This window comes from Glycine max, chromosome 16 (genome assembly GCF_000004515.6).
Source record: "Glycine max cultivar Williams 82 chromosome 16, Glycine_max_v4.0, whole genome shotgun sequence".
In the NCBI taxonomy this organism is placed as follows: Eukaryota; Viridiplantae; Streptophyta; class Magnoliopsida; order Fabales; family Fabaceae; genus Glycine; species Glycine max.
Window position 1 is genome coordinate 6,630,910 of NC_038252.2, and position 72,089 is coordinate 6,702,998.

Here is a 72,089-nt window from a genome sequence, read left to right on the forward strand (position 1 = left end):
AGGATGAAAAAAAGTTCAAAACTAATAGAAGATACTTTAAAAAGTTTAAGAACTAAATAGATAATAAATCCATTAGGTAAATACATTATTAATTATTATATTTAAACATTTAAGGACTTTAACTCAATTAGTTGAATAATTAATGTGACTTTTCTTGCCTTAAAAAATTTATTATATTTAAAATATTAATTTATTACTAATTGATTACTAATATGGTTCATCGCAAACAACGTAATCCTGTGCACGCTGCACTGGCCAGTGTAGCAAACATACGCACTCATAACTGCTTACAACTTAACGATATTGTTTGTCTCACGAAACGTGTAAGTATATTGCAATAACCCCACTTTCCTCGCTTTAAAATATTTTGTGCATGTCTTTCTCTTCTTCCCTTTGCGCTACGTCAAGATGTTTAAAGTCACCGTTCTTGGTAGCGGCAAAGCTTATTGCTTCCACCACCTCCAGGCTTGCCTCCTTCCATGGTAACTTTTTTTTTTCTCACTTAACCATTTTTTTGTTTGATCAAAATGTAGCGTTTTCTGATTAAATTTATCTTTATTTAAATTTGATCCCTTTTGATTAAAATTAAATTTAGTCGTGTGATGTCTGAATATTTTTGGTACAATTCTCTAACCAAATTTTGATATTCATTATGTAATCAGTGTTGATATTTGATGTCAATCTTCCAATTTTAAGTAGATAATAACAGTAAATATACTTAAAATATTACACTTAAATTTTGTCTAATTATAAATTATACAATCAGTAGATAGATTCAAATCTCTTGTTTGAAGTATTTCTTCAGCCTGTTGCATGTGTTAATTGGAGTGGAAAAAGAACAACACTTGATATGAACTTTGAATAAGAGTTAGCTTCCTAAGAGAACTTTCTGAGTATTGCAGACATTCTATCCTTGTAAATGCATCTAAAGCATGCTTTGTAATTGTACATGCCTACAAGTTAGAAATGTAACTGTAATCAGAATTTATACTAATATTTATTTCTTAGCATGAAATACCACTTCCCTGAGCTTTTAACAAAGAGTATACCTGGGTTTTTGATAGCCGATATTAACTATGGCAGATGGTGGAAAGCGACCTGTGCTGATTGCATGAAGAGAGGAAAAATGTGTAGCCACCTTTACACAACCAATAACACTTAGAAAAAATATAAAAAATTAGTTTAAAATAATAAATATACCATTAATTTAGATATTTTAATATATGTTACTTTTATTTTATTTGATTAGAATCTCTTTATTTGTGTTTACACAATGTTGCTGTGTCCGTATCGCGTCCAATATCCTTGTCAGAGCCCATGCTTCATAAACCACAAAGCAGCCTTAAAAGTAAAATTAAACAAATGTAAATACTTGTCGAGTTTAGTTCCCTTTTTCTCTACTCAAAATCTTGGTACATGGCTGTGGTTTTTGTTTTATTTTTCCAAATCATAAAGTAGAACACCTAAAACAGAATTTGAAAAAGAAAAAAAAAGTGAACAATTTAATTAATTAATACCTGCATTTTCAAGGTCTGGAACAGCAACTACATTTTTACCAAGCTTGATTCCAGGGAGATACTTGACATTTTCCTGCCAACAAGAACAGTAAATTATTTAATATTGATTGAATAAAAAAATATTGCATACAGAATGAAAATGAAATGCATGGCTAGCCCTTACATTGGTCTTGCTGATAACATCTGTGAGCTTCTCCCCACTTGGTAATTTTTCCTCGAATACCCACATCCTCACTTCATCTGATTACATCGGAGAATTCATTAAATAAAATGGGAAAAGTAACATTCAAATGGGAATTCTATTTGCTTATATGGGGGAGGTTTAAAGCACTTATGATTCCAAAAAAAAGAATTGCGTTATATATATATATATATATATGACACATGCAACAGGCTGAAGAAATACTTCAAACAAGAGATTTGAATCTATCTACTGATTGAAGTTTCCAATTTTGAGAATGTATTAAATGATCCATTTGTTTTAATCCCTTATATGGAGCAATTGCTTCCAGATTTTGTTTGTTGTAAAACTACCTCGTCTAGGATCAATATTAGTATACACAGTTATTTTTAATTCCCCCACCTCCCACTTTGGTTTTATCTTATTTTGTGAGTTGGAGAGAACACATCAGGGTAATTTACACCATTTCGTTTGTAATGGGATGTTAATTACCATGTGCAATTAACCAAGCATAGACACTCAACACAACTAGGACATGATCATTTTTATAGAATTAATGTCTAAAATATTGGACTCAGACCATATACATATATAAAAAAGAAACTCTAATGAAATTAAACGAGTAACATAACAAAAACAAAATATCGATATGTTTACCTTTTTAAATCAATTTTCTATATTTTTCTACAATGACAAGCCTTAAAAAGGCAAGAGACATTATTTTTGTTAATATTGTATACTTTTTTTTTAAACTGACTTTTCCAAAAGTTATAAAGTGAATAATCTTTTTAATAATATTAACTTGTGTTCATATGTAGGTGTTAGTTCAGGAGTCCAAACTATGTTAAAAATAGAGTTAAATATTCAAGTTAACCAAAAGTAATTAGACATCTAATTAAAAGTGTTAAATAAGTATTGAAGAGTGTTGAAAACATATTTGAACAAAAGGAATGTTAATGCTTTATAACAATTAACTCAATGTCCTCATTGTAAACTAGTCATGTAAGATAATATTTACAAGTTATTTTTTTTGTTGTTCTCTCATTACATCGATATATTACGACTAACATTATTATTCAATAATTTTCCATTAGAGAATTTATTTTAAAATGTATTGTTGGATTGAAAGTTATTATTACATAGATTATATATATAAAATTTTACATCAATGTGTACTATGATTAGTATCATGTGTGCTTTTCTTTAAAAAAAACATCACGTGTAATATATGGAAACTAATTGATTATATTATTATTGTTTAATTTTTACAAAATATTAAGATAATGATTTAAAAACTTATAATCCAATGGTTAATGTACCCAAAAAAAATCCAATGTTTAGATTGACAAAAATACATTCTATTTAAAGTTATTAATGATGTAAGAGTACTAAAGTCTTGCATAAGTATAAGTCTAAGTTAATTCCTCCTAAATTTAGGATTGTATATTTACTTAAACATTATAAATTAACTTGATATAGACAGCACATTACTCAAACATCCTAGTTTTAAGAAATAAATTTAAAGATTGCAAGAGAAAGACATTAAAAGTAGAAAAATACATTATATATCTTTTTTAAAAAATGTTATATGTGAGTTTGGTTTGGTGGTATTTAAAGTGTATTATTTAGATTTAGATTCTTAGTTTTTTTTTTCAGAGAAAGATTTAGATTCGGTATACTTGCATTTGAATTTTGTATTTCTAACTCTTGTTTTTCTCTGTTTTCACTGTATTTAGATTTGTCTTTCTTTTTATTCATTAAATAACTTTTAAGTATCTATGAAATATGATATTTTAGTTTTGATATCTAACCTTTTTTTATTTTGGTAGTTCACATTTTGTTATTTTTTTTTAAAAAAATATCTATTGCTGAATCAATAATTTTTTAAATGATTTGAATTTAATGACATGACATTTTGTTAGTCATACCAGTTAAAAATTTCCAAAGAACAAGTAGTTATTTCAAAAATAAGAATTTGTCAAACATACCAAAATAAATAAATAAAATAAAGCTTAGATATCAAAATCAAAATACTCCTACTTTATAGGTATCATAAAGTTATTTAAGCCATAAATAAATCCTTAAATTGGTTATTCAAATACTATCGTATCATCATATTAGTCCACCATTTTTTTTTTATTAAATTAGTCTTTAAAGTTTAAGAATTGATCACAACATTGATCCTTAGCTAAAACTAAAATAAGAAATGAAAATACAAATATAAGAATTTCTTTGTATCTTTTGATAAAATATTTTTGACAAATTTTTCAAAAGATTAATGTGCTAACATGCTAGTAGCATTTGTCACATAAAGTGGGAGAGTGCAACAGAGGTAAATAGGCCATACCATATGAATGAAAAGTGAATCTCACTATGACACCAAACCCTTTTCTTCAATGCTAAATAGTATTCATATCTGATATAAGCCATACTACACAACATGATGACCAATATAAAAAAGAAAAAGAACCCCATAAAACCAACCCATGCATGAATATAATTTCACTATAAGAAGAATTATTATCCACTCCTTATTCTGTCCAGCCTGTCAACACTCTTCCTTGCTTTTTCTAATTGATGGTCAATGCTTTTCCGGGACTTCTCATGACAATCCACACTTCTCCTAGACCTTTCCTTGTGATCAAAAGTCATTCTCAATTTCTCTAACATATCAGAATTATTAGACAAGTTTTTCAGCTTTTCTGGCTTGTCTGTGCTCTTCCTTGGCTTTTCTCTACGATCAGTGCTCTTTCTACTTACTTCAAAAATATCTGTACTCTTTCGAGGCTGCTCAAACTGGTCTGTGCTCCGCCGGAAACTGTATCGTTGCGATGGAGACTTCTCAACTGTTGTTATGAACTTCTTCAGATGCCTGATGTACTCAGGAAAGAGCTCCAAATCACAATGGTTTCCTCCTTTGAGCCACAGTGGTTCGTACTTCTCTTTACACAGTTCCCAGAGTTGCTTGCCATGGGAGCAATCTACAACTTCATCTGAAGTACCCTACACAATGACTATGTATTTATTTGGAGGATTTGCAACAATATTGTAAAATTTTAAAAAGATATGTCACTATGTATTTATTTGGACTAATTATGCATTGTAGTTTGAACTTCAAATGCTGTTAGCTACCACTCTAATTGCGATTGCATGGCAGCACATTCCAAAATCTTACACTGGAATTATTCTATTGACCTCAGCTAATTCATTTAGGTTGAAGAACATAGCAGACAAGCATATGACAAATATGAAATGGTCTGAAGGTGAAAAGTATGAAGGTATTCTTCCTTTACATTCGGAATTATGAAATGGTCTGAAATATGGCAAATATTTTTAATCATGAGAATTGAGAAATCATATACAAGAAGGTTCCTAAAAGGATGACAGCCTGCATGACAAGCATTGACAAGTTTCACTAATATCTGATGGAGCATCCTTTTAAACCATAGAGAAGTTGATATGCATAGCAAGCAAGGTCCAAAGAAGAGTACAAAACCATTGGCATTTTGACTGCAATCTTGCTTTCAAATATACAGTTATATTTTTCAGAAAACAAAATAGTGGCTCAATGCATGAGCCAACCACCATGATTTTTTAGGCACAACCTATGAATTGTAATGCTGTATCAGCAACAAGAACCAGGGACAAGTAGGTCGCAAGGCAGCAACCATAGCTGATGTAGGGTTGCATTGTTAGCTTATGTTATTTCAATTAGGTTTTAATTCTGTAAGATTTTAATTTGAAATTATTTTGTTATTTAGGGAGCACTCCACACCAGAGGAGTACAAAGTACTCTAGGTTTTTCAGGGGAGTACCCTGCCAAGAAGAGCACTCTTGGATAATGGATATTTTTGTGTCATTATCCTTGCCCCAAAGTTTACCCTCCACAGTTGAACTCTTCCTGAATAAATTTATCTATCTAGAGCAGTTTGGTGGCATGTTGATCATAAAGTTCATGGCCCGAAGAGCCAATCATAGGCACAAGACTTACAAAATATCAATCACCAAATAATTAAGTGCATTATCCATACAGAAATAGAAGTAAACTATAACTGCTTTTATTAGAGCATTTTGTCCTTTCACATTCTGAAAAACATAAAAAAAGGTGCTTGGCATACAGATTTTTTTTTATTATTTCTGAACTTTTTGTTCTAAATATTCAAAATGAAAAATATTTTTAAATATTCAAAGTCTAGAACTACTAAAAAAAATCAATAGAAGGAAAACAAGATCAAGGGTGTCAAGAAAAATAACAGAGGATTAAAAAAGATGCCAGTCAAGCATCCTAGATAAAATATAAAAATGGAAAATGTCAGAAGAATGTAACTAACCCTGAAGCCAAGCCCATACAACTAAATTACAGATGCATTTACATTTCACAAGAAATATCTCTGAAGCAAACTTACATGAATTATGAGAACTGGACAATTAACTTGCGGAATCTTGTCAATATTCTGCATATCAACACAAAGCAGCATCTTATTAGATTAAGAAATTCACATATATGATGAGAAATAAAAACAGCATATATACTACCTTATATATGTCAAACCAGTATGTACGCTTTACTGGATACATGACCCTTAAGCCAGAAAGTATGGGACTGTGCAGAACAACAGCTCTTAATTGAGGCAACCTAGCTGCAAGATCCAAAGTTGGGCCACTGCCAACAGATTGCCCATAAAGGATTATGTCTTCCTGCTTGGCACCATAACTTTCTTCTAGACACTTGTATGCTGCCTCAATATCTGAATATGTATTCTGCTCACTTGGCTACAGTACAAGCAAAACAATGTTCATCAGCATGAAAGTTTACAACTCTACTACTATCCAAAATTAAGCATAAGACGAATCACGACATGGCATGAACAAGCATTTCACATAAACACAAACCTTCCCTGATGACTGTCCGTACCCAGAATAGTCATACCTGCACAAAATCATAGATTGTCGTGAGAAAAACTCCCATTTCACACTCAATCTTTCTGGTTCAGCTCAATTAACAATATTCACTTTAACCAAATGCTCTGCTCTACAAATAAAGTACATGTAATCACAGATTTTTTTGCCACAAAGGGTAGTCCAGTATTAACAAAATAGAGCAATGTCACAAAACTAAAATAAGTTACCCTGCTTGTGTTGCTCTAATGTCATGATCAGGAACTTGAATTGCAAACACAATTATAAAGTAAGACTCTATTCGAATAAAATTCTGATAAACACTTATAGAAGAAAATAACAAGGTAAAACGGAATAAGCTTCTCTCACAAGTTAAATTTAACTTATGCACAAGTTAACTTGTAAAAAATCTCTTATTTAGCTTCCCTAAAAGCTTATTTTAACTTATGCATAATCTAAAGTTAACTTATGGGAGAAACTTAATTTATTTTATCTTTTTAATTTCTTTTCTTGTAAGTGCTTATAGAAAAAAATTTCAAACAGGACCAACTTTTCTCCTTATACTTATATAGAGAAACTTATCCAAACAAGATCTTAATTCTCTTATAAGCTTATACAAACAAAGTCTAACACATGCACAGAGATACGGTAAGTAAAGGTAATTGACTGACACCAATTAAATATAAAAGCACAACATTAAGGAGGTGATTTCTACATACGCAACGTAACCACGCGGTTAAAAGATTAAGAATAACGATTAACCGGTAGTATAGTTATTATAGTTATATTTACAAACCCAAATGAAACAAGACCAATCCTATTACTCACAAATCAGACATTCAAAGACCCAACAAAAACAATGGTTGGTATAACTGATAACAGCCCTTGTGTCCCTTAATCAAGTGGTTTAGGATACTGGTTAGTCCTAGGATATGGAATAAGTTGTGTTGGAATGGAAATATCTACTTTAACTGCACTCGGTTGTTGACAAAGATTAGCTACGGATTCCGACCCACAGGAACTATTTCATATCAATACTATGCTTAGGAAAAAAAATCATAGCAGACAACTCTAACTGATCACGAATTCAGTAAAAAAAAAAAAAAAAACTCTAGCTGATCACGAATTCCACACCTCCCAATCAAAACCACTTCGATTTCAAAAATCAAAATTTGCAGAAACGCCCTCAGAAAAAGGAAAACAGAGACTCTGAGCAAAAGAAAAAAAAAAGAAAGAAAAAGGACGAAACTGCAAGAAAACACAGAACTCACCCCATGAGGTTAACGCGGAGGTGGATGCTGAGCTGGATGAAGAGCTCGTACATCTGGCCGAGATCAGCTGCGTTGCCGTGGGAGTAGAGCACGGTGGACGTCGCCATCGGGTGCCGTATGTACAGCGCCACAATCTCCGTGCCCCGCCGCGTCGGCAGCTTCTGGATTTCCACGTTCTCCCTGTGCGGGAACGGCGTCAGGAGCAGCAGCCCCGTCATGTCGTCCGTCACCACCTTGTACGACGGCGGATTCGGCGGGAAGAACGCGAACTTCGCCGCCATCGAGGACGTCACCCCTCCCATAATAATTCACACGCACACACACACACGTTGTTGAAATGATGAATGAATTGGTGGTTTATTAGATCTTCTTCTTCTTTTTTGGTTAGGACGAAAAGCGAAAGGGAGAGTGGTGATAGTGAAAGAGAGCTTCTTTGTGTATATGCTGTGTGTGGTGCTTTAAACTTGATTAGTTTATTGAGACTGAGATAAGAGAGAGAGAGAATGCTTCTTTTTACTACTACTACCAATTGGACTTGGACCAGTGAACATGACCTTCATAATATTGTCATCGATTATTTCCTATGATTCTTTTCCGCTGCATAATTTGGTCTGTTTTTTGTTTGTTAATGTTATATCACCATTTGCTCTGTAACCACCCATCAACAGTAAGGTAACCAGAGAATACTACAATTAAAATTTGTGTACCATTAAGAAAATCCAATGATGATTTCATTCTTATAAGGTGATTGTTGGATTGAAAATATATATATATATATATTTGTTAACAACACTTAATTTTAACTCTTAACTGATGTAAGATTTTGTGATCATCAAAATATCGTATTTGTTATGTAATTTTTATCTTGTCTAATTTCTTTCTGCTATTTGATTGATAAATTGTGTGTACAAGTTGTTGAAGGTTACTGAAGAAATTATAAAGTTGCAACAAAAAAAATAAAATGTGCGCATATTTAATGTCCTGTTCCCCGAAAATGCGCATACGTTTTCAAAAGAAGGAATTCAAGTGAATTGTACATTTTTTTTAATAAAATAAGACGGTTAGCGCGGCAATATGGTAATAAGAATGGAAAAGAAAAGAAAGTTTCAATAGATCGTTTTGAACCATGTGCGAAATTGTTAATTGCGTTTTTATTTATCGGGTGGATTGTTTGTGATTTCATTAAAGTCTTTTATAAAAATAAAATAAAAACTACAAGTCAAAATATTTTTATACGAATATTTTAGACATATTTCCTGTGAGGTTATTAGTAAGATTAATTTTGTTATGTATAGACAAGCACACGTATTTGTTTTAGCATCTTGATATAGGTCTTCTTGTATTAGGGAGGTTTTTTATTTTCTTTAACTGCGGGAGTATGTCCCGTTTATTATTGTATCATTTTGATTTTAATATAATTTACATTTTAAAAAAAATACTTTAGGCATATCATGTCTTGAAGTCTCACTTAGACATTTTTTATCAATAAAATTTAGTCTAATCGATAAAAACTAATCTCATATCTCAAAAAAATATACGTTCGAAATTAATAGGAAAACTTTTTTATAAGTATTTTTTTAAGTCATAAGACTTGATCCTAATAAATTCTCGGAACTCAGTTCACAAACTTTTAACGCAGAAAAAAAAACGGCAGGATTTAATTCAGAGGGAATCAGTTTTGGCATAATTATAAAGCGCTTTTAATAATTTTCAAATTAGTTTGTCAGTTGAAGTAGCTAGGCATGCTAATTGGCAGAGGTTTAGTCGACCCCAAAAATATTGGAAATTAGAAACAGCTATTATTTGCTACGAGCCTACGATTATATTGAAGGAAAATTCTTCATTTTCAAACCAAAATGGTCCAATCAATAATTTTTTTTTCGTGACAAGGAAGGATAATGGTACACACGCAGACAAATCATATATATTGTTTTATTGAGTTCTCATTAATACGAGACTAAAGTTAACGACGACCACAAATAGCAATGGTCTACAATTTTAGACCACAATTGGTTAGATATCAATTAAACATCGCTGTTGATTTAATGAGATTTAACGGCTTACTTCCCAAGAAAAAGAAAACCAGCTTATTTTAAATATATAATTATTTAAGCTTTTACAGCTTATCAAAAGAAATTCTTAAAAAAGATTATTTGTTTCACAAAAAAGTTCCCAAACACGCACTTAGAGGAGAGATTTTTCTGAATTAACTAATTAGCTTTTTCTTTCTTTTCTTGTTTGCGGCAACTTTGTTGGTTTAGCAACAGATTAATAGTATAAGAAAATTTAACCAAAATCAATAAAGACAGCTCGAATTGTGGAACCGAGGACAACTTTTGCATCCCACATACAAACAATCACTACTCATCGTTTGTTTGCCATACTGAGAGTAGAGACTTCTAAAACAAATCTTCACATTGAACAAGAACCTTGGATAAGTGATAAGTCAAAGAAAAAATTTAAGAACACACATTCTTTATTATAAAATCACAAAATATTTTAGATTTCATTTTTTATTTAATTAATCTCATTTTTAGTTTTTAAATTTCTAATTAATTTTAACTAGTATAAAAAATATTTTATCAACACTCTCCTTTATAAAAATTCCTCATATCTTAACAATTAAACCATGCACGAAAGGTGTGATATAATTGTTTGATAACTTTATTTCTTAAATATATGATTACGAGCTGAATTCTAAATTCATGCATATAAAAAAATATTTTTTGAAAGAGATCATCTACTTAAATGAATCTCTAGAGAAATTAATCTTTATCTTTTAAACTAGGACTACTCTATCACACCAAAAAAAAAAACACGCAAGGCACATGGTGATGTCATGCAAGGTGCGTTAACCACTTATATAGGTGAAGCACTAACAAGTTATTATCCTAGACTTGCTCAACAGGCTAAATACCAAAAATGTTGATAATTCAAATCACAAGTTAATAAATCACATAATTGCATTGGGAGGGGCGGGGAGAAGAATGTGGTTTTTCCTTTTATCGTGGCAAACAACTGAGGTAATTACAATTCCAAGTGCTTCATTAAGGAGGGCACATTCACAATCATCATTTGGAAAAAAAAGAATGCAACAAATTAGTTTAGTGAGCCATGGCATCATTGGCATGGCAACGTCCACATCTCAAGCTCAATTTCACGTGGAGTTGCCACCCCCATCAACTCTGACAAAAGCAATTTAGTGCAAATCGTACTAGCAAGCAACATAAACATAAGCACGTGAAGATCAACATGAAAAAGCAAAATTTGCTATGAACCAAAAAAACTAAAGGGAAAATCCCAAGGAGATCATCCCAATGTTTCACTTCATGTCTAGGATCCCCAGATAAGTGAATAAAGGTTGGGAATAAGTTATATGCTGACACAGTACAAAGGGTCGTTTGGTCAAAATTACACAAATCAGTTTCCTAAAGGACAAAAAAGTCCTCAGATGGACCCCTCCCTCCCTTCCCCAACAACCTGTATGAGTGTGGTAAATAATCATGCCAATCACCCTTGTGGACCCAAAATTCCGGCAAGGGTTGGAATCAAGCTTGGAGGACAAACAATAATCTTGCAGGTAGAAAAGGACCATATAACAACTAATTTTAGTCCGAGAATATTAATAACTAGTATTGAAGCCTAGGATGGGATCAAGGGATGTTTGTTTTGTTGTGGGGTCCTGTAAATGAGGCAAATTAAGAGAAAGTCGGGCTGGGATGCACTTAACTTGGCTCTCTATCTTCTAGTTGGTGTGATGGGATCATGAGATGAGACATGTCTCGTGTCAGCAGCATTTTCTGTTCTAGACTTCTTAATATGTCCTGCCATGGGTTACTTGTACAGTTTGGTGTGGCCAAGGGTTATAGTGTATTTGGATTAGATTCAATTTTTTCGAAATTAATTTCAATTATACGTTGAATGATGAGGCGACAAATAATTGCTTTCAGTTTTTCAATTTTTTACCATAATTTTGTGGTCAGAATCAATTATAATAGTTATCCAAACACACTATTAATCACCACAGAAAGAGAAGAAACCATCTCTATGGTTTATTAGCCAGCTAAAAGGTGGTAGTAATATTCGGCCGGCAGCAAGTGTTCAGTGTTCTTCAGAATAACATTATTTATCAAAGTGCTCCAAATAAAAAAGAATTGGAGGCACCATAAACATGAGTAATACTATGATCATGTCTTATTTTTTCCCCTAGCAATAATGCACGCAAAAAAAAAAAGCTGAATTACACAAGGGAAAAAAATAAGTATAAAACTCCCATGTCTAAAGCATTTTAATTGGAGATGCATTCGAATACGTTGGGGACGCCATAAGTACTAAGTAGTATGATGAAGATAAGCCCCAAGAAAATTCTAATTGACTTGGTCAGTCCCAGGAGATGTTGTCCCCTTTATCAAGAACTAGGGTGCCCCAGATGCCGAAACCTATACACATAGAGACAAAGGCTTAATAGGATCACATTCCCAAATGAAGCATTTGAATTATCTTTTGCATATAATGACACATACAAATGAAGAAATCTTCTGGATCTATAAAAGATGACTATATAGTAAAGGAGAACACAAGTACAACAAACTAGACAATGAAATACTTAAAAACTCCAGAAGCATCTTAGGACAGCAATAGAAAAAATGGCTGCACCCCAAAACCAACTGACAATACACATGAGGAAATGCTCTTTATGTAAACTAAATGCCAAATAGAAAAGATGCAAAATAACAAACATATTTTGAAATATCAGAATTTATGGGAGACTCTAAAATAACCAAGAGAAACTACAAACAGTAACAATAGCCATATTCCATTAAGTAGGGTCGGCTATATATATGGATCACAGGACATCATCAGGCTTGGTTAAAAATTAAATTCTCAGGGATATTATCCACCATGAGATCCCTTGTAATAATTTCCTTTAACGTCTTTCTTGATCTCCCTCTACCCCTTTTTACAGTGCTAAAAACTATGGGAATTACTCTCCGCTCTCTTCACTAGGGCTTTCAGTGGCCCTCTTTGCATGTATCCAAATCATCTTAACCGATTGACTAAGAAACTAATACACAAAAAACAATAAATAAACACAAATTCAAGTAGAATTAACACATTCAATTTTGAATCTGAAAGAATCATAAGAAGGATTACAGAAAGAGTCATTAGGAGATTCTTCAGCCATGATTGTCTCAGTCTCCAACATGGTTGAACACAAAAAAAAAGGAAAATAAAACAACTAATAGTTGGAAAACAATGGCAGTTTGAGAAAAAGGGGAGGGGGGAGACATGAGCACTGGTCTGAACAGGTAAAGTTAGACTAATGTAGAGGAGGCAAAAGTGAAAAGAATGGACCAATAACATCATAATGGTTGCTGGACGCACTCTCAAGCACTGACAAGAGATGGTGCAGGAATTCCACACACACACACAGGGAGAGAGAGGACATGTGAAACAGTGTCTGACAGCAGCACTTCTCGAGCACTGACTGAGATGGTACATGAATTCCATGAAGAGAGTGAGAACATGTGAAACAATGTCTGCCAGAAGCATTTCGCAGTCTGCTGGAAAGTAGCAAGCAAACATCATGGTGAGTGGGTCAAAAAACTGATGGCAACCAGCAACAGCAGTGACGGTTTGCATTGCTAAAAATGAACCTGAATGCGCCATAAAGGCAGAAATAGGGATTTTGTATCGGCCACAAATGGAGGCAGCAACTTGATTGCTGCATGCAATGAAGGCAAGTTAGGGTTTGGCAAAAGCAAAGTCTATCAGACTGGGAGCTCTAATACCAAGTTGAATGTAAAAATATGAATGCTATTTCTAGCTATAAAAATGAACAAATATATAAAAACAATAAAAAATCTAATAATACTCTAAAAAAATCTAATTATTATAAGAAACAATTTGTCCTAATTTTTTAATAATTAGGATAGCTTGAGACTGTTGCAACAAATAGGCATAATAGGACAAACCAAAATTCAAAAAAAATGCAAATGATACTGAAATTGGGAAAAAAACTCATCCATAGAGAAATACAAAAGCCAGACTAGAATCCATAAGATAATCCATAAAAACAGATTTAACAAAATAAAAAAAATTTATGTGAGGGCACTTGGTCTTTGAATCTTCAAAAATAGATCTTCCTCGAATCTCAGCTCAAATTTGCAACCTTGAACCCCTAGAAAACGGTTGAGAACTCAAGAAAACGTTCAGAATGTGTCAACAGCAACCAAAAGTCCAGCCCTAGGTCAATTGACAGGCTTAAATAGCACACAACTGAGTCAGAATTACAAAAACAGGGGCAGGTGGTGGCAGTGTTGATTAATAACCAAACCGTGGCTTATTAAACGCAGTCATGTAAATTCTAGCACAAACATGCTATTTCCAAACAAAGATATTTTTCCAAGGTGCTCCAAGGCTTTAGCACAGCCATGTTGGAGGTCCAGGGGCTGAAATCAAGTTAGGAAGGCCCAAATGCTCTGAAAAACACACCTTTTCCTCCACATTTTTGCATGTCTGTCAATCCCTTTAATCTAGTAACAGAATAAGGGAAATTGGATTAAAATTTAAAACCAATTACCAGTACAGAAATGCACCTAATTTTCCCCCAACAAACACAGGTTGGGGGCTTATCATTTTCCGAGATGACATCACTCAATCTCCAAAGACATACTTTAGAGACTGGGCACAATTTTTTGAAGCTTGGTGATACACTGGTACTGGGATGGCCAAAGTGGCAGTGAAGTTTAGAAGGATCTCATCAGAAGTAAAACTGATGGAGATGATGAAGGGTTAAGAAGATAAAGCCCCTCACACACAGAATCATGTCTTGTTCCAATTGTCTGTCTCATATCCCAGTTCTGCACAAGAACAAAGTTAGCAGTGACCGTAACAGAACAATTAAGAGAGCTTGTAATTTATTAAATGAGATCAAACAGACAGGATAAGAAGAAACATAAAGAACAATATCTAGATGAAGCAAGGGGAGAGTGCCAATTCAACCAAGACCCTTAGCAACTGAATGGGGTCCATTGGCTAATGTAACCACAGGTAGGTTGGATGAATAAGACTAAAGACAAATGTTAGCAGAGATATGATTAGAAACTCCCAAATCCAAGGACAGAGAGACAGAGGCATTGGTAGTTGATAATACAGGTTGATAGGCAAGATAATATGCTCATATGCAGTGGCAGAGATAGAAATAACAGGCAATTTTGGAGTTTGAAACAAAGGAGCAGAGAATCTGTTTGAATAATGTTGGCAATGCATTGTGGTTTTCCATTCAATTTCGAGCAACATTCACATGCAAGTGTAGCCAATCTTATGACAACATCTATGTGTGAGGGTGAGCGTCATGATCTTGATTCCCAATGCTAGCAGCATTAGCAATGGTCTGAGAGGCAAGTATTAATGAGTCTCTGACAAATGTACAAGGCACCGATTCTGTAACTCAAAGTAATTAAGCAAAGACATCTACAAAGACAGAATAGAAATACTAGCCAATAGATGATGGACGAGTCAAAATCAAAAGGGCAGCCAGCCAAAGTGAGATGCATGAATAACTATCATAATTTATTGTCAGGTGAAAGAGCCAATATAACTGAAGAAACATCATGGGAACTATCTGAATGTGTCCCAAGTAGGTAGAATTAAACTGATCTTGCTTCTGAATACTGACCTTATCTTGAATGAAAGCATAGAGCCTCTTAATATCATTGGTATATAATGGCTTCACTTTGTTCCATATGTAGTAAGTCTAACACAGAGTAAATGGCAAAAGACTTCTTTGGGAAAGCATGCAGAGAATAGAACCAGTCCTGAGTATGTCATGTGCATTAGCAAACTTCTTTGAAGGATTTAGAGGCACCTTTCTTTGACAAGTCAGTGGCAGAGGATGGATCTAATCTAGTCATGAGATTTGACTAGAAAATGAAAAATATAATTTGACACGATGTTGATAAACAGATCTGATGCAGCAATGACAATGAGCATAAACAACACAATGCATGATTAAACAATGAAGGCTTGACCTTCTGATCCCTCAAATGGAAAACCAACAAACACAGTATCACAGGCAGCAAATTGAAATGGGTGTTAGGAGGGCACGCCAATGATATGCACCAATAGGAGAAGGAGTAAACTCTCAGCACTACTTCCTTGCAATTTATCTTTCTTTATTTGTCAGTTTTTTCTTATTTTTATTTTAGAAAATAAATTAAGGAAAAATAACGACTATTTAAGGGAAGGGTGTACATAATCCAGTAGTGCTGAAAAAATTTCTATAGGAGAAGATGCTTAATGGCAGTACATAGATTGGAAAAAAAAGACTATTGGGGTTTATAGCCCAAAATGTAGAAGCTCAAGTACCAACTCAAATTAGAGTTTTTCTGATGTGAATGAGTTGAGAGAAGTCTCCTCTAAGCACATTGAATTTATAATTACAATAGACACGATTAAAACCCTTAGTTTTAAGGATTGACTAAACAAAATTCAGCTAGCATATAATTTGTTTCCCATTATGGTTACAGAAGGTATCTGCTGCTCACAGGGAATACTAAAAGAAAAAAAGATTACAAATGATCAAAATATCATTGTAATTCTTTCAAATCAATGGAAAAGAAATATTTTGAAAAAATTCATTCATGATACTACCCAGGACCCTTGGGAGTGGGGACAAGGATAATGCCTAGCTCTATTGACGTAACTTTTTCACCTGTCTTTCTCCAAACTCTTGAACCTGGACAGACCTATCTTAATTAATAGTGTAACCTAGTAATGTTTAGTCTAACTCTAGAAACCCTATTTTATGGTCATGCTTAAATGTTTTTCAAATGCACCCTGCTCAACCATTCATATAAAAAAAAATAGTGTAATCATACATCAATTCACGCACTCTACTCAACCGACCTAGACCCTTGGTAATAATAATTTAATTAAAATGCACTTAGGTGTAAAATTAAAGGTTAAATAGCCTATTTAGTCCAGTCAACAAATCTGTAAATGTTGTGACAAATTAGTCCATGACATACCAACTAAAAAATGTAGGGGCTAAATTTGTCACGGTTAATTCAGGGACTAAATACACTGTTTATCCAAAATTCAACTCAAAACTACATTATCTTCCTATCATATATTATTGTCATGCAGTGAGAACCTGCTAACTTTCTTACTCGTCATAACTAGGATGATTTATGATTGGTTGACACTTAATTTAAAAAAATGTATGAAAATTTAACAAAAATTAAAATGCATTATGATATGATTCCATCCCCCCCCCCCCCCCCCCCCCCAAAAAAAAAGAAGAAAAACAAAGGTTACCTAATTCTTCTGTCTCCTCATGCGTTTTCTGAGCTTCTTGTACTGGTGCTCGTTCATCTTCCTCTTCCGCTTCTTCTTCACACTATCAGCCCACAGCGCCCTCGACTCATCATCCCCTTCCGAAACGGGGTTTGGGGAAAATCCTAATGCGAAGCTGGGAAAAATCACGTCGCTATGGGGCGAGCCCAAAGGCTCCGTTACGGGACTCGGCTGAAATATGGGTCGCTGCTGAACCTCGACGGCGAGAGGGAAACGACGTTGTGCAAGGGGTTCCACTTGCGAACCGTGGAAGGAAGCTATGATTCTTGTAGCTGGTGAATTTCTCAGCAGCTTTTTGAAGCGCCGAAGCCATTGAGTTGAGGCGTGTTTGTTTATTATATATTTTATTGTTGTTATTTGATGGAATAAATATTTATTTTAATAAAATAAATATTTTTCAATCTTTTTAAGTGTTTGTCTAAATTGAACAGGCCTAAACAAAAGAAATCTTATGTTTATTTTAAGATGGGTTTATTAAAGAAAAATTTAAAAGTTTTTATTTTAAAAAAATTTAAATACATTTTTTACTTCTAACTTTCTAATTTTTTTAAATTTTATCACAAACTTTTCAATTAGAAACATTTTATTCTTAATTTAAAAAAACTATAAATTTTACCTTCCATCATTTTTTTAATTAATAAACACAAAAATTATTGGTGAAATTTGCTATAAAAAAATAAACTGGATGTAAAATTTGTCAAAAATAAAAAAAAATTTGAAAGTAAAAAATATAATTATACTAAAAATAAAATAATAATAAATAAAATTCATAATTTTTTTAAAAGTTAGAGTAAACTGTACCAAATTAATTTATTGGAATAAATTTTCTTAAAAATAAAGATAAAAAGTGTCATTAACCAAATTTAAACAAAAGGCAATGGAAAAATAAAGTGAAAAAACAAAGATAAAAGAATGCCCCCATGCAGGATCGAACTACAGACCTTCAGTTTACAAGACTGACGCTCTACCACTGAGCTATAGGGGCCAATTCTGGCATCAAATTTGCAATTTTTAAATTTCATATTTTATTACTCCTTTTTTTACTGGAATTTTTTTATTGAATCCTGCAAACTGCTAAACTAGTGATAAAAATGAAACACCACTTGAATCTTCTTACTAACTGGATAATACTAGTATTTTTTTTAAATTTCTACACGTGAACAGTGGCCTTAGGATTCTGTCGATTCGATTGTATGAGAGAACTCCAACCTACAGCAAGGACTAACAAATGAATGAATATTGTCATAGTGATTCCTAAAAGTTTTTCTAAACCCATCTTTGTTAATATTTTCTTTCCACATGGCGACCCAGTTGTGGCAATGTCTTCATTGTTATCCCCATTTGCCAAAAGAAACCATTCACCATGTTTGTCATAGCTCAGAAGCTTCTTTATTTCCTGCATCATATGGTCCTCATCGTCGATTTGCTTGAGTTGAAGCTTGGAAAAGAGCATGCTCTAAAGACGGAATCTTCCAGTATTTAATTTTGAGCTCCTCACCCTGTATGGTATCAATGATTTTTTGCACTTGTTCCTTTTTGTTGTTTTTCCCAACATATAGCATCCTTAAGTTCATTCCTGTAGTCGTTGCAGCCTTGTGGACTTCCTTCAAAAACCTTCTTACCCATTCAGGGTCATCCCCTCCCCCCCCATGTAGAAAAATGTAATCGTATCCTTCAACCTTGAATATGGAATCATCCGAATTTGAAATTCATTAATTTTCTAGACGAGAAAGTCTAGTATGACATTCTTTATTACTATTATATAAAATTTAGGTTTAAATAAATTTTTCGTCTATATAATTTAGTATTTTTTTCATTTTCGTTCTTGCAAAAAAACATCTTTTTAGTTCTTGTAAAATATATTTATTTATTTTTCGTCCTTAAAATATTTTAAATAACATTTTTTATTGTTTAAATTTTTTTTTACTGTTTAAAATACTATCTAAAATGCTTTAAAAATAAAAAACAAAACAAACACATTTTAAAATGACTAAAACGAAAAAATATTACAATGACAAAAATTAAAAAAAGAAAAGTTATAGAGACAAAAAATATATTTAAATCTAAATTTTATGTTAAAGTCGCTAAATATAGAATGGACCCATGTCAATAATAGCCCCAACTCCTAAGTTTATGTGTTGCTAAATAATATTCATTTTTGCAAGATGGCATGTGAATAGTCCCTAGTTTTAAACTAGAATGATGGAGTGTGACTGCAGTTCATTGTCAATTCTACACATAGTAATATTCGTTCATCTCTCTGAATTACTAGTGACCATATATACTTGACGATTTTCCTGTTAAAACATAAAAGGTTGGTGATGTCACATGATTATGTAAATGGAATTAATATATGCTTACCTAGCTAGGAAAGTAAAACATGGTCAATGTCATTTAGAAGTAAACCAAGTGTCAAGTTGGTTTCATGCTTCCATAGATCTTCTTCACTAGAACTTGAAAAAGGATGGGCCCTACTTCCCCAAATCCATATCATGTGAATAGCATTGGGGCAAGAAACCCTTCCTTGTGGGTCCAAAACCACAACCATTGGCTTGTTCTTGCATTTTCATTCTCTCTTGATGAATGAGATTACTGACTTGGCTATCAATGAAGGATGATGCACTGAGTTCCATGGCATCCATTTTTGCAGACTCTTAAACTGCTTTTGCTTTTGTTCAGTCCATTCAAAGTTTGGGTCCACAATTGGGATCGAAACTAACTCGTATCTACAACCCATGTTCCATGCTGATTTGTAATAAATGCCTTTAAGAATCTCAATCCCATCGGTATAAATAACTAGGCCTAAAAAAAGAAGCAAGACGGTCTTTGTTCTGAGTAGCTCAAGGTTAACCTATTTATTTCCATTAATTATACAAACATTAGCATCACCAACTTAACTTCACATAATAGTAATTAATGCATCATATAGGTGGTTATTGTGTTAAAAAGTCAAACCCTTTTCTTGCTAAGACCATCATAAAGAGGCAAAATATCATCATGTGAGTAAATCAAGGCCCCAAGAACCTTTATGTACTGGTTTGGGGTGTAAAAAATAAATCATATAAATCATATAAACCACATAGCATTGGGTGATCATCATCATCCATCTTAGAACCACTCGATCACTATAGATATCATTTCAATTTGTTTATTTATGTATTCATGGTAGCTATATGAGATTGTTGATTATGTTTTTGAGCTTGAAAGCCAATGTGGATAGCTGCCATGAATAAGTGGTTGTGAAGATCCTGTAACAGTGCATGTTTTGACATATTATTATTGTTGCTTTGGTGGACTCATTTGTAAAGAGAATTTAAAATCCTGACATTGGATGTGTTAACAAACATAAAATATTAATACTTAGATAATTTTTAAGTTCTTGATATATATTCGATTTTTGTTTTGAATTCCTAATAAAAAAATTTGTTGTTCTGAATCCATGATTTATTAAAAGTTTTGTTATGAGTCTCTATCAACAGTAAAGTAATGATGTGACATCGTCCCAACGACGTATATATTGAAAGAGTTGTTGAGATAATGTCACATCATCACTTAACTAACGATAGGACTCGAAACAAAACTGTTAATATATCAAAGACTTATAACAACGAAAAAATTTATCAGGGACTCAAAACGAAAATCAAATATATATTAAGAATCTCAAACATATTTAAGTCAAATATTAAAATACATACTCATAGCCTTGTGTAGTTAGCTTGGTAATTAGAGTTGTGCAAGTCATAATGCTTCTGATGGTCTAGTAGGAAGCAATTGGGATATAGTTATAGGAAGTGGAGTAGGTTGGTATGTTTTGTGTATTGTATTGAGTTATCGATGTTAGTCGTTATTTACGACTAACTTTTGTATTGAATACTTACATAAAATTAACATCTTTTCACCAATTTATGGTTCTTTTTGTAGGAATTGTAAATATTTTCATGTTTAGTTTGATTTTATATAGTAGATACTCCCATTTTATGAATTAATGTTGAAACCACTTCAATTTTAGGCTAAAAAAAGAGAAGGTTCAAGCAACTAGTGTCTCGCTAAGCGAGGCATATGCGCTTAGCGAGTGACATCCATTAAGCGAGACACACAACTCGTTTAGCGTGTTGAGAAATCCTAGAAGAGATCAGTCAAAGATGTGCTTGCCCAGCGCACCGCAAGCTCGCCCAGCGAGTCATTTGTCTCTTCTAGCGTTCAGCGTGCCCAACTTGCTAAGTCAAATTTCACTTACTCTCGCTTAGCAAGCCAATCTCGCTAAGCGAGCCTTCAAAATATGAAACGTCAATTAGCCTTTAAAAAACTGAAGTTGGCGAAAACTAGGGAGGAGTCAAAAAACAAAGGTGTCGAAAAATAGAGCCAAAGGAGAAGCTAGAGCGACAGAAATGAAGCCACCAAGAGAGTCTAGGTTAGAGGAGTGAGATTAGGGTTCTAGAGGTTGAATGAGACATCCTCAACCATCCTTAGTCATTTTCTTCCCTCAAAATCTATCCTTTGTATTGAAAGCTCATTACTTGTAATGGAAGACTAAACCTCTTGGTTAGGAAGTTTTGCTGAACCTTTGATGTAATATTCTTTCACTATCTATTTAATGTTGTTTTTATGTGTTCATTGCTTCTATCCATGCTTATTTTTACATGTTTGTGGTTGGATCATCCATTTGTATGTATAGTTAGGTTTTTTAGCAATGGGAAGTGCTTTAAAGCCTTAGAACTAGAAAATTGTATGTCTAGGAATGAAGTATAGCGAACTAGTCCATATTATGCTGTAGACTTAACGCAACTCTTTTAGACTGAGTTTGTTGAGGGACCAAGGACGAGGTTTAAAGAGAGTTAGGCTCATTCACTCGAGGGATCTTGGTTTGGATAATTTCTCAGCATAAGAATACTAGAATACCATTAAATAGAGAAAAATATATAGCAACATAAAGGTAGATTCAGTAGAACAACCCAACGCTTTCTCACTTGACTGTTTTTACTTCTCAAACTGTAGATATTTAATTCATAGTTAACTAGGTTTCCATACAAAACTCCAACTTGATATTTACTTCGCTTTTGATGGTGTACAAATGTTTGCTCACTAAACATACATTTTCTGAGTGAAACAAGTTCCCTGTGGATAAGATACTCGAATCTTACTGTTTTATATTACTTGTGTGACTCGGTGTACTTGCCGATTAGCATCACGGAGAGCGCGAAACAATCGACAGTTCATGGAACTCTATGATAGACTTGGTCACCTCTAGTACGATGTTAACTAAATTATTAAGGGTATCAAAGTGTGGTTTCAGCGGGGTTGCATGGTCTATGATACTTGGTAGTTGCTTCAGAAGTGTCAATGCTCTGGCAAATTGGTATGTATCATGAATATGAACAAACAACCAAAATTCACCACAGGTTAGAGTAAAAGCAGCTTAGGCCAACACTATCTTCTCATCCCACTTGTAAATTGTAAGCATGTCAAATATTGCAACTATTTTTTAGTGTTCATCTAAACTATTGAGAGTCTTGCATGAAATCTGAGATTACATGTTGGTTTTGACATTGTTAAATTTCGGCTTTGTTAGGCAAGAGATGAGACCATGCCTATCATTAATGAGCGGAATATTTTTTTTACAAATTAAGATTAATATATCTTTAGGAGCATTTTCAATGTTGTTTAACTAGTTGTTCATTGATTATTTTTATCATTGGAGGTGATCTACGTGTCATATTGGGTTGCATTACTAAAATATCACTTTTCATAATAGTTTTGAGGGGAGTTTTACGATGGTTTTCAATTATCTTTGAAGTCGTCATAGTGAAAAGTCAAGACTTCCTTCTAAGACGATTTTGCCAAGAATTGTCTTAGAAATTATTTTCTGAAAAAAAATAGATGCTTCTAAGACAGTTTTTCTCATAAACTATCTTAGAAGGTTCAATTTCTAAGACGGTTTTCTCGATGAACCGTCTTAGAATGTATTTTAAAGAAAATTAAAAAAAAATAAGGATTCTAAGATGATTTTTTGAAAAAATTGTCTTAAAAAGTAGTTTCTAAGATGTTTCTTTAAAAAACCGTTTTAGAATGTCTTTTAAAAATAAGAAAAAATTAGAAAATTCTAAGATGATTTTCTAAAAGAACCGTTTTGAAAAATCTATTTTCTAAGATGATTCTTTGGAAAACTATCTTAGAATGTCTTTTAAAAAAATTGAGGATTCTAAGACAGTAAATTATCTTAGAAATTCTAAGATGATTTTTCAAAGAACTGTCTTAAAAAGTGTTATTTTTATAATATATATATATATATATATATATATATATATATATATATATTAATCATTTTCTTCCTTTATTTAGCTATATATAATTAGTATATCACCAAACAAAATAATAACAAAGCTAATTGATTACCTGATGATGAGTATAATCTAAGTTTAGTACACCGCTAAAAGCAAAATGCATGGTTTTTTAAAACATATGAAAGGAAAATGACTCGTGAATCTTGACCAATATATATATTTTCCATGAGAGATAATGAAATTAATGATATGATAGACATCAAGTAGAGAAATAAAAATGATGATGATGATCTTCTCCTATACATGCACGTCCACAACATCATGCATGCAATTAATTAGACTTTATGTTAAATTGTATCATTAATTAACTAACTAAAGAAAACGAACCTCTTGGGTGGGGCAACAACACCATCAATGATTACATGTGTTATGTGCACTTCCACTTTGTTCAAAGATGAGTGAACAAAGTGGAAGGAGAAAAAAAAAGAAAAACAACCCATGCAGACTTATATATAGAGTTACCTTTTTTTCCTTCGTTGGCAATGTTAACAAACTGCTACCATAGGAATCACCATTGGCTTATTAAATACTATTTCAAGATTGATTTATACTGCTGCTTTAAGATATTCAGTTGGTTTATTCACTTTATTATCATCAGGTTAAATTAGAGTTGAGAAATCTATCTGATAATTCTCACATTCAATTAAAATGTGTCCATGCTTTATATGTCCTCTTGGCTTATTTTTTCTCCTGAAATTAAATGATATACTTTGCTTATTTCTTTTATGTAGAGAGCACTTTTTTCATTGCTTTTTCCAATGGTTTTGCACAAAATCTCTTGTTCTTTGTTTAAAATTGTCTGCACTGCAATTGTTGTCTGTACTTTGTACCACTAGATTTATTTCTTGCTCTTTAATCAATCTTCATCCACCTTTTAAAAGTAGGTTGTTGAACTTGATTTTCTCTATCCTAGTCAGGGCATCTACTGATGTAGGGATAGTAGTTTAAGGATTACAACAATGACTGCTACATGGATCTTATCTAAGATGGTTCAAACTTAAAAAAAGGATAGACCCATACTCGAATTAAGTAGTTCTTCTGGAAATTTGCCACTGATGGCTAAAATTGGTGGAGCACAAAAGATGAGGATGTGACACTTGTAATGATGGTTTTCTGTTTCTTATTTTTTTAAAGAAAAAAGAAAAAAAATGATTGTTTTGTGAGAAGTTACTGTAACTTTATTGATCATTCAAAAGTACTCAATTTATCCATACTCTTCTTTAAGTGTCAATTGTACAATAAGAGTCAAGCCCTGACACAAATCACATAATAATTTACCCATACCTCAATGGGGGAGCCTGAACCTCACCACTCACATTTTATTACATAGATATGTGATAAAAAAAAATAAAAAAATACATGTAAACATATAGGGCTATGCATGAAATTGCGCTGCAGAGAATCACAGGAAGCAATAGAGAGTGAACAATGAATTATCAAATGGTAGGAGGAGTAACAGTGCTGACAAAAAAGTCCTCATCAATTTTTTCATCGTGGCAGCACTGGAAGGTGGTGAGCACGTGCATGTTGCGGCGACACTCGGGGCACGTGAGCCTCTCTGGGATTCTCCCCATTGAATGAGAGAACTCAAACCTGCAGCAAGGACTAACAATTGAATGAACCTTGTCGTAGTGATTCTTAAATGCTGGTTCAAACCCATCTCTGTCAGCAAGTTCTTTCCACACAGCATCATACTCCACCAAGGTTTGCAACCCGGTTGTGGCATGTCCATTGACCACAATGTGAGACCCTCTTGCCAGAACAATCCATCCACCCTGTTTGTCATAGCTCAGAAGCTTCTTGATTTCCTGCATCACGTGGTCATCGTCGTCTGTTTGCTTGAGTTGAAGCTTGGAGAAGAGCATGCTCTGAAGACGGGTCCAGAAGAACCATATCATGCTCTGCTCTGACCAGTATTGAGTGTTGAGCTTATCACGAATTATGGTGTCAATGATTTTCTGCACTTGCTCCCTTTTGTTGCTTTTCCCAACATATACCATCTCTAGGGGTATTTGTGTAGCCGTTGCAACTCTGCGGGCTTCCTTCACAAATCTTCTTACCCATTCAGGATCATCCCCTCCGAACAAGAAAATGTATTTTCCATCCTTAACCTGTGCAATCAGAATTTGACATTAATTAATTTTCAAGACAAGAAAGGATAGTAACACATTCTGCATTATTCTCTGGAATTTATGTTAAACTCACTAAATAGAGAGTGAGATCCATGTCATATATATAGTGGACTTGAATGTATTTTAGTTAATAGTAGTGTTTAAGAAAAGAGAGTGAATGTATTGCTCATATTCACTCTCTTTTGCAAGATAGCATGTGAAATAGTCCGAGGTTTTAAGCTTGACCGGTGGATGAAAACATGTAGCAATCTATGTTGGGTCAGTTAATGGTACTACCTACAAAGACTGCAGTGTGCTGACACATAGGTTAGAACTTAAAGGGCTCATTTGGTTCTATACGATTTTAACCATTGAGTTAACATAATTTTGCTTTTGGGTTGGGGCTGTGTTGTTAAACTTTTCATGATGACATTCCTATGGAATAGGCTGAATTGTATATATAGTAAAATACAATAGTAGTATGATCACACTAACAATAAAGTGTTTTGATATACAGAAATATATGCTTACCCAGTTCAATATTTCTTGGTCAATGCCATCTACTAGCAATTCAAGTCTCCAGGTCTCTTCCTTCCATAGAGCTTCTTCTCTAGAACTTGTGAAAGGATAGGCAGCACTTCCCCAAATCCACATCATGTGAATAGCATTGGGGCAAGAAACCCTTCCTTGTGGGTCCAAAACCACAAGAATTGGCTTATTCTTGTATTTCCATTCTCTCTGGATGAACCAGATGACTGGCTTGCCTATCAAAGAAGGATGATACACTGAGTACCATGACATGCTTTCTTGCAGAATCTCAAACTGCTTTTGCTTTGGTTCTATCCATTCAGAGTTAGGGTCCACAATTGGAATCCAAACCAACTCATATCTACTCTCCATTCTCGGTGCATGAGCCTTTGATTCGTTGTAGATTTGTTCAAGAATCAGAAGCTCGTCGGTGGAGATCTCCATGCCTGAAAATAGAAGCAGAACATTCTTCCTTCTCAGTGGCTCAAGGCTAACCTGTTTGTTTCCATTAATTATACAAATATTAGCATCACCTACACAACTTCTCATAATACTAATGCATCGTATACATGATCGATCTAAGAATAAAACAACTTTAGGTTTATATTTTAAGTTTATTAACAAAAAAAAATATTTATTATTAATTTTTTTAAAATAAAAAGCTTAGATATATTGATAAAAATATCACAGAACAGACTCTAATCATATAGGTAATTACTGTGTGTTAGAAAATCAAACCCTTTTCTTGGTAACTCCATCATATAGAGGTAGAATATCATCCTGCGCATAAATCAGAGCCTTGAGAACCTTCATGTTGTCAGTGTGAGGTTTTGAAAACAATTCTCGTAGCATTTGGTAAGCTTCAGCATCCATTTTTTTCCCTACAATTGAATGATGATGTTAAATTAGCCGGCTAGCTTAGGGGTTATTTTTGGTTTAAGAAAAAGTATTTTGTTTTTATTTTCTCTTTTTACTTTTTAATTAAAATGATGTTACTTTGTTTGCTATCTTACAAAATTTACAACATAGAAAACAGTAAAAACAACTTAGTATTTTTTTCATTATTTCCTATACAAACTTTCAAAAGAAGGAAATGATGTAAATAATGTGACACTGTTGTAATTAAAAATAATGACAGCAGAAAACACTTCCTGTTGATATTATTTTAGTTTTTATTTATTTATCAATGGATAGAGAGAGAAGGACATAAAAGTGGCCTACCAATATGTTCGTGGCAACTATTCAGCAGCTGCCTGAGATGGTCGACTATGTTTTTGAGCTTGAAAATCAATGTGGATAGCTCCCAAGCATCAGTAGATGTGAAGATCCTGAAACAGTGTTTTTGATATATTATTTGTGTCATATTAAACAAAGCCTGCCATGTGCTAGCCAGGTAAAATGACAAAATTGTAACTTGTTCATACATATGACCATCTGTCATGTGCCTTGGTAAATTAATCATAAGGAGAATTCAAAAATCAAAATGCTGATCATGTATGTGCTAACAAATATAAAAAAAAAATTTAAATATATTTTTTATCTCTAATAAATATTTAATTTTTATGTTTATTTTTTAATAAATTTTTATTTTACATTTAATTTATAATGAAACACTCGTTTTATTTTAGTTTTTGACACTTATTTTTAGTTCCTAATAAATTAATAAATTTTTTATTTTTTTAATATACTTTTTTTATTTGTTATTAATCGAAACTAAATCAAAATTCACTAATTTATTAGAAAATAAATATAAAATTCTTTAATTGATCAAAGATTAAAATAAAATATCAATGACCAAAAATAAAAGTATTATTTTATTAGAGATTCAATATAAAATAAAAAAACTAAAAAAAACTAGCGTACCCCATTGCCCAGAGGCTCTTCGCTATGCGAAGTTATAAAATAAAAATTTATTAAAAACTAAACACAGAAATTAAATATTTATTAAAAATCATGAACATATTTAAGCCTAAAAAATAGTTGAAAAATGATGGGAAAACGTACTCATAGCCAAGGGTAGTGAGGCTTGTAATCTGCGCTGCACAAGCCACAATACTTCTAGTGGCCCAGTAGGAAGCAACTGGTATATAGTTATAGGCAGTGGTGTAGGCTGAGATGTCTTGTGTAATGTATTGAGCTGGAAGATCATGGAACTCTATGACACACTTGGTCACCTCCAAGATGTTGTTAACTAGATCATTAAGGGTATCAAACCGTGGTTTCAGCGAGCTTCCATGCTCCATGATACTAGGTAGTAGCTTCAGAATTGCCATTGATTTAGCAAGCTGGTTAGTGTCATGAATTTGTGCAAGGAGCCAAAATTCACCATATGTCAGAGCAAAAGCGGCTAAGGCCAGCACTATCTTCACATCCCACTTATAGATTGTGAGCATGTCAAATATTGCAATTGTTGTGGAGTGTGCATCTACACCGTTGAGAGTCTTGTAGGAAATCTGAAATTTCATGTTGGTTTTGATATTGTTACGTAATTTGTTACATTGATGGAAATTATGCATGCAGCTGATCCCAGCCAATACTAATGAGGAAAATAATTAAGGTTTGAAGTGTTTACTAAGATTAAATTATTATACATACATCTGTTTTAATTACAAATTAAGAAGCAAGAGCAAAATATCTGTTAAGTAGTTCAAACTCTTGTGATAGTTTATCAAGCCATGTTAACATTGTTTCAGCGATTACACAGAGAATGTTATAAAAAATTTGGTCTATATCACACCTCACAGGAAATCCTATCAATCTTAGCAGATAGAGCCTCCAGCATGTTTGTGTGGCCAGGACGGTGGCTTCTGTCTTCGACATGATCAGCACGTGTAAGGGCAGCCTGAAAAATTGTACAGGTTAATCAAAAGATAGAAAAATCTTAGACAAATCCACATCTTAATTAAAACCAAACTTTCCTTTCAAAAAAAAATTAAAACCAAACTTTAATGACATTATCTTTTTTATTTTAATTGGGGGACCAAAAAGTAAACACGAAACAAGACACTTGATTTGTTTCTCTTAAAAATTTTCTTCACATAACCATTTTTTTTTTATTTTTTACTTAAATATATTTTTTATTCCTATTTAAATACTTAATTTTTGTATTCATTTTCTAATAAATTTTTATTTTAGGTTGAATTCTTAATTTAATTTTATTTTTGCTCTTTCATATTTTGTTTTAATCTATAATAAATTAATAAATTTTATGTTTATTTAATAATAAATCAACGAATTTTGTTTTAGTCCCGACAAATTATAAGTAAATTTTTTTTATCAAAAAACAAATACAAAATTTGTGTTTATCATGAATTAAAAAAATATTAAGAATCAAAAATAAAATTATTATTTTACTAAAGATTCAATATTATTAAAAAATAAATACATAAATTATATTTATTGTGGATCAAAAACATATTTAACTCCTTAGACTATTAGCATCATACCGTTGTAGCACTATCAGAACTCAAGGTGGAATATATAAGAACATCCTCAACTATATGGAGAAGTGGCCTGACATCATATTCTATCCCCTCAGGGCTATGCTCTGCCACTATTTTCTTCACCAAAACGCTGTCATCAGATATTGCAGCTGCAGGCATGGCTCTTCCACCTTTTATCAGTTTTTGCATAGCACCCAGCTTGCCAATGCTATTCATTGTGATCTAAAGATAAATAATTCTGGCTTTGAGGCGAAGAAGAGACAAGGCTCGTGTTGTTGCGTTTCAAGTGCAATGTGTTGTGCCTACATATAATAGATAGAAAGGAATAAACCCCAAATGAATCAACTTCCTTTCTTTCCCCATAGTTAAGTTCTTGGGACGTTAAGAGGGAGAAAGAAAGGCTTAAGCTTCTTTTGTCCCCTGCCCCCACCTCTTCTCTTCAGTATGTACCAAGTCAATGAAATGAAACTTCACCATGAATCTAAATTGTATAAACTCATTGACAAAGGCTTAGAAATAAGTGTAATATACGTTTTGAATTGGTATGAGGAATAGTCCTACAATTATATGTACTATACTACTACGTACTATCTTAAGAAGGTATAAAGTAGACAAAGAAATAGTGATGTAGACAAAACGTGATGATAAATAGATCCCCCAAAACTAGGCTCCAAGTTATTTGGGTTAAGTATATATAATTGCTATGATAAATAGATCCCAAAACTATGCTGAGTAAGTATATATAATTGCTATACATAATATATAATATGAGATTTTTATTTAAAATTAATTAACAATAGGAAGTTGTATAATAGATACATAAGTCATTCTTTCTTTAAAAAAATTTGTCAGAAAATGTAAACCTACTAAAATAAGTGAGAATCAAAATGAACAATGAACTATGATATCATATTAGATTTCAATTTAAAATCAATTAATATTAAGTGAAGTTATTCAATAGATATATAAATTTCATTCCAAGAATTGAGACAAATGATGTGAGATTTTTTATCATATAAGACTCACTTACCTAAGTCGTTAAAATTAAGAAAAATAATTAATAATATTAATTTTTTGTTTTATATTTTTTTCTAAAATTATCCTTGTCATTTTTTTCTTCTAATTATTTCTAAATACATCTTTTCTGTTATTTCAATGAGAAATATTTTTAATTTAAAAATAATTAATATAACAGACACTATAAATGAGATCTTATAAAAAAAATGAATATTATTTTTAACTTAGTTTTATAGATAAGAATGAAGTATTGTATAGATGGGCCCGATTACACCTTTAGCATCTTCCGTCACATTTTTATGAAGCTTTTAATAAATGGGAAGCTACCGCGTAGCAAATTGTGTCTTATTAGGCGTCAATATTGAAACAACCGTAATGAAACCATTGTGGTAAGTGGGAAACGTGTTTGAAGGCCGTTAGTATTGAATGGTATGCTTCTTTGCTTTGATTCCAGTTTTTACTTGCAACATCAGTTCAGAATATTGTATGCCATAATAAGAAGGCAGAAAACACAACGGAAAGATTTTATGCCTTTCTCTTTCTAATAAAGTATGAAACCAACCCACAAGGGTTAAATAATACCAACTAAATAAAATTGAAACTTTTTATCAAAATAATAAATAAAAAAATAAAAATTACACAAATGATACAAGTTGAAAATTATTTATCAAATGAAACAAACTATTGTAGCAGGTGAGAAATCTGTCCCTCTCAACTTGATTTCTCACATGCTATTTTTTTAATTACCTTTTTTATTTTATTTTTAAAATCCAATTATGAAATTGATTTATTATTTTTTTATGTTTTTTATTTGATTTAAATTTTTTATTAATATATATATATATATATATCTTAATTTATAAAAAAAATATTTTGTATATGTTGTAGGTTAATTATATATTAATTTTTTTTGTTTAAAATTCTTTGCAAACCTTTATATGGTGTTGTCAATTCCACACAAAGATTAATTTCAAATTAATTTATTTTAAAGAAAACACTTGTAAACCATTTGTATCAAATAGTATTTTTCTAAAAAAATATAATTAATCCATAAATAATATATTTAGAATAGATGTAATTTGAAACTAAACGTACCTAAAAAAATATGAAGCCTAATTTATCTAAATTGAAGAAGACGAAAAAAATAAAGAAAGTTTAGATAAATAACTCATGGAGGTGAGTTTTGATCAAATGTTATTTTATTTATGTTTATGATGTTTCATCAATCGAATGTTAGTGTAGTTTCATAAATATAAATCTGGGTTAAATACAAATTTTATTAACAACAAATTTATTTTAATTTTTAATAGAAAGATTAAAATATTTTAAAATATGGAAATGAAAATCCACTCTAGGAAAATATATTTCAATCATACAATAGTTTTAACTTTTTTTCATTATATTTTCATTTTAAAAAAATTGTGGATGTAATGCTATTTTGCATGATGGAAGAAAAAAAAAATATGTAAATATCATAATCCTCAAGGACTAATAGGAATAAAGTAAAGAATCTTAAAAAAAAGTAACAACAGAACTCCAATGATGAATTGTAAGTTTATTCTAAAAGAGTAACAACTAGTTTGCACAATAACTACATAAATTCATCACGCAACATAACAATGATCTCATAAGTTATCTTTAGTTTCTTGGTTTGTGCAGTAGAATAAGGATTTCATCTAGAGAATGTCCAAAAGTTGCATTCAACTCAATCAGACGTTTGGTACTAAATTCTGAATAGATAAAAATATTTTTTCCTCATGATCATTGCATTTGAGCTCTATACAGTTGTATTCAACACAACCATCACCTACGTAAATTGGTTGATGATAAAAAAGATTAAGTAAAATTTTACAACCTTTGTTGGCGTTAAAAATTGTTTTTCTTAAGGCATCAAGCAACATATCCTCACTTATTCTGATGACTTTAAAATCACTAAGACATTCAAACATTATCCCTTCATATGATGTAATTATGTCACCATTGCAATACATAGAGCAGATACACTCTCCATGTTTTAAGTAATATGGTGAGTATCAGACAAAGGTTTTAACTTTTAAGTTACATCTAACCCTTATTGTTATATATATTAGGTGATCAATTATTCTCCCATGAATCATACCAACGGTTGAGATTACATCGACAATATAAATAGTTTAGATTGAATCATAATTAATTACAGTTGATTTACGTAATTCAAAAAAATAGTGTTTAGTCAAATTGTCTCATAAAAAACATTGTACAGACACATTGTCTCAAAACAAGCAATGTGAGATCAAATAGTCTGGAAAAAAGCAATGTGGGGTCAAATCGTCTTAAAAAAAGTAATGTTCAATCAATTCATCTTAGAAAAATACAGTGCTCAATCAATTAAAGCATTATTCAGTTTTCAATCAATTAATAAGGACAAACTGACAATCATCATAATACATAATAATTTAACAAGGGCAATTAATGTTGTATGTGTCCACCAGTTCCACATTTGGGAGGTTGTGTGTTTCTTGTTGGCTATCGATGTACTTGTTCATATTCTTGTGGTTGAAATTGTCCTATTGTTCCTTCAGGACGAAGTCATTAATATTTTGTTGATTGGCTGAAGAACTAGCGACAATAGTTTGGTGAAAGGATGCAAACAAAGATATGAGTATACTTTGCATGTACACATAAGCAAATTTTGGTGTTTGAAGATTTGCACCTATGAAGTTGCTCATAAAGTCTTCTCTGTTGAAGATTTGCATATTGTAGCCATAATCTTGATGATGATGTTGTTGTGGCGTGAACTCAAGAGTAGAATGTACAACACCCTTCAGCTAACTATGGTCAATTTGTGGATGAAATCTATTACCAACATGTGCAATGAGCAATACTTATGTATTGACCCTATAGAATTATTATGTACCACCAATAGAAAATCTGATGGTGTACTCATTCTACTCATGATACAATGTTATATTACAAAGGAAAGTGGAACATACAACATTGAGAAACTCAAGGATGTCATCAAGCAAGTTGCACCTCTAGGGGTTTCCCTTATGAAATTCATGAATCACATATGGTCAGACGATTATTCTTTCGACAATCGAGCCATATAAAATATTCAAAAAATAATAATCGAATATGAAATAACAAAGTCGAAAAAGTGATGAAGACATGTTAAAGGAATTTAAAAGAATCCAATTACGAAAAATGATTCTGCCCAATAGAAATTTTAGTTATTTTTAACAAACAGGTAACCCAAACAGAAGAAGACTTGTCTCCTGCATAACATATTTCAATTGTATTTGTTAATATGTTTCGTTATTCTCGTTTTATTATATTTTGTTTATTATCCATCTCTCATCTTAACTACCATAGTGTTTTAATTTATGTGTATTATATAACTGAGATATAGTAATTAATTATTTATTTATTGTGTTCTTAACCAATTTAATTTTTTAAAATTATTTATCATTTTTTTTAATTTATTTTAAAACTACTAATTAATTTTCTCATTTTTTAATTAATATATAACAAAATAAAACTGCCAACAAAACATAAATTTAACTTCAGAAAAATTCACAATTTGTTTGATTGTCTTTAGTTTGTAATTTATTTAAGTACTTGTATGATGACTAAAAAATTATATCATATTGATTTTTTTATTATATTATTTTAAATTTTTTTTAAATAATAATTTTTCTTTAAAAAAATCATGTTAAGAATTTTGGTGAAAAACCCGAATTCTCAACAGTTTTTCGAAAATAAATTTGGAAAACATTATAAATTCGGATCTCCCAAATATCTTTTTGGTAAATCACAGGGGAATTGTATGTTTTGGTGTGTGTGTATATATATATATATATATATATATATATATTTATATTGTTTGTTTGTTTTTGGAAAAAAAATCTCCTCACTCATTCACGACATTGGCTCCCATCTTTGCTCTCGATTTCTGCACACACGTGTGGCATCGCAGTCATATACATCAATGTTCTGTACGGATGATTTGGTTCAAAGAGACCAAATAAGGTTTTATTTTTAGTTTTAGTTTTTGATTTCGAGATATGAAAAAAGTGTTTTATTATTTAACTGCATAAACATTTGAAATCATTTATTATTCAAATTAATTAATTTGGATTTTTATCTTTTTTAATTTTTAAATTTTATTGTTATTAAAATAAACAATTATCCAATTATTTTTTTATTTTAAATTTGAGTATGTTGGCCAAAAGTTAGAGATCCATTTAAAAAGTTGATCAACTACACGATTTTTGCTTCATAATTTATATGACTCCTCCTTTAATTCTTTTAAAGTCTTTCAATTTTTTTTTGTTCGGTTTAAGAATTTTTCTTCTTTTTTTATTCGATTCTGAAGAATAATTAGAATCAATTTAGTCATGTTTTCATGCTCCAATTGAATACTTTCTTCTTTTATTCTCACGTAAGATTTTTTTTTACTTAATTACATTTTTTATTTCCAATTTTTTATTTTTTGGATGGATTTTATTCTAAAATTTAACATATTTTACTTTCAATTTCTTAAAAACCTAGCAAATTGTATCTTTTGTGTTGGAGTCACAAGGCTTGTTTCCTAGTTTTTTTTTTAAGAATCTCTTTCCCATCTGTATTCCATTTTGAAGAGTAACTAGAACTAGTTCAATCACATTTTCATGTTTGAATTGAATGTTTTCTTTTTTACTATTCTCATAGAAGAATTTTTTGCATTTTTGTTTTATTTTTTTTACAGAATCCCCCCCCCCCCCCCCCAAATGACATATTTTACTTCTAACTTTGTAAAAACTTACAAATTTTATATTTGGTTGTTGTGCTAATGAGACAAGCTAAAAATAATTACACTTTTATCTTCAACTTTTTGTTTTTAGTTAATTTTACCCTCAATTTTTTCATTTTTGGCAAATTTTACCTTTAAAAAGAAGTTGAGGTAAAACATGTTAAATTAATTTGTTGGAAGTAAAATATGCTAAACATAAATATGACATAGATAATATTGATTTAAAAATATGATAGTAATTACATTAAAATTTCATTTTTTTATAAAACAAATCATAAAACATCACAAAAATTTAAATCTTATTCAAAAATCTTTTACAAGACATGTTCTTTTAGCAAATAAGGAATACAATTTTTTTTGGTGAGTCAAGGAACATGATCTATATCTTAGGTTGTTATTTTATTATGGGTAGAGTTGGGTAACAAGGTACTTATATATGTCTAGCTTATTACAAATATAACCAATTCTTGGTCCTCGTAGAGACTTTTAGTGTAGATATCTGCCAACAGGTCAATATAGTTGACAAAACATGTGACAATGTCTCCTGACTTGATTTTCTCTCTAACGAAATGACAATCAACCTCAATATGTTTTGTTTTCTCATGGAAAACTTTAACAAAGACAATATGTAGAGTTGTTTCATCCATATGAGCTCACAAGTTACTAAAGTCATGGCCCTATGTTTTGCTTCTTGCTTTTCCAAGATACTAAGTTTCCTCCAATTGAAACATAATACTAAGATGTGGATCTCCTATTACTAGGTAAGCTAGCCTAATCAATATCTAGTAGCCAACTACCTAAGCATGTCCCCTATCAACATAAATGAGGCCTTTGACTAGAGCATTCTTAATGTTTTTTCAAGATTCAAACAACTACATCCCAATGATTTTGGCAAAGATAGTTCAAGAACTGACTTAAAATTCTTATATGGGAAAGTAATTGTCAGATCGTTTAATTTTCCAACCAATTTCTTGTATCTCCCAGGATTTGATAAGTGCTCCACCTGATGGTAGCAATTTGATACTAGGATCCATAGGAGTGTCCATGGGTTTGGCATTCAATAAGATAGTCTCTTCTAGGATGTCAAGAGCATACTTCCTTTAAAACATTACTACATCATCCTTGGACTAAGCAACTTTGATACCTAGGGTGAAAGGTACTATTTCAAGCTAATAATACCATCCACATAGACAATGAGATAGATGCATCCTTGAGGTGAATGACAATAGAAGACAATTTGGCTTTGTTGTGAATTATAGCAAATTGCTGTACAACAATACAAAATTAACCAAACTAGGCTCGTGGGACTATTTTAGCATTTCAACCATTGATGAGGGCAAAGAGTGATCTATAGTGCAAAAGAGATTAGATATAGTTATGTAGTGGATCCTTATGGTCTTAGAGCATGAGAGACATGTTAATGAATCAAATCAAATCAATGAATATATGTCAAAATGAGAGGGATCAAAAGGTTGTGTAAGTATGATACTATTGAGGATAACTCAATGGAATCGATTAATACTACTATTAGAAAGGTATCTTAATTAAGGTCACTCTTAGCTCGCCTTAGTTGTAGCCTTAAAGAGCAGTGTTCAATCTCATATCGACTAAAGATATATACGACTTAAATAGAACTTATAAAGTTTGGGTAATTCTCAGCTTAGAAATCGATTTTGTGGGGTTGAATTATGCCCTAAAATGGTATAAGAATCTATAATAGTTTCAATGTTAGGTCATTTGCATTACCACGCTTTAGGTTGGTAGCCCTAAGGGTGAAGGAAATGTTGGAAAGTTGCCTTAATTGTGGTCTTTCCTAGCTTCCCTTAGTTGTTGCTTATTTAGTGGCTACCTTAATTACAGCCTCAAGGGAGGTGCGTAGTCCCACATCACCTAAAGATATGGCTTAAATAGAACTTAGAAAGCTTGAATAATTCTCACCTTACAAAGTCAGTTTTGTTGGGTTGAGTTATGCTTTAATCACAAATTCTAAGAACTACTACCTATACAATGAATCTATTTTCATTAATCCATCACTTAAGAACCTCATAGTTAAGTGTGTTAGACAGGATGACCCCCCTGGAGTAATTTTTTATTTTTTTATCACCCCCTAGAGCAAATGCCACGTCATTGACTTGGTTAAACATGATGACAACCAAAATAAAGAATATAAAAAATAAAGGGACAAAAATTACCCAGATGTTAGGAGTACCAAAAATGCAATAAAGACTTGCTTGAATTACTCCATTTTAATGGGTTGGTTGATATGTATGTAAATTTTATTTATTTTAACATGATATTTGGTTTGAAAGGAAATAATGTGAATATTTTTATGAAAGTGGATAACATGAAATCATAAAAATAAGGAATTCTCCTCCCTTAATCTAGCAGTTCATTTTGCCAATTGATTTCTATACCATTTGGTCGTCTAAATAACGAGTCATGTACACTCTAATCTCTTCAGACTTTGCCTTCAAGATGAGGGGTTGTGTACCTTTCGGTCGTCTAAATATCAAGTCATTATCTCTCCAGGCTAAGCCTTTAAGATCGAGGGGGTCCATTCCATCATGTCGTCTAAATATCAAGTCATTTACACCTTTTCGTCTCTTCAAGCTTTGTATTCAAGACTGAGGGGTTGTGTACCCTCTGATCGTCTAAATACCAAAACCATTTACACCTTTTATTCTTTTTAGGCTTTGCCTTCAAGACTGAGGAGTTATGTACCTTTCAATCGTCTAATTATCGAGTCATTTACACTTTAATCTCTTTAGACTTCGCCTTTAAGATTGATGGATTGTCTACCTTCTCGTCGTCTAAATACCAAGTTATTTACATTTTAATCTCTTCGGACTTTGCCTTCAAGATTGAGGGGTTGTGTGCCCTTTGATGGTCTAAATACCAAGTCATTTACACATTTTCATCTCTTTAGGCTTCACCTTCAAGATTGAGGGGTTGTGTATCTTTTGTTAGTCTAAATACCAAGTCATTTACACCTTTTAGTCTCTCTAAGCTTTGCCTTCAAATATGAGGGGCTTTGTACTTCTAATCGACTCATGACTGATTGTTCTTCAATCTGGTCCATACTTGAAGTTTGACCGACCCATTTTGCAAGCTTGCAAATATATTTGCTTCCTTTAAAATTAGATCCACCCTTGATAACATTCCTATCATATCTTATACTAAATGTATTTTTTTATATCTTATCATATCTTATACTCATTGATTATAGAATTAAGATATGATAATACTATGGCTTAATGGGGTATATATAAGGCATGTTAGGCCTAAAAGGGTAAAGGCAAAATACATTTGATGCTTTGGTTAGGCAACCTTTGACCCTAATTAAGGAAACCCTATTTCGAAACAAGTTCCAACTCTACAATCTACACTCAAGCAACTTGGAGAATTAGATTACTTCTTGATTATTGAAGTAGAGTATCTTATGGATGGTTATTATCCCAAGCCAATTATTTGTGATACTTACTTGACAAGGGTCACATGATTGAGGCTAAAGCTTTTACACTTTTGTGATTGGGGAGTGCAAGCTCTCCAAGTGTTGTGTTGATTACATGGAAATTCCTAGGGATGACAAAAAAATTGAAGATATCTATGTATAAGAAACAAGTAGTGTAAACAAATATCTGTTACTTATGAATACAAGTATTTCAACTATTCGTTAGTTAATGGAGTGAGGATGGATATTGTAGAACCCACACCCATGGGTACCTACTACTCTTAAAATTACCTATATATATATATAGAGAAAGAGGACATATCTTATATGAAAGTGAGAAGATTAAATTTGAACTGTATAACCATAAATAGAGGATTGAGATTTAATGTCAAAAAAGTCCGATGACATTTAATCTTGATCGTTCATGTTTTGTTCTATTGTTCACATTTGATCATCTTATTCTCATGTAAGATAACTTCCTCTCATATGACATGACATATCATATGAGAAGAAACTATTTTAGATGAGAATGAGATGATTCAATCTATAACTAAACATGAACGATCAAAATTTAATGACATGTGATCACTTAAAAAATCATGTAATATTTTTAAAAATTAATGTGACTTTTTGATATTAAATCTTAACCTTTCGTATATGATTATACAACTCAAATTTAATCATCTATATATATATATATATTGATTTAATAATAAGATTGTTGAAGAATAAAATATCAATTGTAAAATGGAAATTGAAGTTATTTTTATTATATTTAGACTTAAGGAATTGAATTGATATTTTTATTAGACTTATATTTTAGATAGATTAATTTTTGTTAATTAATATTTTAAAGACACCAATGTTATTTAAATTTATGTTCGCAGTTAACCTGTTTTAAAGAATGTAATTATCGTAGAATTATTAATTATTATATATTTTTCTTTGTTTTTTATTAAAAAAGATTTTTTTTTAATTTTTTTAATATTCTCGAATAGTTTACATTAGGGGCTTTGCAATATGCTACCACCACTAGATTAAGAGGTTTTAAGATACTGTTCCGGCATAGGTTTCCTCTAGGGTTCCATAGACCCAGCAAGAAGCATTCAAAGTGTGTTCTGTTTTCTTAGCTTAATCAATTCATTTCTTATCCCCCCTCGTGCCCAAAGCTTCTCCGATATTCCAGTGGTGGTTTTTCCGATATTGTCGTTTAACTGTTTTCCCAAGATCTTCAGAAACACATCCAAAGCGGTTATATCGGCGATTTGTGATGTGGCCTTGGAGCTGAGATAAGAGATGGTCCTACCAAAGAGAGGAATGTTCGGTCACCGACATCCTAAGACAACAACGAGTATGCCAATCGGAAGGGTATGATACCTAAAAGGGTTACTACACTATGATTTTCTACTAAAAGCCTGATCATCCTTTCTGCCTATCAGCATACTAGGGTTGCAGTTATGCACTAAAACATTAACAGGCTTTTAGGCAGAAAAATTTCTTCATACTACACTATAATTGTAACTTGCAGTTGCTTACTCATTCTTATCATAAATATCAGCACGGACACCTCTTGTTCGAAGAGTCGCTGTATCGCACACGTTTCCGACACTGACACACCCGGACACTTCTTATTAGGTTTTCAATTTCAAAATTACTTTTTGTTGGCTTGAACGCTTAAGTGACGCCTTTACACAACTTAGACACTTGCAAAAACATAGAAAGTTGGTTTAAAAAGATGAATATATCATCAATTTAGACATTTTGTTCTATGTTACTCATATTTCAGTTCATTAAAGTCTCATCTTTGTGTGTGTATGTGGTGTCCCCATGTCCTATATTTTAGACATTCTGTGTCAAAGTGTCTTGTCCGGTGTCGGTGTTAGAGTCCGTGCTTGATAGGTTATAACATCCTAGCAGATAGCTCTGTTGGAGAATTGTGTAAATGTATATCTGCAAATTACAACATGTATTCAGTATTTTCTCATCAATAACATCAAATTTATTTGAAAATTCTCTTACGATTTTCTCTAATTTTTTTCATTTCTCAAATTCTAATAGGATTGTATTTTAGGGAGGCTGAAGGTTTCTTTTGTATTTCATATCTTCAACACTGACAGCAGGCAGCAGCTTTGAAAACGATGTACCTAATTGTTTGTTAAAACTTAAAAGCATTTGTGGCTTTTCAGAAGCAATTGAAGAAACAACATCAGAAAAAAATAATAATGGAAAACAATTTATGGCCTCTACTGTCAAAAGGAATAATAGTCAAAAGGCATAGCAGCTCTGAACTGGATCTTGGGCTTAATTGAGCTTTACATCATGTCTGTTTGTAGAAATAGCTTAGAGCAAATGAACAATTGAAAATCACTAGAAAAAGTCTACTTAGAGGTTACTAGATTAGATCAGGTTTATTATGATTGGAATTCCAACTTGCAACCTAAAAGGGGTGGGAACAAGGAAAAATCGTAGGTATCATTTAGCTTTCTTATTATGTGAAGGCCACCATATGGGGGCCTTTTTTTTTTATTTATACTCAACATTTTTTTATATTCCCTGCTTTTGTAAAATAATTGTCATTATGTTCACAAAAAAAAAGAGTGCCATTCTGAGTTTTTTAATTAGACTGACACAAAAGATTTGGTGTTTGCCCCAGATTGAGGTGACTTCCTGAACATGCTCAGAGCAGAAGTGCCAGAGCATAATAATCTGAATTTTTCTTGCAGCAATTATGTAAACCTCTGTTCTCTTATCTAAATTTAGTTTAGTTTCTTATTGGATGAGCATTTTCAAGCCCTTTCATTTCATTGGCCAGTATCTATATATTTTTCTATTAATTTCAAGTTTTTTGTGGTTAATGTAGTTGATACTTGCTGTGCTTCTCCATTTTCTGCCATGTCAAATGCCTCAAAAAGTTTCGTTGCATCTGATAAATATGAAAGAGTAGGACCTGATTACTTTGGCTATTACTCTTCTGAAGTAGTAAATTTATTGTCACAAGATGAGGATGTTTTTCCTGTTTCTACCCAAACACCTGAGCTACCTGAAAGCAAATATGAAGAGGGAAGAAAGAAGAATTTAGTCAATCAGAGTGATAATTGTTCTGGTCCGTTGTATAGTAATGCTGTTGGAGCTTGCCTTTCAGACTTTAAAAAGGACAGATTAAAATCACTGCTCAGACAGAGTGTCATTGCTCTTTCGTCCGAAGTTGATCAGGTACATTAACCATCTTGAACCTGTTCTTGTTATTAGTCAATGTTGGAGCTGTCATTGGCTCAAAGCCGTAACTACTTTCTTCATTAGTCAAATAGAACTTACAGGCTTGACTTTTGTACACTTCGGCAATCATGATGATATTCCTATTAATCTTTTTTTTTTTTTGCTTTATTTCCCATTCGCTCATTTATTAAGAGGATTTTTTTTTTATAAGATTTGTTGAAATGAAATAGAGAAAAATGTTGTTGTTGTTGTTGATATCATCAGATATTTTTCTAAAAAGATTTTTAACTTATGATTTTTTATAAGCAAATCAAATGATATTGATTAATAAGCGATATAGCTCAATTGGCACCCCAGTATTTGAGATTGGGATGCAATTGTGTTGAAGGTTATCATCCAGGCCACCTATCCCCTTCACCTCCAAATATCAAATTATTACATGATACTGGTTGCGGATTTAGTTTAGGAAATTCTAAATGTGAATGTTTTATTATTTATATTAAATCTATTCTCATGGCTTCCATTTCAAAATTTATGCATGTGGTTTACCTTCTTCAGTTGGTACGTGATATGCTTGCTGTCTTGAGGATTTATTTATGGTATTTTAGACTGTTACTGACTATTTAAATGTTAAAGCAGGTGGTAGACCCTGTTTTTGCAGCATATCATTTGCAAGCAAACCTAAAAAGTAAATCACAATCATTGAATGATACAGCGACTGCATCTGACAATGTAGTGCAAGTTCCTTGTAAAAAGCTAAAGATGTCCTCATCTTCATCTTCAGACAGGTTTCTTGAACAAGCTACTAATGTCAATCCCCAATGCAGTAGGAAGGTATACATTTTGTCAAGTATTTGATTTGATTAGGGGTGTACATGAGTTAAGCTATTCATGAGCTATTCAAACTCAACTCATTAAATGTTTGATCAAGCTCATTTGTTTAATTAAATAAACAAATTTAAGCTTGAGATTAGGCTTGATTATTTAAATGAGTTAAGTCTAAGTTTTACAAGTTTGATATTAATAACTCACGAATAGCTTGTTTTTCTTTATCAGCAAAAATAATATTATATATTATAATAAAAGCAGTACAAGTAGTACTAGTATATATACGAGTCAACACTCTATAATGCAGGAATATGGTTCCATAATACAGACTATACAGCACAAATTAAGGAACCATATAACTGACTGTATAGTTATCATAGATTAGCCCATCAGCTAAGACACTAGACCCCCCTTCTTACAAATCCCTCCCTTATGTTACTTGATCAGTGGTGGAAAGGCACTTCAAATCCTTTTTCGAGATTGGTTAGCCATGTCCAACATACAAATATGGCATCCTCCATCAGTTTGTTAGCGTTGAAGCTGTCATTTGAGAAGACCAATCTATTTCTGTGATACCATGTGCACCAAGTTAGGGAGATCCACCAAATCTGCCATCGCTGCAGACGAATTTCCGAATTCCTGCAGAAGGAATGCTAGAGGAAGTGCTGTCGTGGGTTCTGTGGGAAAGCTCCCTCCATTTTTACCCAAGACATCGATTTCCACCATAACGGCAGGATCAAATGACAGCTGAAAACAAGTGAGCTGCCTCTTCTTCCTTATCTCTGCAGAATGGGCACAAGTTATCACTGATCTGTACGTTCCTCCTGCACAAGTTGTTCTTAGTAGGCAATCTGTCCCTTAATAATCTCCATGCAAAGAAAGAAGCTTTGGCTGAGATTTTTAATTTCCACAGTTCTCTAAATGCCCCATCTTGATTTTCATCTCTTGAGTTTGAGTCAAGCAACTTATATGCAGAACCTACAGTATATCTCCCTGATGCATCACCTTTCCAAACCCACTTGTCTTGATGATTAGGATCGATGGGGAGATCCTGCAAAATCCTCCAGAAAGTTGGCACTCATGACTGTTTCAGATTCCAAGAGAAACCTCCTCCTCTGCAAGTTCCACTCCCATGCTGCATCTGATAAGGTCCCCATTTGCTGGATAAGTTTGTTTTGTTGGTTCGAGATAAGATAAAGTCTAGGGGGTATTTGTCCATCAACGGAACACCGTCTTCCTTCCACCCATCCTCCCAAAACCTCACCTTTGACCCACACCCCACACTCCATCTTGCCACCACCATACAGATTTTGCCACGTTCCTTCTATTCTTATCCAGGTTCCTCTATTTGGACAACTCCCTAATTCCCAGACCCCCTTTCTCCTTTGATAGGCAAGCTGATCCCCAGCTAATCCAGGCAATCTTCTTCTGCTCTGCATCAACTCCCCCCCACACCACAGAAACCTCCTCTGCACCTTCACCAGCTTGTCTGCAACCTTCTTCGGAATCCTGAAAAAGAAACCTGAAAGAAAATAGATAGGGATGGAGTTCAGGACTGACTTTATCAAAGTCACCCTTCTCCCAAAAGAAATGTATTTTTGTTTACACTTTGCTAATTTTCTCTCACATTTTTTGATAATAGGATCCCAAATCGCACTACTTCTTGGGTTTGCCCCAATCGGAATACCTAAGTAAGGAAAAGGTATAGACATCTGGCTGCAATTTAAGTATGTTGCTGCACTAACCATCCACTACTCTGACATCCCAATAGCCCCAAAAGACTGCTTGTTTATATATATATATATATATACATATATATATATATTTATTTATTTGAATTTCACAATAACATACCTCATACCTTGTAGTTGGGCTTTGTGAAGGGTTTTGGTTTTCTGTTTGGGAGGCTGGCAGCACAGCTGCCTTTGTATGGTTATCATCAGTACCCCTGGTACTGTAGCTTCTCTTATTAATAAATATATATATTTTCTGCCTTCCAAAAAAAATAAAAAAATCTAATAATAAAATATTTTATTAAATACTAAATTTATAAAGTAAAAAAAAGGAAAATTTCCACAAAATAAATAATAATTATGTTATTGTTGAAAGTCAAAATTAATATTCTGATTGTATTAATACCTCCTTGGGGTATGCCCTTGTTCTTGGTGCGTAGCAACGCATCTGGCCATCTTTTCACTCATCGTCTTCAACGATAGGCTCGTCGGACCGAGGCGCATAAAGCCCGGTCGCTTTTGGGCCATTCCGGGACTGTTTTCGTTTTTCAGGCCTTATTTTCTGCACTTTTTAAGTACTGTGTTTGCGTTTTTGGTTCCTGTCTTTCTTGACTATGGCTTCCACCGGCCTTGCTTAGTCCTAGATGCATTGGCCTGTCTTTTTGTCCTAGATGCCCTGGCCTTTGTCTATGTCCCAGATGTGCTGGCCATTGTCTTTATCCCAGTTGCACTTGTTTCGACAACTTTGTCCCAGATGCATTTGCCTCGCTCTGTCCTAGATGCGTTGGCATCGTCTATGTCCTAGATGCCCTAGCCCTTGTCTATGTCCCAGATGTGTTGGCCATTGTCTTTGTCCCAGATGCATTGGCCCTGTCTATGTCCTAGGTGCACTAGTCCCGACAACTTTGTCCCAGATGAATGTCTGAGCAATAGTTTAAATCATTTGGGCCTCCTATATTATTAGTTTGAAACTTCAAGAATGTGGTTTCGAGAAGAATGGACCAATGCTTGAGCTTGCCAAACTTTCCTTGCTCCAAAGAAAGATGGTTCTTGGAGATTGTGTGAGGACAACCTAGCCAGTAGTCATCAATAAAATCATTTAAATTTAACCTATTCTTCTATCAGAAGAAATACTTGATCAATTGATTGGTGCCTATGTTTTCAAAAATTGATCTAGGTAGTGGTAAGTAAATGCTTAATCAAATTCATAGAAGATGAAAGGAAGATTTAATTCAAAGCACCAGATGGGTGTGTACAGTATAATTCAAACACATGCTTAGAAGTGTGCTTGTATACCTAATGCATGTAATGTTACATGCGCAAGAATGTGCTTCAAAATGGCAAACTAACTTCCATACTTTCATCCATTTGTTTTAGACTACTGATGATATTCAGTTCCTACTAGAGAATGATAATGTGGAGGTTGCAGAGATGGTGACCGAATATGCCAATGATCTATCTGGAACAGTAATTTTCTCAAACTTCTTCCTGTGTGTTCAAAGCTATGATCATCATCTTTAGGGGGTGTTTGGTATATGGACTCTTTTTTCATCATTGGGAATCATGATTCCTGAGAATTATATTTCTTGGGAATAATGTTTCCTGAAAATGTCATAAATATGTTTGGTATGTCTAAAATATTTCTAGGAACGAGAGAACTAAAAACTTTTCCTCTTAATGGGAATCTTGGATTTCCACCCTCTCCCATGGAAAAGTATTAGTAAGAAAATTAAAAAAACAATTCCTGGAAATGTTAGATTCCTAAAAGTGATTTTTAGAAATGTTGTACCAAACATAGGAACTTAATATTTCCAATCTAAGATTCCCGAGAAACTTAAAAGACTTCCCTTACCAAACACCCCCTTAATGTCTTATATGTGAGTATCAAAATCATAGTAATTAATGTATGATTTCTATTAGAAAGTAATGATACTGAAGCCTTTGTTTTATGATATGATATGTTTATCTAATTGGTGTTCAATGTTGACTCTTAGCTAGGGTATATGGAAGAACAACTTGAGTTGCTTCTTGATACTATAATGTTCAAGTGCAGGTATTTTGTGATACTTTTATGTGGATATTAGAGGAATAATGGCTTCTTGTTGCATGCTTTATTGTTGTATATTTTGTTACACAGATTTAAATCAGTTGGCACTAATATAATACGACAATAAATTTTATGCCATTGGTGGGTTTTTATTCCATATCTCTTTAAAAAAAATCCAATGTTGGTTTGAAATCTCCAATTATGTATATCAAACTCAAAAAACGTAATATTGATCCTAAATGTAATAGTGACTAGGATTTGAATCTAAATCATTAAATAAGGTTTGAATCCAAAGAAGGTATGCAATGGGGTTCAGCCTCTGCTTGATTTGGCCACAACAGTTTTCTTCCTAGACCTTCAAGAAAACAAATTAGGTCCCAAGTAGTAGATGAGATAGGCTTGCAACCTAAAACCATAGGAGATGAGATAGGCTTGGCTTCTTTCATGCTGGCTTTCGATAGTAAGTCTTTGATATATTTTATTCAAGTCACAGGAGAGTGTCATTAGACTAAGGGTGAATTTCTATCCCTAACAGATAATCAAGGATACCAAGTTGCTTAAGGGAGAAAACAAAATCCAACTTGGTAATGAGGTGCTGAACTAGTAAGGAGGAGCTGCCAGTGATGATTATATCATCCACATACACCAACAGCTATACAGTTACTGTCTTTAAACCCAAACTCCTGTAAGGTAGTCTTGAGTCTCCCAAATCAAGCTTTAGGGGCTTATTTGATCCCATAAATTGCTTTGGGAAGTGTGCACTATGTACGTCAGAGAAGTATCATTGGCTTCAAAGTCTTGAGGTTGAGTCATGTAGACCTCTTCAAGGAGACCATTTGAAAAATGCATTATTTGTATTATAAAATATATCAAAGTTAAGGGAGCTCTAGGAAAAGGTTTACTGTATGGAGGCAAAGGGTCATACTTGCATTTTGGGATATTTTGATGTATAGATTGGGCATGCTTTCCCACTGATAAGAGATCTACTTCTGGGTATTGTATTTTTATTGGTGATATCTTTATCTCATGGAAGAGCAAGAAACATGTGGTAAAATCAAGTGCAGATGCTGAGCATAGAGCTATGGCTTCTTCCACTTGTGAATTTATTTGGCTTAAAGAATTGATGTTTGGAGACATTACAAATACCTTTGTAAATTCAAATGATCAATTGGCAGATGTCTTTACCACATAATTGAGAGGTTCTTGGATTGGCTATTTATGTAACAAGCTGGGTGCATATGATTTTTATGCTTTGGCTTGAAGGGGAGGTTTAGAGTTAAAAGGGATATTTGGGGATTGCTTTTATGTAATTATAGTAATTAGGCATATTTTGCAAATCCTTAATTATGACTCCCTCTATAGGTAACATCTTTTGGTGAGTGATTCACATACACGAATGGTTCCCTCGATGTCTTTTCTTAACAATTATTGAATTACTTAATGTGAAGTGTGAATTTTAACAAATTAATTATAGTCGTGAAATATTTTCAAGTTGATCATGCATGCCACAAATTGCTGAAGTTGAAAATAAAGTAGTAAAACTTTATATTTATGATTCAAATGCTACTCTTATGAAGCAATACAAGATGGAAAATAGTTTTTAATTATAATTTATGTTTTGTAAACATGGTCTACATACAAGCATGATCACTCTATATATTACTCTGGTGTGAAATATTTTTATAAAATTAATTGAACATGATTTTTTTAATACAAATTTTATGACAAATGAACATAAAGTGTGCTTCTCTAGTGTCTCTAGTCTAGCCAAATGCATGTTTGCTTTTGCTGCTAGCCTTTGCCTAGTTGAATGTTGAAAGCATCTTGTTGAGGACCTGAAAAGAGCTTCTAGCCTACATTGTTACTCTTTTTCTCCATCTAGTTTAGTATGTATCAGACATATTCTTACAAAAAGTATACGTTCTGACTCCTATTTACAGGTCCATGACCCTTGCTGAGAAACAAAGGCTACAAAGTTTAATTCAGAAGCTACCAGCAAGAAATCTTGACCGTGTAGTGGAGTTAATTTGGCGAAATAGGCCAATAGAAGAACAAAATTGTGACAAAATATTTGTTGATTTGGAAAAAGAGGTAATATTCTAATTGGGTGTATATCTATGTTAATTAATTAGCATTATTATATCACAGAAATATGACAGATTGCCTTGAAGGTGAGTGATAAGTTATAGGTTTGATTGCCACAAGTTTCCTTAATATGATCGAATTAGTTTTTTGTCCTAGAATCGAGGGAAGCTCTCACAAAAGCAAAAAACTTAGATTTCATTCCAATTCAACTCTGAATCAGTGTTATTGATAGTGGATGGCAAACTATGGTGGCTAGCCAAAAATTCGCCATATAGATATGGCAGATGGTGTTGCAACATATGATAAAAGCATGATGGATGTGTAAAATTGCAGTGGTTGAAGGTAAAAGAACGATGAGGTTGAGGGCATGAGGCAAATAAATAAAAAAAGAGCAAGGTTGAGCTAGAGAGAAACAAGGTGAGGTCACATGAACATAAGTTGAGTCAAAGAAACAAGGCAAAATAGGGAGGTTGAGGGTGCTAGAGATCGTCGGTGATAGTCATTGGTGGGTGGTCGTCGGAGTTGGGTTTTTAGGTGGGTGGTAAGTTTTTTAATTTTTATTAATGTTTTTGGGGTATGAGTTAGGTCAGGATTATAGGGTTTTTTAACTTTGGGTCAGGTCAGAACACCCAAAACCCATTTTTTCTTCTTTCTCTCGAATTAGATTTCCACCGCTCATCTGTGCTCCATCATCTTTGCCTCTTTTCATTCCACCGTGGTCGTTGCTTCTTCTATGTCCAGAACACAAAAAGCGGCCGCCATATCTTGCCATGCCATTGCCATTTTATGGTGTCTTGTGAGAAATCCACCATGACATCACCATGGTTGCTTTTTAACAACAGAGTGAGACTTGGATTTTTCCAAGTGGAAACTACAAAAAAGAAATCTGAACTTTTTCACATAAAAATTAGAGTAACCACCCTTGAGGTTTTGTGTAATTAGACAATACTCTTTAATTTTTTAACCATTACAGTCCCTTGTAGGGGGGTTAGTGTAACATATGAGGGGTGTTAGTATAATATTTTCAAATGTAAAGGAGATTAATGTAGGAAGATAAAAAAAGAGTGGTGTTGTCTATAATTTGAGAAAAGCTCAAGGGTTGCGAGTATAATTTGTTCTAAAAGTTAAGTATGAAAATTCATGAAATTAGAAAAATGGGTCCTAATTGATTCTTCGACCCAAAACTCAAAGTGAGCAAATTACTATAAAGGATTTACAAAATGAAATTAAGAATCTTAAGCAAGAAATCCAAATACTTAACCAAAATGACATTTCATTAGAGTATAGACTACTAGAACTAGAAGGAAGAGAAATTTTAAAGGTACAAGATAAGACAAATGATGGAAGACAAAAGCTCGAAAAAATCTAAGTAATCCATCAAAATAAACTTCACACTGCAGATTAGTACAAAGTTTGGGGCTCATTGTGCTCTTCAAATTATTATCTTTATGTTTTGCTAATTTATCTTCATATTGTATGAGATAATTTTTGGATTGGGCTCTAATTTACTTGAACTTTCTTTAGTTTTCACCTCTATGATTAAGCTTTGAAAAAACTTTTTTATTTATTTCTTCTAGTGCATGTAATGGGTATTTCATCCATTGCAAAGGATCTTTGAATATATTGGACCTTGGTAGATTTCTCTTAATATCTGCAATTTAATTGGTTGTAAAGCATGATAAGATGCTTACCATGTTGATTTTCTGCAGGATGATGCTACACTCTGGAGACTCTATTATTATATTGAAGCTGTTGAGAAAGCCAAAAGTCTTTCTTGTAGTCAAGAGGCCTAGTTTTCTAAATGCTTTAAAAAGCCTCTGAGCCTTAATGATAGTTCATTAGAGCTCTCAGGTTTTTCTGATCTTCCTAACTCTAAAATTTAGAGTTTAGAGTTTAGATTATACAGATTTTCAAAACGCTTACCTCTGTTGCGACAACAGGGATACTATAGTTCATCGACTTGAGTTAAATGCCCTATACCTGAAATGTATAGCATTTAGTTTTTTTTCCTTTTCTTCTCTTGACATGTATATCTTGAGAAGTTAGTCACCAAATATGTATCATCCCAGATTGTGATAGGATATATGTTATGAGTCGGAATTGCATCTTGTATTGATAGCAAAACGTGACGTGAGATATATTCAAGAGAAGAATGATAGTTCTTCAAATTTTTTAACTACTGGTTACTTTTTCCTTTGGCTCTTATTTGTTGTCTAAATGCTTAATTAAAACATATCTATATTGTGATAAGCTTCAAAATCTCTCGGTGGATGTTCATTTCATCATTGTGATTTGTTAATATCTTTCTGATATTAATGAGCGAGGCTAATACTTTGCTTCCAAGTCCATTGATTGATTAGCTGAGATATGATGATAGCTAGGTTAATAACTACTGGAGCGAGCTTGATTAAGAAATCATTTTTAATAGTTTCCTCGGGAAAGTAAAAATGACTATTTTAATACCCACTTGATTGAGTTGATTCTGTGTTTGAAAGTTGGTCTAGTTCTGTTAGTTGAATAGAGTGAATAAGTATTCTAAGTGTTTAATTCTTACATATATATATAAAAAAAAAAAAGTTTGTAAAGATTGATTTGCAAAGAATGGTGCGGGCCATAGAGATCAACTTCGTATGTAGGAAACCTGACCTTGCTTTCGTCTCTGTTTCTAGCTGCTGATGCTGTGGGTGTTCTGCATATTGGATCTTACTTTGATGACATCATGCTGTCCCAAGGTGGGCAGAATGTGGGTTCAAGGTCGATTCTCCATGCTTATCCTACTACTCAAAACATTGTCCATAATATATCATGATATATAACAAATTGAAGCAAAGAACAGGAGAAACAAAATATTAGTTCTATGATGTTTATTTCGATTGATTTATAATTCAATACAATGAATTTATAAGCTGTTTTATAAAGTAATATGTTTTCACATATAGGAGGAATCGACTACATGAATCATACCATCATATAACGGTATATAATTTTGTTTTATATTGCAAAGATAGACCATTTACATCAAAGTATTCGTTAATGGTTTGACTCGTTTTACTTTTAGGTCGTCTTCTATTCTAATTATTGGACTATCTTCCCTATAGCCAACCCTTGAGCTTCTACTAGTCTTTTTCCATATACGCCTAAATCTTCAATGGGGCTACCCCTAGTTTCACTTCGAGATTCAAAGAATAAATTAAAATACAATATTCGTTTACTAAACATTTTATTTGTTCAGTTGTATGTTTTCACCTTCAATATTTTGAGTTTTTTTATTTTTCCATTTTTTTCAATCACGGGATTAGGGGGGAGGGGGTGTTTATATTTCTAGGAGCGAACTCCAGTCAAATATGAAGTGCTTGAATACAAATTATGTCTTGGAATGGAAAAAAATTCTGAATCAGCTTTGTCTATGAACAAGAAAATAAGTAATACAATTAAGAATCTCATGGAGAGTTCTTTAAATTTATTTTGTTTCAAATTATCTATCTATATAGATATCTATTTTATGTTGACTTTTTAAGTTCGTCGTCAACTCTTAGGACTCAATCCTGATAGGCATAAAATCTATCCAAACTGGAGTATGGATTATATTATTAAGCCTTAAATAAATACTCTTTCTCTCATGTAATTTAGTGTTTTTTATTTCCATTCTTGTAAAAAAAATATTTTAGTTGTTACAAAATGTTTTTATTTTATTTTTTGTAGTTAAAGCGTTTTAAATACCGCTTTCAACAGTAAAAGAGTTTTGAACCGTAAAAAAAATGTTATTTAGAGCATTTTAAGAATGGAAAATAAAACAAACACATTTTACATGAATTAAAATTAAAAAAATTACAAGAATGAAAAAATAATATTAAATTACATAGACGAAAAAAATATTTAAATATATTTTTAACCTTATCTTGCCTTATACACTACAGCTTCATTTGGTTGGCATTATTTCGAAAAGAATAATATTGGAACAAGTGAAAGTATAAAAACATGTGAAATTTGAGTCGTTTGATAATTGATATAATATAGTGAAATAGGAAAAGGAATGTGGACCAACCAAAATTTATTTGTTTTCCTAGTGTTGATGTGAATTGGGGCAGAATTGGCCCTAAACCACAGTTAACTAATAGATGCAACTTCATATTTTTTTGTTTTATTTTTAATTAAATGACTTTAACATAATAAATAATAGTCTTATATTAAAAAAGTAAAAATTTTAAATTTTTTTAAAATTATTTTTTAATTAGAATGAAAGGCTTTTTATATAATTTATTTATTATTTATTCCACTCATTCAAACAGGCAAATAAAATTTTCTTTATTTATATCCTTCCTATAATTTTTCTATCTAAGCTTGATTAATACTTTTCTATCACATGAAACCCGAAAATTTCCTTTAAACTTAATATTACCAGTTTAAAAGAACAAAAGTTATCATGAATACATCTTTTAATATAGAAGAGATATTAAATTAATTTTGAGATTGAGATTGATTATTTTATAAATATTTAAAATAATTATAGGTGCCAGGTAGGATGAGTAAAGTGTTGATTTTAATGTGGTTTTTACCACATGCATTACGATTTTAAAGTCACGTTGAGCAAGAACTTATGCTTACCTTCTCAATCCTATTTCCTATTTACTGTTTTTTTGTTGTTGCTAATGACATGAGACAAAACGTACAATCAAAATTGTCTTTTTCCTTCGGTATTTATTCGAAGTGACACATGTTGGGACACTGAAATAAAACACAAGATTTGGTTGCTCTAAGAACTTATGGATGATGTGACTATCATTATTCCGATACATAAAAAAAAAAGTCTCATATTTAGAAATCAAAATTTCTTCTCTTAAACCACCCAAGTGTCTTAAAAATAGAACTGTAAGTTACATGTGAATCAAGGCGAACACTACCTTGGATGTAGATACTTGTTTTTCCTTATTCATTCATCCTTATGGCAGAAACATTCATTCAAGTTTTTTTGTTGCTTTGGATAGAAAAGGAAAAATAAAGAAAATTGTTTGTGAACTGACTCCAGCGAGAAATATAACAAGTATCTATACTTGGAAATGTACACCAGCATTCTTTACATCGCATTGTGTGACAAGGCGAATATTTTGCTGCAAATACTCTTGATTGAACTAAAATGTGTTATTTTTTTTATACTATAATATTGATACGGAATATCCACCAATTTTATTGATAATTAATCTCCGTTTGAAAATCTGACTGACTATCATTAGTGAAATCTCTTATTCTAATTATATTTTTTTTCATCCACAAGACTCAAACTTGATACCTTGCTTAAGGGGATTGAATTCAAGACCAACGATTTATTGATGCTGAAATGCGTTATTGAGTCTTGGCATTGTGCTCCCCAGACATTAACCCTTATGATTTTTGTTGTTTATTGTGCTTTTCAAGGTTAGCTTGAGCATCTAATCCTGTATTTAAAGTTATAAGATTGGTTGGATGGTAAAAGAAGAAGGAAGAGAAGAAAAGGTCGCACGTTTGATTCTCCTACTAACAAAAAACTAACAATTAACCATTAATGTTTACCAATAAAAAGAAAATGTAGCCATGTATATGATGCTCACACTCTTTAATAATTAATATTAAGGTTAATGCAAGTGAGTGTGAATTTGATTCGACAAAGTTATTTACTTGCAGCATTTTAGAAAAATGTCAATTTCTATAACCATTTACCTTAAAAAAATTTAAATAAAAGGAAGTTTATGAAGTGTGAACATATATAATGTCAACTTCGTGAGTGATAAATACCAATATAGCACATTTTTTTTGCCTTCAGATATTAGCCTACTTCCACTTAACAACAAACCTCAAATTCAGGCATCATGTATGTGCTTAAAACTCCTGTAGGCAATCACAGCATAAAAGGGATCTAACTCTGAAATCAATCCAAAAAGCCTCATGATCCAACCAATTGGTGACATATTCTCTTGAGGCTCTGTGAAACCTTCCACAGATTGGAAGTACTGAACCACAAGTTGTACCCTACTATAAGCAGTCCCTTCACTCCATGCACTTATGGCTTTCTCATAAAACATTCTGTTACTAAAACTCACAATGAATACCCCTCCTGACTTTATAGTACCCGGAAAACCTCTTCAAATACATGAATATATATCTCCTCCTTAGAGTAAATTAGTGACGTTTCATTAATATTAAGCAAGTCAGTAATCAAATACAAACTCTTGTTATTTTTTATTTTTATTTTTATTTTCTATCTCACTAGTTTGTGTATAATTATTGTGCGTTTTTTTAGACTATTCCATAGCAAAATTTCTTGATTTATAATAAATAAAGAAGAATTTGACTTTGGGAAGTAATATAAGAATAAATAATATATGTATTGACAGCATCATCTCATCCATCATCATGCATAGTAAATTTATTATTTTTTTATCAGTAAGTTTATTAATTTTAAATAAGAAAAAATAGTATACACAATCAGTGTAAAAATACTTTTGTGACCAAATTTGTCGTGTACAGAAATTTATTTTTATAATAACTATCTTTAAAGTTAAATCTGTCATATTTTTTTATTCGTCAATATAAAAAAAATTAATGTGACATTATATATAATATATTAAAATTAAACTCTTAAAATAATTATTTTTAAAAGTTATATCAAACGTAATTTTAAAAGGTTTAAATATATTTTTTTTCTATAATTTAGTGTTTCTTTTTTTATTTTTGTCCCTAAATTTTTTTCGTTTTAATTCTTATAAAATATGTTTATTTTATTTTTCATCCTTAAGATGCTTTAAATAGTACTTTAAAATCATAAAAATATTTTTAATAGTAAAAAATGTTATCTGTTTAAGGATAGAAATAAAAAATAAAACGAAAAAAAATAAATTTACAAGAACAAAAGTTAAAAAAAAGTTAATTTTGATGAACCAAAAAGATATTTAAACCTTAAATTAAACTTGGATAGTACCTAACCTTCTCTGGCTGTTGGAGATACTGCACACTAACTATGCATAGCACTGCATCAAAACTGAAACTCTCAAATTCAAACTCTTGATCCTTGTTGAGATCCTTCACAACAAAGAAATCCAACCTAGGATTCTTTGCAAGCTCTTGTGCATTCAACCCATGCCCCACCACTTTTTTGTACTTGACATCACTTGGTAGATGGCTAATCCAAGAGCTCATGAGGTCAAGAATTTCCATGTCAGGTCTCAATCTCTCTCTGTAAAGATTGGTCAGTGTAGAAATGAAGCCATCATCTACATGTTTCACAAAGCGTGGAAATGCATAGAACTCTCTATCTGGGTAAATGTTGAGCTTTGTTCTACCTTCTTGGGTGAGAACAAGGCGTTTTATTTTGCCTTCCAAGGGCGGTTGATTGGTGTGGTAGCTTTTATTTAATGTGCTAACAATTTTAATTGAAGTTCTGGTATGAGGTGCTGAGATTGGTTGCAGATTGGTTTGCATAATTGGAGACATGTATTGCTGTTTAGTTTGAATGAACATAATCAAACAGAAGCAAACTGATTTAATTTTACAATTTATAATAATTAATATTACATATAGTCAGACATATATTCTTGTGGATAACTCACCAATGGTTGTGATGAGACTATATGAATCTTTACCACTGTTTTGGGGCCTAGAATGAAAGTAAAAGGCCCGTGCTATTCACATCCTTCTTTTGCTCTCCACTCTTTTTTTTTCTTTCAATATTCTCAAAATACACGTTTTTTCTTTCACTTTCACACCCCCTTTTCAAAGATTTTACTAAAAACTAATATTTTGTAATATAAAAATACTAATTACAAACTAAATTTTTTTTATATAAAAAAATTATATTTTTTTTGTCGTAATTATTAAAAATATGACTACTTTCAATTAATTATTAATTAATTTTTTATATCCTTAATTTATTGTGAAGTCTATTAATAAAATATCATTCATTTATCATAAAAGTGAATATATTTAGAGTTATTAACAATATAACTTGGTCTTTGATTGGAAAATTATTCCTTAAATTATGCGTAATATCATTATATATAATCATCACTTAAACTAATTAATCTATAAATATTTTAGAACAAAATTTTGACTTATCATATTATTAATTAAAATTAATTACCTTTTATTGACCTTGCCGAATTAGGTATGGTCTTAGTTCCCTAATATTTTTTAACCATATTATTGTTACAGATATCTATTAATTTTGTCATTGACTAAACCCAAAATGAGACGGAGTCTTTGGTGTAAAAAAAACTTTTATTTTAATTCATTGAAAATATATTGAAAGTTATAATAAAAATACATTAATAATACTTTTTAACAAAAACTTTCTACTTTGAATTTAAATAATCCCATATCAATTAATAAGAGAACCCTTAATTATCAACACTTCTCCAACATTACGTTAAAAAACAATGCTTGAAAGAGTTTGCTTAATTTATTATTATTTATTGAAAGAAAAATTTCCTAATTTAAAAAAATAATAATAAAAAAAGAATAGATGAATTGAGTCCGAAAACTCATCAGGATTAAAACATCCACCGGAGCTCAATAAGCACTTGTAGAAATATTAGACACAACTCACACTAATATTTTCATTTGTTTTAGTTATTATAAATACTAGGCGTGAACCCATTTTATTGCACGGATTAAAAAAAATCAGAGTGAGAATATTTTATAAGGAAAAAGTAAAAATAATAATAATTTTCTATTGTCTAGCATCCAGCCGTTTGACACGTGACAAGGTGCTGGACAGTTTTTATAAATATATAGAATATAGATTAGAATAAACTTTTCATGATTAAATGAAACATTTATTAAGTTTATTTAAAAACGTCAGGTTATAAAAGTTATGTAAATGTATAAAGTATTGTAGTTATTACAAAATACTATTATTAAAAAAATACTAGGTTATACTAAGGTTATAGTAGTATTTTACAAAGAATCATAACATTTTTTTTAATTAAACATCAGTTCATGATACAGAAGTCTAACAAATAGAAAGAAATTACGTACTAGCTAATTTCAGTCCATACATTAAATAACCTACTGCAGTACATAATTCTACGTAGTGTCCCAAATTTGTCCCGACTTCAATAAGAAATATTTGTTTTGACCGAATATTATTTAAACTATTTAATTAGAGAGATAAAAATGAATATCAAATTATATTCATATCCATTATATTATATTTTTTAATAATTTTTTCACAATATATATATATATATATATATATATATATATATATAATATTAAATATTTTACTATTATAATTTTTAAGAATATAAATCAATTAATTTAATAATTAAATAACAAAACTTAAAAATGTACATTTAACTAAAAATATAATTAAATTCTTAATTTTTTAACTTTAATTTATTTTTATTCATCATATTAATATATTATTTGAATTAAAATACAATTAAAAAGTTAATATATAATTTATTTAAAATATATAAGTAAATTAAAATTATAAAAAAAAAGAATGTAATGAATTACCCAAAGACATATTGGAACCCGATATCTGCTCGCCTTTTGCAGGAATGATGATGAGAAGGGTCAAATTCATCCCCGACCCACACTATTGTCATCCCTAAAATCAAATCAATAAGTGTCCAAGCCATGTAGCTATACCAACAATGTCTGACCAAATTATGAAAGAACAAAAGCATCCAACAAAACTTGTAAAATGTAAAAGGCAATTTACTTATAACATCCCTCGGCAGCAAAGGAGCAAAACTAAAACCCTGTAGCTGCTTGTGCAAAAAGAGTTCTCATACAGCTTATAAAATAGAAAAGTCACCACCGCCCATCAAGAACCCAGTTTTGAAAGGTAGGTGGCTGCAATGAAATGGCTGATACATAAAAGTAAAACTATAACAAGTAAAAGCACCTATACTCTCAAAAAATAAAATACTAATAAGGAACCACTGTTGTGTGTAACTATAAATGTAACTATGATCGCATGTACTTGAAGAAACACAAAAATGTATTCACTTCTTCTTCTGTGCAGCCTTGGTGACCTTGGCTCCAGTTGGGTCCTTCTTCTCCACACTCTTGATGACTCCAACAGCCACAGTTTGTCGCATGTCCCTCACGGCAAAACGACCAAGAGGAGGATACTCGGAGAAAGTTTCGACCACCATAGGCTTGGTGGGAATCATCTTAACATAACCTGCATCTCCATTTTTCAAGAATTTGGGCTCCTTCTCAATCTCCTTACCAGATCGCCTGTCAATCTTGGTCACAAGTTCGGCAAACTTGACGGCAATGTGAGAAGTGTGGCAGTCAAGCACAGGAGCATAACCATTTCCAATTTGGCCAGGATGGTTCATTATAATGACTTGGGATGTGAAGTTGGCAGCCTCCTTGGCAGGATCATCCTTAGAGTTTGAGGCAACAAAACCACGCTTGAGATCCTTGACTGCAACATTCTTCACATTAAATCCTACGTTGTCACCTGGAAGGGCCTCCTGGAGAGCTTCATGGTGCATCTCCACAGACTTAACTTCAGTTGTCAGGCCAGTGGGAGCAAAAGTCACCACCATACCGGGCTTCAAGACACCAGTTTCAACTCGTCCCACTGGCACTGTTCCAATACCACCAATCTTGTAGACATCCTGCAAGGGAAGCCTCAAAGGCTTGTCTGAGGGTCTCTTGGGCTCATTGATCTGGTCAAGAGCCTCGAGAAGGGTTGGTCCCTTGTACCAATCAAGATTGGTGGACCTCTCAATCATGTTGTCACCCTCAAAACCTGAGATGGGAACAAATGGAATCTTGTCTGGGTTGTAACCTACCTTCTTCAAGTAGGAAGAAACTTCCTTCACAATTTCTTCATACCTGGCCTTAGAGTACTTTGGGGTAGTGGCATCCATCTGTCAACAAAAATTTCACAACTTACATCATTAGAAAACAGCTACTAAATAAATAATCTTAACATACAGCAAGGTATTTATGACTAAGACCAGGATTATACCTTGTTACAGCAACAGATCATTTGCTTGACACCAAGGGTGAAGGCAAGTAGAGCATGCTCGCGAGTCTGTCCATCTTTGGAAATACCAGCTTCAAAACCACCAGTTGTGGAATCAATGATAAGGACAGCACAATCAGCCTGGGAAGTTCCAGTAATCATGTTCTTGATGAAATCACGATGTCCTGGAGCATCAATAACAGTGCAGTAGTATTTGGTGGTCTCAAACTTCCATAATGCAATATCAATGGTAATTCCTCTCTCACGCTCAGCCTTAAGCTTGTCAAGCACCCAGGCGTATTTGAATGACCTCTTGTTCATCTCAGCAGCTTCTTTCTCAAACCTCTCAATAACACGCTTGTCAATACCTCCAAGCTTGTAAATCAAGTGGCCAGTGGTGGTTGACTTCCCAGAGTCAACATGGCCAATGACCACAATGTTAATGTGAACCTTCTCTTTACCCATGATATCTTAAACTGTGAAACAGAATTCATAGGTTCATGAGTCAGACAACACAAAATAAGGAATTACACCCAGTAAGTTAATTTTCAAATAATTCATTACAAATGTACATCATATAGTTTAGACACAGCAAAAGATTCTAACATTAACATGAATTTCATACAGTGCAATTCAGCAATTATGTTAACACATAAGTCACTAAGGGACGATTTGGTTTGAGAAATCATTTTCCAACTTTTAATTTCAATTTCAATCTCTTTATTTACTGTTTCCTATTTTAAAATTTAGTATAGGAAATAATATAAGAAAAATAAAAACAGAAAACAATAAAAAAAAAGATTTTTTTCAACAAAACAACAAAAAGGTTAAAAAAACATTTTTTGTACAAACTTCTAAAAATACGAAATACATTGATGTAAAAAAGGTAAATTCTGTTAAAAAGACTAATGTGCCCCTGTACACCATGCAAAGTAAATTCAAGGACAAAATAGATCATCAAAACTCTTACAGAAAAAAACATTTCACCAAACGAATAACAACAAATTGGAGGCATGTCTTTCCATAATCATAGAAAAAGAATTCACTTAACAAAAAATAGTTTAAAGAACCAAAAGTTAGTCACAGCATATAATCCTCAACAAATTTCACAGGTCCAGAATTACCCAGGCAAAACATAAACCAAAAATAACTCAGTTAACATAGCTCAGATTCCACCGATTATCCATTAGATCAACATAGCTCAATCAATGAACAAAATTAAAACCTTAAAACCCAAGCAATCGGAAATACTCATCCAGGAATCAATTAAAATAATCAAAAGAATCCAAACACACACACAGAGTTACATCAACCAACAACGAGCACAATAATCTAACCATACAACAACAAACATGCAAATAAAACCGATGAAACATCATAAATTCAACATACGCTGAACAAATTAATGACTCTAATCGGCACACAGAAGAAACAGAACACGAAAGACATTGATCGAATCGAAGATTATACCTCGTGAAAAATAAACGTTACTCGAAACCCTCAGCCCCAATTCAGAGACTGAGTGTTAGTGATGGCTAAAGCAAGAGCAGAGTGTTAGGCTTAGTAATAGGGTTTGGAGGATTTTATACCGAAGCACAATTTTCTCTGTTGCGAAAACGCCCTCGTTTATTTTTCATATTTCCCTATATGCCCCGCTATAAAGTTGTGTTTGACGGTCCGCGCCTTCGCAACAGTGTTGGCGAGTTTGTTACACGCGCCCCCGAAAATACGTATGTTGTCGGTTTTAGTGGTTTCGAAGGCCAACTAAGGAACTATGATGAGAGCAAAACAGAAAGTAAATGAAAACGGCCGTTTTAAAGGAAAAAATTATTTACTCCAGCATGTAGTCAATAAAATGTGACTTGTCAAAACAAAAAAAAAAGTTTGTAAATACATGATTTTGGTTTATATTATATTATATATATTCAGGGGAAAATTCAGAAAATCATTAAGGGGGACTAGAATTTTTTTGTACTTTAATTATTTGAATATTTAGCTTCTAATAAATAAACATTTAACTCATAAAAAATCTATTTATTAATTTTACAAGTAAAATTAAAATTTATTTTTATTTAAAATGAAACAAGAAGAAAATAATTCATATAATTCTTTTTTCAAACTTTGAATGACTTTTTAGTGTCACAAGTATAATAGTAACTAAACAAACAATAATCTTATCATAAAAAAAAGGAAAAAACTCATTAGATATAATAATAAGTAGGATAAAATATGTTTTTAATTTTCTATACTTTGTTGAATCTTGTTTTTATTCTTTTAGTCTTTCATATCATGCAATTTAATTCTTAAAATTTATATAAAATATGATTTTAGTTTGTGTCTTAATTTTTTCACTTTTTTAACTTCAAAATGTGAGAGACTAAAGATCAGAAATTATTAAATAGGTTAGGATTATAATATTATTCATGATCTCAACCAATAATCATCTATGATCTTGAATCACTTAATAATTTTTCATTAAACACGTTTTTTTATAATTCAAGAAATAAATTGTTCAATATGAAAGTTTAATATAATCTTAAAAATAGTTTGTTAATAATTATATATATATAGATAAAAATATATAAATCATATCACATCTATTAGTCAGGACTCAGGATACATATCTCTTTGGGTGAGATTGTAGCAATATAAATATAATCATATATTATTATATTTATTAATAAGTGTGTATGTATCTAAAAAATATATTTTATAGGGTTTTCTTTTTTTGGGGGGTAGGGGCGGGGGTGTCCTATGCACAAACGCTATACGGGGAAAATGATTGCAGAAAGGTTTAAATTGGATCATCAATTTTTTCATATTTTAGATGGCAATGTTGTATTTTTGCTAGATGTCAATTATGGTTTATAATATTTAATATTATTATTAGTCTAGTAGGAATCTATAAGGTCACACAGAGAGTAAATATTGGAGCAATTAACTTTAGATTGAGTCAAATATTAATTAATTAAATGTGATTTCATTAATTAATTTTAAAAAATAATAGATTAGATAAGATGTAATTAATATTGGAGTTGATCAAATATGATTTGATTACTTAATAAGATAATAGATTAGATAAGATCTAATCAATATCTTAATTAGTTGAATATGACTTGATTAATTAATAAAAAGAAAATATATTAGATGACACCTAATCAATATTTTAATTGATCAAATATGATTTGATTAATTAATAAGATATAAATTATTAGATATGATTTAATCATTATTTTAATTGATCAAATTGGCAAAATAAGGTTCATTTTAATTAGAAGAAAATTAATTATATATAATCTAATTGATTAATATAATATTAGATTAGATTGCATCTAATCAAATATTTTATGGGGAATGAGATAAAGTTCATGTTTTCTATATAAGGAGATGTATACTCTAAACATGACGCATGAGAAAAATACATTAGCTTATAAGTTCTTTTTAAATCCCAAAATCATTGGCTAACATGGAGACTCCGCTCCAATGTTGTTTGCATGGATGGGGTAGAGGTGTCGTAATTTTGACGATTAAAAACAATCCCATAGTTCCAAAGCGCACTCCAAAGATAATCTCTAAACCCTCAGTGACTCTTGCATAATGTGTGATCTATGAAATGAGGTTCTTTCCGCTCATGATTTTTTAAGAAAAAAATTGAAAATTATAGACCAAGAAATCCCAACAACACTTGACTTTTTACTTTCACTCAATTGTAACCTCTTATTCTCATCTGCATATCTATGAAGCAAAATTTATACTACAAGGATAAATAAACCAATGATTTGGTCTAAAGTAATTAATATGTTGAAATTGAGATTAAATAGTTCAGATACTACTAAAGTTTGATCATTCGTAAAAATAATTTTTTCTCAGACTTTATTTATTTTTTATCAAATTTTGGATTAGTTGGAGTCTATTTCTATCACTAAACTAAAGAGTTAAGAAAGAAAAAAAATATCACCAGAATAAATTTTTTAGTTACAATTGTTACACTCTCATATTTATTTTCTTAATTACTTGAAATTTGTTTAGGACAACTTAATAAAAATCTCAAAATTATGAGAGACACAATTGAAGTCAAAATAACCCGTACTACTTAGTTGTGATTTTATTTATAAAAACAACATGAGAATAAAATAATACGAGTAACTAAAAGAGTGTAGAAATAAATTTTTTTACGTATAGCAAAATATATTTTTGAAAATATTTATGGGAATTTATTGAGTTCCCATTTAAAATAACCAAAATATCCCTAGTTAATTGTAAAAGTTCAACTAATGAGAATGGATTTGGTGAGGCCTTTATTCGCATGGGAGGAAGATCTCTTAAGGGATTTGATGAGCAAGTTACATGGTGTTGAGTTGCTCGCTGAACTGCTGAAGTTCTGGACTCGTGGGACTGAAAAGTTTATCATTCCAACATGTTTTTGATGGCTTTTTCTGTAATGATCTCATTGAAGATAAAAATCATTTGTTCCTACATTGTTGTTTCGCGTTTCAGATATGGTATGCAGTTTTTAGTTGGATAGGAATTATGATGGTTCTTCCACAAGACATTGTTCAACTTTATGATCAGATGGAACATATTTGGGGAGCGAGGATGAAAAGGATGGAGCACTTCTTTTGGCATGTCACATGTTGGTGTCTTTGGAATATGAGAAACAATATATATAATCTTTAGAGAAGCTGAAGGTCAAATTGGGTGCATTATTGATAACATTAGAAGAATCTCTTCATAATGTTTATTATATAAAGAGGGGTTAAACTGGATTTTCTTTTCTCTCATCATGGTGCATTTATTCATTGGGTTGTTTAAATTCTTTAGGAGATCAGGGTTATACGCAAGGACCTTTTCTTTCCTTTATTATAGCCATTTTGCTTTTAACTTTTTGAGTATAGTAACTTATTGTACACCTTCTTTTCCCTGATGTATATTTTCCTTATATGTATAATACAATTATATTTTTCCTTAAAAAAAATTATAAAATTTCAACTAGAGAATGTTTAGCTCAAATAAATTATGTAAAATTTATTTACGTAAAAAAATTATACAGGAAAATTTATTTTTAAGATTAGAAACTTTTAAATAATAATAATGATAAAGTTTCATATTAATATAGAATAAAGTGATTATATAAATAATTATAATTAGTTAGTATTATAAAAAAATATTGATAAGAGATTGATTGGATGTGTGTTTTGGTCCAAAAGCTCGTAACGTACATAATAAGATAGGATGAATAAATATTGTAATTAGTAATGACTCGATTTTCACTTTATATATATATATATATATATATATATATATATATATATATATATATATATATATATATATATATATATATATATATAATATATATATATATATATATATATATATATATAGTTTTGGTGTGAAGAATTTAAGTTCGCAATAATTTGCTACTAATTCCTTAAATCTTTATTTTTGTTAGATTTATGGTGTTTGGTTTAATTAGTTAATAGATTCCTTTGTGTTTATGATATTGATTTTTTTGTTGCATGTTCAATTTATATGTATATTGACTTGCGTAATTTATTAATTATTTTTTTGTTAATTAATTAAAATGTTGCTTATTATTATGGTGTTTATAAATGAAAAAAACTACGATTGTTAATATGTTTGAAATTATTCATAAAAAAATGAAAGTTTTATTTAATTGATATATATATATTGTTTGGTGTGAAGAATTTAAGTTCGCAATAATTTGCTACTAATTCCTTAAATCTTTATTTTGTTAGATTTATGGTGTTTGGTTTAATTAGTTAATAGATTCCTTTGTGTTTATGATATTGATTTTTTTTTGCGTGTTCAATTTATATGTATATTGACTTGCGTAATTTATTTAATTATTTTTTGTGTTAATTAATTAAAATGTTGCTTATTATTATGGTGTTTATAAATAAAAAAACTACGATTGTTAATATGTTTGAAATTATTCATAAAAAAATGAAAGTTTTATTTAATTGATATGTTGTGTGTTTCATGGACTAAGGGAAAGTTAATAAAATAATTAGATTTGGGCCTACGATCTAGAAAACTAAATTCTTTAAAAGTTTGTATTTAACTGAAACAGAGGCGTAGCTAGGAAATCTGGCCTGGCACTAAAAAGGGTGTCCTTACCAAATATGGGGGTGTAAAAAGCAATAGTATGGGCTGACACTTGTTTTGGCTCAAATAAAATCCCAAACACCAAGATACAGGGAGAGTGGGGTTTATTCTTTCAATTCTTATGTGGTGGTCCATGGAGGGAATAGGGATGGGTCTTGGCCCCCAAGATCCCTCACTCTATGTTTTGTTCAATTAAATTCATGTTGTTAGCTTGATTTATGTTGCTGTCATGTTTTATTGTTGTGATATAATTGTTTGTTTGATTCATTTCTAGCATGAAATCATGATGTTTTTTTGCTACTATGATGCTGCCCAAGTTTTTATAACATGAAATTATGATTGTTTAGAGTTAAAAATGGATCATATCTATGCTGGAATGTGAACTTGAGATGAACAATGTATGAACATGATGAGAGAAGTTAAGAAACTAGCTCTTTGATCCTCACATGCATCATGCATGGGGCATGGCATGTGGGTACCTATGTTGGTGGTTTAGTTTGTTTAAATTATCAAGATTAAACCACAACTGTTGTTACTGATAATTATAAATGATTAAGATAATGTTTTTTAAAATATTATAAACTATCACTTAATTTTTATTATTTTACAAATTTTACTATCCAAAGTTTTATTTTCGTGAATTTTACCATATAAGTTTTTAACTTTTACGCATTTTACCACTGGGGATAGACCTCTCTTTATTTTTACCAAACTACGTGGCTTTAAAACTATATACCAAATTAGGTGGTTTCAAAAACTCATGATTTTGACTTTTAACATTAATGGTAATTATAGCTGATGTAGAAAATGACTTTTTGCATAAGTTATAACCACAATCAATGTAAAAATTTATTTTTTTACATTAATTATAACTATAGCTGGTGTACAAAAATCTAGAAAAACAATTTTTTACATTGTTTTATCATCAAAGTGATGGTAAAATTCACAAAAATAAAACTTGACTGGTAAAATTTGTAAATTAATGAAAGTTTGATGATAAAATTTACAATTAAGTCTATTATAAATATCTAAGCTACTCTTTTTAATATTATAAATAACTATTCTACTATTTTATACTTAATTAGTTAAGGCACTAAGACATCGATGAACAAGTGAATTTTACCTATAACAACAAGTCATCACAATAGGTTGCCCAAAAAATTAAATTTTGCCAATTAAGATTCTTATTTCTCTTAATTCTTCTTCTTCCATGTTAAGTCAAAAAACATTTGTGTCTTAAAACGATTCAAAACTCGTAATTATTTTAATTAGATGTGAATAAATACAAAGATTAAAAGATGTATCTTATGCGATATCAAAGCAAGCTTTGTGAGTTTGTGTCTAAAGCATTAGATGATAGTGAGCTAAAACCAAGATCTGATACAATATTTAAGATATAACACTTATGATTTCATTTAATACTTTGTGTTTGATATTCATTTTGCAAAGAATAAATGAAGTTCAAGATCTAAAAGTCATTAGAAGTAAAAACACTTAGTTTATAGTAGTAAACTCAAACAGAGCCATATCCAATTCTCATTTACAAACTTGTATAGGATTCCACTAATCAAGGTTGATCACAAACAAGTATTCTATATTATCACTCTGGCTATAATTGTAACAAATACCTTTTAAAATTTTGATCTTTTAATATATATATATATATATATATATATATATATATATATATATATATATATGTTCGAAACTGGTGCAAAGGAAATTATTTCATTCAAAATATATTAATTATTAATTATAGTTTGAAAAAAATAATTGATTATATTGAATTATATATTATTTTACTGAAATGTTGATGATAATTTTTAGAGTTATTTTTTTATTTGAATGTCTCACTAATTACATTAACTAATTAAACTTTTAGCAATTTTATTTAAGATCAATTAAAGTCTATAATTTTTTTTTCTTTTACTTAGGCATAACAAGTGTATCCATCCCCGCGGGACTAACCCGTCCCAACTTTGACATGAAAAAACCAAGTTGGCCCAAATTGGATTCGAGTTCGGATTTAAGTTAGGTTTGGAGATGAGATCATGTATACTAGTCTCCCTCCATGTCCCACCACTATTCTAATATAATGAATATTTTAAATTTTTATTCTAATCTTACAATTTTAATGAATTAATGCTTGTTTTATGCATGAAATTATTGCTTTTCTTATAATTGTGTATAATTTTTACTTAATTTCATGTTGAGCTAAAAAAAATAAATGAGGACACATAATTTTTACTTAACATGATGTTAAACACTTAAAATTTCAATCTAAAAATAAATGAGGTTTTTACTTAAAATTTCAATATAGCATGCTATAATAGACTTAGTCCAATTAAAAAAAAAATAAATTATTATATCTTCTCCATTTTTTTGAATAAAAAAAATAAGATAGGAACAGAAGCGGGACTGATGAAAAAATCCAATCTCCAAGACAAAAATGAGTTTAATTTTGATCCGACAAATAGGGGGTGGGGAGACTAAACTCATCCCATCCTATTGCCATCCTTACTTTTACTTACCAAAAATATATTTTCAGGACTACCCCACTCATCTTCTTTATATATATATATATATATATATATATATATATATATATATATAAAGATTATTATTTTTTTTTCAAAACTACCCCACTCATCTCCTTTTATAATAATAATAATAATAAATGTCCCCTGGTTCATCATAGCATTTTACTTTTAAGAAACGAAATGAAACATGTTGTTCCTATATGTTTGTGGTAACACTAACAGATTCAATAGCATGAACTCAAACCTCAAACCCGGCACAGGAAACATAGCAATTATGATTATCCTTTTCAAACGTGCAACAGCCAGCAAGTCTTACCAAAACACAATTATAATTTACCTTTCTAAAAGAATGAGTTGAATAATAAAAGAGAAATGGATGGAAGGGCCCCCTTAGTTAAGCTATAGGTGAAAGCGTCCATGAAAATTGCAAACTAAGTGACATAACGTTTACTTCTTCAAACTCTTAATTCTACAGTTACCAAAATTGGACTTGGTTGATTGAAGGGGGAAACTAGCTAGGGATATTTTCATAAAAAAAAAAAAAAAAACTAGCTAGGGATATAAAATTGTACCCGTTGTGTATGTGGTGTGCTATTTAATGGTGCAATAAGGATGAGTATCAATGTAATATATGTTATAAATCAGAATTGATAGGGAGATTTTACTTTTATTTTAACTTCAGATTGAAGACAAATTTGCTTAAATCCAAAATATCCACATCATTAAAAGACTAGCTAGCTAGTCTCCCAACAAGAATTATTTTGTACACAAAATTCAAACTCAAAAGTTTATTTGAGAAAAATCAAGCATATATATACCACAAAAATCAACAACCACCCTATTAGGAATATTTTGCTTTAACAACATATACACAATATTAATTTTACTATAATTATATTATAAAGGAAGTATGCAAATTTCTATTAGAGTACTATTCAAGATTTTAGCCTTTTTCTTTGCAATACTTGGCATGCATAGAATTACCTGAATTCTTTCAGGTGAAAATATAGAAAATGGATTTATAATATATAGAGAAAGAAGGGATCAATTTATTTCTTTTTTTAATCTAAAGATTAAAATTAATTATTTATTACAATCATTAGATTTAAATAAATAAACAATAAAAATGATAATATATATATATATATATATATATATATATATATATATATATATATATATATATATATATATATATATGCCAATGAAAAAGTCTATTTCAAGATCTGAAAAGTGTATAGTCGAATTCAAAAGCCTGTTTCAATATCTAGATTACATGAATGATTTTAATTAAACAAATGATTACTTTCTAATTTAAAAATTTGTTAAGGCAATAACGCCAAGTGATTGGTTGAGTGCAGTAAGACATGACCTGGAGTATGATATGATGAAATTATATATTTTCTTATTTATATTATTTAATGAGAAAAATTAAAATTTTATCATCTAATTTTATCTATGTAGAAATAAGATCATCAAGATTTAGATATATATTTTATCTAATTTAAGTGTTAAAGTATCTTTACAAATATACTCTATTATGTAAAAGAACTCACGAAAAATCATCGTGAGGTTCTACCAAATTAGATAATAACATAGGAAAAAAAAGTAGTGCATGAAAAGTTTATTTTTTTTATACCAAATGTAGATAATCATGTGATTTTGGGCACCCATTGTGAACAAAGTCAAACTGCCAAATCTCCAAATCAGCTCCAAACCAAACTAACATTGTTATTTCCACGTCTGACATAAGAATGTTAATTATGTGCACTAACTTTCCTTTATAAACCAAATTTTAGTTGAACCACAAACAGTCTGATAAATCATATGTTTCTAAAATTTAATTTTTTTTTCTTTTAATTTTTGATAAATTGTTGCTTTTAGTCTCTATAATAATAAATTAATATTTTATGACAAATTTTAGTTGTCATAAATTAATTTTATTTTTAGTCACTTGAATTTATATTTTAAAACTGTCACAAAATATTAAAAAATCATTACAAAATGCTAAAAAATAAGGAACTAAAAAAATTTATTATGTCAGGTAATAAAAAAATAATTTATGTCAGGACTAAAAGAATCATCACAAATTATCATAAAATATTAATTTATTATGTCAAGGACTAATGGCGGATGTAGATATTTTAATTAGTGGGGACAAGAAATAATTTTAATTTGATTAAAAAAAAGTTTAAATATATTTTTAGTTTATAATAAGTTAGCGAATCTTGTTTGGGGCTCTAATAAATTATTGTATTAAATCCCTAATAAAACTAAAATTTTGTTTTTAGTTTTGTTTATTTTGTTTTAGTCCTTTTAATATATATTTATTTTTTCATTTTAGTCCTTATAAAATGTTGTTTATTTTGTATAAGTTCCTTTGAATTTTAATAAGGACTAATAAAAAAGATCTATATATATTATAGAGACAAAAATGAAAAAAATATGTATATAAAAAGGACTAAAACAAAATAACAATACCAAAATATTTTTTTTTGTTTTATTTGGGACTTAACACAAAAATAATTTTATTAAGGATCAAAAACAAAATTTTTTTATTGAAGACCAAACACATAATTTATTAGTATCATCTAAAATCATGGAATCAAACTAAACCAAATAAATAAATTAAATGATCAAATTAAACCTAAAAAAATATAAATAACAAAAATAATAATTGAACCTGAAAATTAAAAAGATAAAGTAGTAAATTTAATATTAATTTATTCTCTCTGTTTTATTTCTTATGTTTGATATATTCATTCTTAAAAAAATTATCTTATGAGACAATACCTATCTTTTAGTGAGGATAAAAAAATTTATTACACATATAAATAAAAAAAAATTCTTGTGGGAACAATTACTCCCACAGCCTCTCTGATATGCATTCGTCAATATCAAGAAATTAAAAAAATAATTTATCAAAATTCAAAAAATAAAAAGTATTTTTAAATTTAAGAACTAAAAAATACATCCCAAATTTAAGCATTAAAAGAATAATTAAGGCTTAATAGAATAAAGATAAAGGTAAATAGCACTATTGATATCCAGCTATTGGCAAGGATCCAAATCTAGTCAAATGAAGGGTCCCATCCCCATTGCACGTGCACAAGCAGTCTTCTAAAGTCCCAGACCAGACGCTGTGAACTGATCTCTCTTTCTGGTGGCTTCTGACAGATTCATACCCTTCAAAGCCACAAATTATGTACAGATTCCAGGGGTAGTAATAATGTAATGCTTACAAATTTGGTTGAATATGCCAACATGCATCAAAACAAAGCAAAAGAAAACTGTATATTCAAATTATCTTTTCTTTTGAGTGTTAATTGTTCAAATTTGGGTCTCTTATTCACATTGCTGCTCTGTTTTGGGAGCACATTGCCACATTTTATGTTTACAGGATAGAGTGTATATTAGCGTTGCAAGGTATCAATTCAACCTGAAAAAATGTTAAATTATATAAACCAAAAATAAATGTATTTAAACTTTTATTTTATGATAGGAATCTCTGTTAAAAAATATTAAAAAGGGCCTAAACTGAAGGCCGAGAAACAAACAAACGAGAAGGGACTGTAGCAAGAGATCAGCCATCAAGAGGATAGAGGAAATATGGAGAAACATAGAAAAACTTTAATCCTAAATCTATGAAAGAGGAAAC

General features: G+C 31.3%; 5 protein-coding genes, 1 non-coding gene and 2 pseudogenes across 13 annotated transcripts; 1 reads left to right on the forward strand and 7 right to left on the reverse strand.

The window, feature by feature from the left end:
* Positions 1-4,072: 4,072 nt before the first annotated feature.
* On the reverse strand, positions 4,073-8,571 carry LOC100799278 (alpha/beta hydrolase domain-containing protein 17C). 2 transcript variants are annotated; one of them, XM_003547642.5, is made up of 5 exons: positions 7,869-8,571; positions 6,592-6,628; positions 6,235-6,471; positions 6,105-6,152; positions 4,073-4,701 (listed from the first exon to the last, which is right to left on the reverse strand). In XM_003547642.5, exons 1-5 carry the CDS (start codon positions 8,168-8,170, stop codon positions 4,219-4,221), a joined length of 1,107 nt encoding a protein of 368 aa, XP_003547690.1. In that variant the 5' UTR covers positions 8,171-8,571; the 3' UTR covers positions 4,073-4,218. The 2 variants fall into 2 exon arrangements, with proteins under 2 accessions (XP_003547690.1, XP_006599068.1); XM_006599005.4 differs by having other exon boundaries at positions 4,073-4,691; positions 7,869-8,518.
* Positions 8,572-11,898: 3,327 nt separating this feature from the next.
* On the reverse strand, positions 11,899-17,533 carry LOC100800346 (uncharacterized). Of its 5 annotated transcripts, none has more exons than XM_041010242.1 (4): positions 17,190-17,533; positions 15,550-15,688; positions 13,254-13,593; positions 11,899-12,307 (listed from the first exon to the last, which is right to left on the reverse strand). In XM_041010242.1, the coding sequence occupies exons 2-4, from the start codon at positions 15,585-15,587 to the stop codon at positions 12,284-12,286; spliced, it is 402 nt and encodes a 133-aa protein (XP_040866176.1). In that variant the 5' UTR covers positions 15,588-15,688; positions 17,190-17,533; the 3' UTR covers positions 11,899-12,283. The 5 variants fall into 5 exon arrangements, 3 of the variants coding, with proteins under 3 accessions (XP_040866176.1, XP_040866177.1, XP_014624709.1); XM_041010243.1 differs by lacking the exon at positions 17,190-17,533 and having other exon boundaries at positions 13,254-13,429; positions 13,526-13,593; positions 15,550-15,790; XM_014769223.3 differs by lacking the exon at positions 17,190-17,533 and having other exon boundaries at positions 13,254-13,432; positions 13,526-13,593; positions 15,550-15,790.
* Positions 17,534-18,141: 608 nt separating this feature from the next.
* On the reverse strand, positions 18,142-18,213 carry TRNAT-UGU (transfer RNA threonine (anticodon UGU)). The gene has a single exon. It is a non-coding gene; the product is annotated as a tRNA-Thr (tRNA).
* A 184-nt stretch (positions 18,214-18,397) lies between these two features.
* Positions 18,398-18,931, reverse strand: LOC106796397 (protein SIEVE ELEMENT OCCLUSION B-like; annotated as a pseudogene).
* Positions 18,932-25,005: 6,074 nt separating this feature from the next.
* On the reverse strand, positions 25,006-29,867 carry SEOM (sieve element occlusion m). The gene is made up of 7 exons (NM_001252909.1): positions 29,655-29,867; positions 28,946-29,050; positions 28,213-28,661; positions 27,430-27,536; positions 26,947-27,089; positions 26,212-26,703; positions 25,006-25,680 (listed from the first exon to the last, which is right to left on the reverse strand). The coding sequence occupies exons 1-7, from the start codon at positions 29,865-29,867 to the stop codon at positions 25,006-25,008; spliced, it is 2,184 nt and encodes a 727-aa protein (NP_001239838.1).
* A 10,035-nt stretch (positions 29,868-39,902) lies between these two features.
* Positions 39,903-50,975, forward strand: LOC100790673 (uncharacterized). 3 transcript variants are annotated; one of them, XM_006599009.4, is made up of 9 exons: positions 39,903-40,258; positions 41,544-41,620; positions 41,751-42,103; positions 42,746-42,940; positions 44,577-44,636; positions 46,045-46,134; positions 46,662-46,720; positions 48,655-48,805; positions 50,509-50,975. In XM_006599009.4, exons 3-9 carry the CDS (start codon positions 41,783-41,785, stop codon positions 50,590-50,592), a joined length of 960 nt encoding a protein of 319 aa, XP_006599072.1. In that variant the 5' UTR covers positions 39,903-40,258; positions 41,544-41,620; positions 41,751-41,782; the 3' UTR covers positions 50,593-50,975. The 3 variants fall into 3 exon arrangements, with proteins under 3 accessions (XP_006599072.1, XP_014624514.1, XP_014624516.1); XM_014769028.3 differs by lacking the exon at positions 44,577-44,636; XM_014769030.3 differs by lacking the exons at positions 44,577-44,636; positions 46,045-46,134.
* A 3,577-nt stretch (positions 50,976-54,552) lies between these two features.
* On the reverse strand, positions 54,553-56,461 carry LOC100791203 (uncharacterized; annotated as a pseudogene).
* A 2,013-nt stretch (positions 56,462-58,474) lies between these two features.
* On the reverse strand, positions 58,475-61,389 carry LOC100801611 (elongation factor 1-alpha). The gene is made up of 3 exons (XM_003547647.5): positions 61,233-61,389; positions 59,766-60,238; positions 58,475-59,664 (listed from the first exon to the last, which is right to left on the reverse strand). The coding sequence occupies exons 2-3, from the start codon at positions 60,225-60,227 to the stop codon at positions 58,783-58,785; spliced, it is 1,344 nt and encodes a 447-aa protein (XP_003547695.1). The 5' UTR covers positions 60,228-60,238; positions 61,233-61,389; the 3' UTR covers positions 58,475-58,782.
* Between the last annotated feature and the right edge of the window lie 10,700 nt (positions 61,390-72,089).

Bases quoted from the DNA above. Each gene is read 5' to 3' on its own strand.
- LOC100799278 (XM_003547642.5), bottom strand. From the start codon at position 8,170: ATGGGAGGGGTGACGTCCTCGATGGCGGCGAAGTTCGCGTTCTTCCCG. The intron at 6,153-6,234 runs GTAGTATATATG...GTTGATATGCAG, and splicing joins ACTGGTTTGACATATATAAG to AATATTGACAAGATTCCGCA. The intron at 4,702-6,104 runs GTAAGTTTGCTT...GTCATTGTGTAG, and splicing joins GTCCAGTTCTCATAATTCAT to GGTACTTCAGATGAAGTTGT.
- LOC100800346 (XM_041010242.1), bottom strand. From the start codon at position 15,587: ATGATATTAAGAGGCTCTATGCTTTCATTCAAGATAAG. The intron at 13,594-15,549 runs GTCAGTATTCAG...CATTGCATGCAG, and splicing joins ATGCTTTCATTCAAGATAAG to CAATCAAGTTGCTGCCTCCA. The intron at 12,308-13,253 runs GTGCGTCCAGCA...CTATGTGTATAG, and splicing joins TCTCTTGTCAGTGCTTGAGA to GTTTCGGCATCTGGGGCACC.
- SEOM (NM_001252909.1), bottom strand. From the start codon at position 29,867: ATGAATAGCATTGGCAAGCTGGGTGCTATGCAAAAACTGATAAAAGGT. The intron at 27,090-27,429 runs GTAGGCCACTTT...ATTCAATTGTAG, and splicing joins TAGTTGCCACGAACATATTG to GGAAAAAAATGGATGCTGAA. The intron at 26,704-26,946 runs GTTTGATTTTCT...GGAAACAAACAG, and splicing joins ATGGAGTTACCAAGAAAAGG to GTTAGCCTTGAGCCACTGAG.
- LOC100790673 (XM_006599009.4), top strand. From the start codon at position 41,783: ATGTCAAATGCCTCAAAAAGTTTCGTTGCATCTGATAAATATGAAAGA. The intron at 44,637-46,044 runs GTATAGACATCT...CATTTGTTTTAG, and splicing joins AATACCTAAGTAAGGAAAAG to ACTACTGATGATATTCAGTT. The intron at 48,806-50,508 runs GTAATATTCTAA...GATTTTCTGCAG, and splicing joins TTGTTGATTTGGAAAAAGAG to GATGATGCTACACTCTGGAG.
- LOC100801611 (XM_003547647.5), bottom strand. From the start codon at position 60,227: ATGGGTAAAGAGAAGGTTCACATTAACATTGTGGTCATTGGCCATGTT. The intron at 59,665-59,765 runs GTATAATCCTGG...TTTTGTTGACAG, and splicing joins TGATCTGTTGCTGTAACAAG to ATGGATGCCACTACCCCAAA.